We start from the raw sequence: 72,089 nt of genomic DNA on the forward strand, positions 1-72,089 counted from the left end.
TCCCAATAGGAAATACATTTAGGAACTAACATGAACATGAAGCCCATGTTGCCTGCTGTGCTGTGATGAAGTTCTTTGTCTCTGAGCCAGGAATCCCGTGTCTTTAGCCAGCATCCACAAAACCAGGCCAGCTAACTCAATAGCTTGCAAGAGGGATAAGATCTTAGACCCTTCACAGTTCTTGACATTCAGTTAATAAAAATGCTAATATGGTCATGGGCATTTTTCCAACTTCTAGTAATATTCTTCAGCCTTCTGATTAGTAAATCTACTTCAAAATAAGATACCACTTAAATAGCTTTGAAACTTAATAAGAAATAGCCCATAGTTTATATTTGGCTGTTTAAATTATGAATATTCATATTTGTAAAAGTTAATGAAATCAGCATTCTTTAATGATATCAAGTATTTATTTGTAAGAGTGTGTTAATTACAAGAAATACCCCATGCTTTGTTCCACTGTTCAGTGTTGGAGTCTTAATAATATTTTCCTCAAAAGATATTATGGGAAAGGGATTTCTTTGGACAGAATAACTCCTAAATGAAATCTGGTGCATAATTCAGAGCACTGGGCTCCTAGAGATAAAAATTAGGAAGCATTAGAAACATGGAATAATTTCTAAAGGAAATGAAAAATTTGGATGTGTGAAAACAAAGACCCAGAGAAAATTCCTGTGCAATCAAATGCATTTATTTTTTTGCTTAAGCAAGACAGATGGTGAACAAATTCATAATGAAAATGCCACCCAGAGATTAGCAGCTGGCTGCACATGCAACTGTGTATGCAAGACCAAGTTTTTCCCAATACCAGGACTAGATTCCTTCGTGAAATTAACTGTGTTGCACCAGGCCACCCTGCACATCTGTTGGTGGGGAATTTACAATCCATTCACCACCTCAGCTCAAAGCCCACACACGAGCCACTGACCATCACCTACACCAAGTAAAGAGCATGGCAAATAGTACTTTTCTTGTTCAGTAGCCAACCACACAGAAATGTGACCAGACACATGTACACCAACAAAGACACAAAAGGCACCTGTCATCACTCAGCTGACAACCTTCCCTACATTTTTGGGGATAGGAGTGCCATGCAATGTATCATGGATTGGTACTCATTCTAGAAGAGGAGGGGCATGGCTGTCCCTACATTTTACCATGGGTGGCTGGAGGTTCTCAGAAGGGCTATTTTCATACAACCAACAGAAATGTTGGCCACGGTGACTGTGAGATGAGTCGTCTGACATCCTCTAGATGCTTGGACCCCTGACAAAAGCTGGGCTCAGTTAAGGTTGAGTGGAGGGTACTGACATGGGGGATCCTACAAGAGATAGGAGGCAGTGCCATAGTTTATATTGATTTACGTACATCCCAGCCTCTTCTCGATGCAAAGTCACAAGTTCACAAAATATTAGAGCTAGGATGAGTAATCTACTCCAGACTCCTCACGTTACGGTTAACAATGTGGCAGCCCAGAGAGGTAAAGCAACTTGCTAAAGGTAGAGCATGGAATTGGCAGGGCCAGACTGGAACACAGTATGCTAACCCCCATTCAAGAACGGTGACACTGAGTATGCAGCCAAATTTTTCAACAACAAAGAGGATGAAACCATATAAGTACCTTATTCCCCCGAAAGCCTGAACTGTGTTTAAAGGCATAGAAACTCAGCTTATTCGGCTCATTTTTGAGGGGGCTCTCTTCTTTCTGTTTCTATCTCTCGTAACACCCCCACTTAGCTACCCCACACACACACATACACACAATCTTGGTGAATGGAGATTTCTTGCTTTACAAAGGCAGACCCAACATCTTCAAGAAGACACTTTACAGAGTAGTTTCTCAATCCAGGTCTTTGTGTGAGGTCTGGGAAACTGGCTTATTTTCTAGAACAATAGGTGGTTCCGAAATTAGAAGATCATCCTCCCCAAAGGAGGAGTTCTGGTCTGTATTCACAAAGTTAGGGATATCAAACTTCATAAGCCTATTCAGCTCCTCCTCTCGACGCCCATTGCTTCTAATAGCTTCCTGGAGTTGAACACTGCTGTCAAGGACGGTGGTCTGATGACAAACTTTAGCCCTATCCAAGTGTTCCACTTCATTGATGTAGCAATGAAAGAGAGACCGGGATTCATCATTGCCCTGTCGAGAAAACACCTTATCTGGCTCCAGTGGTCTTCCAAAGTCTGACACAAAGCTATTCATTCTAAATCTCTTCTCTGAAGATTCTGCATTGCTGTAAAGAGAAGGAAAAGAAAAGACTGCTTACACACCAGCTTGTTCACCTGCCGAAATCATGGTTTTTACAAACTGAAGATTTGTGGTAACCCTGCATCTGGCAAGTCTATTGGCACCATTTTTTCAACACCATTTGCTCACTTTGTGTTTCTGTGTCACATTTCAGTCATCCTCAAAGTGGTTCAAACATTTTAATTATTATTATATTTATTATGTGATCTGCGATCAGTGACCTTTAATGTTACCCTCCTAATTGTTTTGGGGGTACCATGAACTGTGCCCACACAGAATGAAAAACTCAAGTGATAAATCTTCTGACTGCTCCACTAACCAGCCTCCCCATCTCTCTCCCTCTACTTGGGCCTCCCTATTTCCCAAGACACAACAATGTTGAAATTATGCCAATTAATAACCCTACAATGGCCCTAAGTGTTTAAGTGAAAGAGTTACACATCTCTCACTTTTGCAAAAGCTAAAAATAATTATGCATACTGAGGAAGGTATCTCAAAAACCGAGATAGACCAAAAGCTACTCCTTTTGTGTCAAATAGTTAACCAAGTTGTGAATGCAAAGGAAAAGTTCTTGAAGGAAATTAGAAGTTCTTGTCAGTAAACTCACAAATGATAAGTTCTTGAAGGAAATTAGAAGTTCTTGTCAGTAAACTCACAAATGATAAGAAAGTGAAACAGCCTTATTGCGGATATGGAGAAAATTTTAGCGGCCTAGATAGAAGATCAAACCAGCCACAACGTGCCCTTCAACCAAAGCCCAATCCAGAGCAAGGCCCTAACTCTCATCAAATTTATGAAGGCTGAGAGAGGTGACAAAGCTGCAGAAAGTCTGAAGCTAGCAGAAGTTGCTTGGTTTATGATGCATAAGGAAAAGAAGCCATCTCTGTAACATCAAAGAGCAATGTGAAGCAGCAGGTGCTGATGGAGAAGCTACAGCAAGTTATCCCAAAGAGCTAGCTAAAATAATTAATGCAGGCAGGTACAATAAGCAAAAGATTTTTGGTGTAGACAAAACAGCCTTCTATTGGAAGAAGATGCCAACTAGGACTCTCATAGCTGGAGAAGAGAAACCAATGCCCGCCTTCAAAGCTTCAAAGAACAGGTTGATTCTCTTGTTAGGGGCTAATGCAGCTGGTGACTTTAAATTGAAGTCAGTGGTCATGCAGCATTCTAAAAACCCCACAGTGCTAAAGAATTATGCCAAATGTACCCTGCCTGTGCTCTCTAAACGGAACAGCAAAGCCTAGATGATAGCAGATCTGTTTACAACATGGCTTACTGAATATCTTAAGCTCACTGTTGAGATCTACTGCTCAAGATAAAGACTCCTTTCCAAACATAATGCTCATTGACAATGTACTTGGTCACTCAAGAGCTCTGATGGAGATGTACAAAAATAAGATTCATGTTGTCTTCATGCCCACTAACATGAAACCCATTCTGTGGTCCATGAATCAGGAGTAATTCTGACTTTCGAGTCTTACTATTTAAGAAATACATTTCTTAAAGCTGTTAGTGTGACAGACAGTGACTCCTCTGGTGGATCTAGGCAAAGACATGTAAAAACCTCCTGGAAAGGACTCACATTTTAAAAACCACTAACAGCATTCACTATTTATGAAAAGAGGTTAAAAAAAAAAAAAACATGAACAGGAGTTTGGAAGAAGTTGATTCCAATCCTCATGCATGACTTGGACTTGGAGGGGTTCAAGATTTCAGTGGAGGAAGTAAGTGCAGATGTGGTGCAAACAGCAAGAGGACCAGAATAGAAGTGGAGCCTAAAGATGAGACTGAATTACTTCAATCTCATGACTCAAACTTTTTTTTAAAGATTTTATATTTATTTATTAGAGAGAGAGAGAGAGGGGCGGGGGGGAAACAGGTTCCATGCAGGGAGCCTGATGTGGGACTTGATCCCAGGTCTCCAGGATCACACCCTGGGCAGAAGGCAGCGCTAAACCACTAAGCCACTGGGGCTGCCTGATCCAAACTTTTTTAAAAATTATTTTTTTTATTTATTTATTCATGAGAGACCCAGAGAGAGAGGCAGAGACATAGGCAGAGGGAGGAGCAGGCTCCCTGAGGGGACCCCGGGATCATGACCTGAGCTGAAGGCGGATGCTCAACAACTGAGGCACCCAGGCATCCCTCACGATCCAAACTTGAAAGGAGGAGGTGCTGCTTCTTATGGATGAGCGAAGAAAGTAGATTCTTGAGATGGTGTCTACTCCTGGTAAAGATGCTCTGAAGATTGTTGACATGACAGCAAATGATTTAGAATATTACATAAACTTAGCTGATAAATCAGCAGCAGGGTCAGAGAGGACTGACTCCAAGTCTGAGAGAAGTTCTACTGTGCATAAAATGCTATCAAACAGCATCAATGCTACAGATAAGTCATTTGTGAAAGAGTCAATCAATGCAGCAAACTTCATGTTTACTTTAAGAAATTGCCACAACCACCCCCACTTTCAGCAACCACCATTCTGATCAGTCAGCAGCCATCAACACTGAAGCAAGACCTTCTACCTGCAAAAGATTACTTGTTAAAAGCTCAGATGACAGTATTTTTTTTTGCAATAAAGTACTTTTAAAGTATGTACATTTAATTTTTGGACATAATGCTATTATGACTTAATATAGTATAATGTAAATATAATTTTTATATGCTCTGTGAAACCAAGAAACTCATCTGACTCACTTTATTACAGTATTTGCTTTATTGCGGTGGTCTAATACCTGTAACATCTACAAGGTATGACTGTACTTAGCAAAAAAATTAACAAAGGATGTACAAGACCTATACACTGAAAATTTTAAGACACTGCCAATGGTATTAAGGAAGACCTTAGTAATATGGAAAAATAAACCATGCTTGTAATTTTTTTTAAGATTTTATTTATTTATTCATGAGAGACCCAGAGAGAGGCAGAGACATACACAGAGGGAGAAGCAGGCTCCCCACAAGAAGCCTGATGTAGGACTTGATCCCAGGACCCCTGTTCATGCCCTGAGTCGAAGGCAGACACTCAACCGCTGAGCCACGCAAGCATCCCACCATGCTTGTAAATTGAAGATTTCAGGTGGAAATCCATAAAGCCATAGATATAAATTAATGAAGTTTTCTCCTTTCAAGGGCCAAAAGTCTTTCTGCTTTTGTCTGCCAATGTTTAGTCTCCAATGCCTTCCAATAGTCATTCTTTACATCTTGTCTAAATTTTATAATGGTTATCTGCAAGGTAATTTAAAGCAAGCTACTCTGCCATTACTGGAACTGGAATCCACCTACCTACCCAACACCTCTTGGTCCTTCATGAGTTATGTATGGTGTCACCTCCTGCTAGAAGTCTTCCCAGACTCCTCCAGTCTGAATTAGAATATTTCCCCTCAAGGACTGGGAGTTTCTCTCCATCTGTCTTCTCACTCTGTAGTATACTGATCTCTTGTCTGGCACCCTCATTAAGATTTTGATCTCTTGAGGGCAGGTATCGTGTGTTTCTTGCCTATGTTCCCAGTATTTAGCACAGTTCTAGGCATATTATAGCTGCTTAATAAATTGCTCTCAAATGAATGAATGATGAAGAGATCTTGGCCTTGGAAGGAGGCCTCTTCTATAATTCTTATAGGGCCAAAAATTAATTCAAGGGCAGTATACCCAGCTAAGTAAGAGCAGGTAAGCCTTAATAAGAGATGGCTTTTTAATAGATCCTGAGTGTGGACTCTAGACTGAGAGATGCAGGAGGTCCCACAAAGTAGTCACATCCATGTCTGCCCTTCGCCTACTTTTGCTGAAGGGAGATACCCTGTCTCTGCCCCTAACAGCACTCCCCACATCCTCAACTTCTGGTCCACAGTCTTCCATGGGGCCTTCCCACACAGGTCTTTGGAACTCATATACCATAGAGACACTAACAAGGGGCATCTTGCACTCACTACAGCTGGCTGGGCCTGGAGACTGCAGGGGCTCAAGTTCCATGGGGAAGGCTTCCTGCCACTTATTGGTAAGAACGGCTTCAAGGAAAGCCAGTGAAAATACTGCCCCTCAGTGGTTACCCATTTTTTTTAGAGCAGCCTAGCTCTCCTGAGTCACACCCAAAAATATTCTTATATATGTAATGCAGTGAATATTAGAGGATTCTCACTATTAGGCAGGGGGGGATTTGCAGCTGGATGTTGTCTCAATTCAGTTTTTAGGAAAGAAACATGTGCCATGCTATTAAGGATGTCTTTCCAGCCTGTAGTTGGTCTGGGGACTACTCTGTGGGTTGTTAGGCTCCTATGATAAAGAGAACAGAGCTAATTCCAACTTTCTCATCTCTCAAACTCAGCTGGCATAGTGAAAAACAATGCTCTATGGCACCTATTAGATCAGTTAAGAGTTGAAAGTCAACTTGTTCTCCTATGGCTTTGGTTATACCTGGGAAAATTAAAAACTGAGGTGTCAAACACCTTAAATTCCACCTTGATTAAAATTACGGTTAAAGCCAGAAGCCAGGGACGCCTGGGTGGCTCAGTGGTTAAGCGTCTGCTTTCGCCTTAGGGCATGATCCCGGGGTCGGGATCAAGTCCTTGCAGGGAGCCTGCTTTTCCCTCTGCCTATGTTTCTGCCTTTCTCTCTGTGTCTCTTATGAATAAATAAAACCTTAAAAAAAAAGCAAAAATCTTCAAAAACTGAAACACTGAAGGAATGAGAAACTTTAAGGTGCTTACTAGACTAGTAATCAATACCATGTGATAAGTTATCGCAAGGAAAAGAGAATACTGAAGAATATTTGTGCTATATGCTGAACATCTGTGTCCTTCCAAAATTAACATGTTCAAATCTACTTCCCTGTGTGATGGTATTAGGAGGTGAGACCTTTGGAAAAGGAGATTTAACCTTAGTGAACCGAATTAGTGCCCTTATAAAGAGGCCTCAGGAAGATCCCTTACTCCTTCCCCACTGTGAGGACACAGCCATCTATGAATCAAATACCAAACATGCCAGCACCTTGATCTTGATCTTCCCAGCCCCCCAATACTGTCAGAAATAGATTTGTTACTTATAAGCCTTCTAGTCCATGCTACTCTACTATAGCAGCCTGCACAAACTAAGGCAATTTGTCAGAAAATTTAAAATTGCTAATAATTTTAGCATTTTTAATTGTTTTTATTACATTCCTACCTATTCTAGATCTTGTCATCATGAAATTGATGATATAGCTAGTAGGTTCAAGAGAAGTTCTCCTGTTTCATCTGAACTTTTTAAAAATTACAATAGTTCATTTTCATAGGACACTGAACCTTGAAATCATGTTTTTTTAAAAAGATTTTATTTATTTATTCATGAAAGACAGAGAGGCAGAGACAAAGACAGAGGGAGAAGCAGGCTCTTCAGAGGGAGCCCGATGCGGGACTCAATCCTCAGACCAGGATCATGCTCTGAGCCGAAGGCAGATGCTCAACTGCTGAGCTGCCCAGGAATCCCTCGAAATCATGTCCTTTTATTTAAGATTTTGTTATTCCTAGGGCAGCCTGGGTGGCTCAGCGGTTTAGCACCACCTTCGGCCCAGGGCGTGGTCCTGGGGTCCTGGGATCGAGTCCCACGTCGGGCTCCCTGCATGGAGCCTGCTTCTCCCTCTGCCTGTGTCTCTGCCCCTCTCTCTCCTCTCTGTGTATTCTCATGAATAAATAAATAAAATATTTTTTAAAAAAGATTTTGTTATTCCTCATTTTCATCTTGTTCTAAGAAATGCAGCTGGGACTTAACCTATTTGTTGCAACATTGCTGAACTCCACCAGCCAGAATAAAAAGACTGTTTAGACTATTCTGATTCTTAGATTTTCCCCTCTTCTCCCCATGGGTTGTGTCATATATTCTGTGTCCCTGTGGAATTTTTTTGCATCTGAACAGAGAGCCTCTAACATCCAGTCCTCTGGCACCTCCACTGATTGGCATTACTCCTATGATATTCCCTGCTCACAATCTTTCCCTGACTCCCCCAAACTCTCTGCCTGATAGCTCAGGCTCTCCACCCTTGCATCACCTGATATGCTCTCCCACCAGCCCCCTTGCTAACTCTATGGTCCAGCCACATGGCACCTGACCATCCTCAGATGTACCCAGGATTGTCCCTCTCTGTGCTTTGCTTGTGCTGTTCCTCTTGCCTGATGGGCCCATCTACCCCTATCTGTCAAATATCTTCTTCACTGTCCAATGCAAATGTCACTGTCTCTAAGGAGACTCTCTGAACTCCCAGTGGGAAGGAATCTGTCCCTTCTCTGAGCTCCTGCTATACCTCACTGACCTTCTCTTACAAGACACATCTGTTCCTGCCTCATATCAGAGCTATTTTTGTACAGCCCTTTCCCCCCTCTACACTGCTGGGCTGTATTTGTTCATCTTTGCATCTCCCAAAGGGCCTTGCAGTAATTAGACCCTCAATGAGTATACTGCACAGCTGTATCTGCCCAGTGGTCCAAAGCCCTGATTCCCATGAAAGGCACAGCCACCCCCAGAGCTAAGCACAGTGCTCCTTCCTCTGCGATCTGAAAGTGAAATCAGGTCAAGAGGACAGACCTCTCTTACCTTCATCTGGAGAAGGAAAACACCTGCAATGCTCCAGGTTATTCCTCTAGGGATTTTTCAGATTACAATTTTTTACAAGTGAAGTGTCTGCTGCTGTGCTGAGTCTTGGTATACCCATGACTGCCTGTGGGTTTGCCTTGCTCATGAAGAGTGGTAGGCAGTTCAGCCTGTGGGCACCTGTACTTCCAGAAGTCATTTCCAGTGGGCTTTTAGGGATGTGTTAAGTTAAACAGAGATCTGCTAAGAGTGAAATCTTTGTGATTAACAACTAATGAGAAAGCAAGAGTAACCACTGATATTTATGGGGCTGTAGCCTGTGCTGAAAGCTTTATTTCATGTAACAAACCCTAGAAGTGCCGACCCAACCCTCTGCCTGGGTGTGGAAGTGCCATTTGGTAACTCTAGTTGCTAGTTCTCACTTACTAGGAAGAGGTCAGGCTCTCTGGAGCAAGAAAGCACTCACTACATTAGAACGACCCTCAGCACAGTCCTGGGCAAACCACAGCTGTGCACTCAGAAAACAACATTCAGTTGATGGGAAATTAAAAATAACTCTTGCAAAAGCATGTATAAATTGAATCTGATACATAAAATAGTCAGATTTTTGACCTGTTGATGGTGGGAGACCTCTCAAAATGTCAGGACTTCCTCAGGAACATGCACCATTGTCTGCACGCTGCCAGCTAGCTCCTGTGGCCTTGGTCATTATCAAAAACATCGAGCACTGACATTTTCTTGCTATTAGCTTTTAGGTGCACTGTACCCATTTTTTAGCAAGTGCCATATTTGGGTAAATTGCAATTCAAAGTAAAATGTAATTTCCATTTTTATAAGGTCACGAGCAATTCTGCACTTACTCCTAAATGAAGAACATCCCCACTTGGACAAGGCGCACTAAACAAAGGCTGTAAAAGGAGGGTATTTGAGGCATATGATATCTGGAGTTGGGTAGTTTTTTTAGAAATCCGAAGTATTCAACATAAAAATGTGATCCAAAGCTTTTCCGTTACTCTCTCCCTGGCAGATTTATGATAATGGTGCTATAATGCTTTAACAAGACAGCACAGAGTGAATGCCTCTTTCGCTGAGAAAGCAGGAGAAAATGGTTCTTTTATCTTCATTGTCCATAAAGGATTCAGGTAAGAGGGTTCCCCCCACCCCACCATCCCCTGCACACAACTGCAAATATTCCATAAGAGAAATAATCCCCATTAAAGCTGTTTCTTGGGCCTAAAAGCTTTTAAGAAAGGTGATGTCAGCTTTATAATAGTCTTTTTTCCTCTGCGGTATACTTCTCTAGTGCTCACCAGAACCTGGTTCTCTTCTTCTGGGCCTACTGATTACCCTTCTCAGCCTGGGCAGGCAGTGGGTGTGGCTAGTTCTGGCCAATGAACTGTGAGAGGAAGATGATTTGCACCACTTCCTGGCTGAAGAACAGAAGGGCAGGTGTGAGGTCTCCGCAGATGCCCTTCCCTATTAGTGTAACCCAGGAGGCTTAGTGTTGGAGACAGTGGAGAAGCTTCTGTCCACCTATTTGCTAACCAAACAGGTTAGCTTGAGTGAGAAATAAACCTGTTTGTGTCATACTGAGATTTGAGGAGTTTGTTACTGTCTCATAATCTAAACTGATTATTACACATTCTCTCTCTTCACAAAAGCCATTGAGAAGTCAGTGATTCCAGAATTGAAGTTTTTATGCTAATATGATCCAATTTGAAAACTCCAGAGAAAAAACTTGCCCATTATATTGTAATGTCATTGGCTCTGTGTAGCAAATGGATCTCAACTCCTACCAACCAACATTGTTAAATGAAGGTTCAGCCAGGGTTGGCAAATACATATTCTCTCTTGGGTGAAAACTGTGATTGATCCCTCAAAACTGCCCAAAGTGGTATTTTGGTTTGTTTTTTTTTTTTTAAGATTTATTTGCTTATTTTGATAGCAAGGGAGAGAAAGAATGCATGCATGAGTGCAGTTGGGGTGAGGCAGAGGGAGAGAAAGAATCTCTAGCAGATTCCCTGCTTAGCGCAAAGCTCCCCTCAGAGCTCCATCTCACAACCGTGAGACCTTGAGCTGAGCCAAAATTAAGAGTCAGACGCTTAACTGACTGAACCACCCAGGTGCCCCAAAGTGATGCTTTGAAAACAATTGTGAGGCCAAATCCCAGCAATGCAGGTAGATATCACAGTCGATTAGTGATGTCTGTTGTGGGCATGGGCACAAGGAGTAGAGTTGCGGGTTGTGGTATCTGCCATCCTTGTGTCCTACTGCTTTCAAAGAGATGCACGTCCTGCCTTGAAATACCTCCATGGAGAAAGAGATAGAATTAAGCAGTAGACTCAGCACTAGTTCATTCTGAACTTGAAGACTTGATCAGGTATCTTAACCGGAATGTCGGAGTCATATTCCAAACGGATGTTACCTGATATCCTACTTGAGGAAGTAACTGTTCTTTGGGACAAACCACCCAGGGAGCCAGACAGCTAAAGCAGTCAGAATTCAGACGTGTCAGTCCTTCTGATCTGACCCATCACTTAGCATCCTCTCTAAAGTCATCCCACCATTTGCCTGAACGACACACCCAGGGTGAGGATGGGGTAAAGCACTGGCGAGTGCAGATCAAATATGAATGCTTAGGGCCTGGTTGTCCCATGGGAGGATGGGTTTTTCTTCTCCTTCCTGCTTTCCTAGATCCCCAGCCTTCAGCAGGCCTTCCACCAGCAGCCCAGGGATGACCAACCTTCATTGAGGACCACTGTAAATACACCTTTGTCAGCAATTCCACAAGCATTGGCTCATTGAATCTTTACAATTATCCTAGGAGGCAGATACTATCTTATTTTTACAAATGAGGAAACTCAAGCAAAGAGAGGTTAAGAATCCAACCCAAAGTCTCAGGCAAGCGAATCTGGAAATTCTTGACTCCAGAGCCCATGCATGGTCCAGGATGTGATATAAGAAAATGAATCTGATTGATTGTTAGTGTCTTTAGTTCAGTAGAAGGAAGAGATTAAAAATTACCAATATGAGATCACTTCACGTAGTGGTTAATAACAGGGGCTTCAGAGTCAAAGAGGCTTTGGTTTGAGGCCTGGACCAATAGTTGTTTTTACCTGTGAACCCTCAGAAAAATGAATCCATTTTTTCTCATCTGTAAAGTTGGAACTCTTACAGGATTTACGTTGTCTTCCTGTGAAGGACTTAGTGAGATACATAGAAAGTGATTAGTAGACCCTAGCATATGGTAAACATTAAAAAAAAAAGCTCTTATTCTCAATGATTTATCATTCCTTCCTCCACGCCTAATTATCACACAAGGAAGCTTAAATTGGTTGTTTTATATTAAAGTTGACTGAGTGGAAAAAATAATGTCTCCTTTAGAGAAAATATCTGCCAAATAAATGTCAACTTTACTAAGATCTAAAAGCCTTTTTAACTGATCCACTTAGGGATTTTGCCTCATGTCTGTTTCTTTCAGTTTTCTATTATGATATAGTACAACCAAATGCCATATCTTATACTGCCTCAGACTCAAAGAAGCATTTAAAATGTGGCCCTGAGAGCTATCCATTATTTTATTAAAGGAAAAAAAAAAAGGTTACACTTTCTCCTTAACCTCATTAAAGCAGAGTTACAATAACCCGTGTTCCTTGAATAAGATTATTCAGAACCACTATCAAAAGAAAAACCATCTAACAGTAGGACTGAACTGCCAATTGAAAGATTAGAAATGCAACTCTCAGCTACCTAGGGTCACCATGACATATTAAGGAAATGTATCGGTCAAGGCTCCAGAGAAACAAAAACAGGAGTGTGAGTGAGTGTGTGTGTGTGTGTGTGTGTGTGTGTATGTGTGTGTGTGTGTGTTTGTGTCTAACTACTGAGAGGAAGGGAGAGATTTACTTTAAGCAATTGGTTCATGTGATTGTAGAGGCTAGCAAGTCCAAACCCCAGGGAAGAGTTGCAGTGTGAGACTGCAGGCAGCCTTCTATCAGAATTCCTTTTTGCTTGAGAGACATCATTCTCTTTCAAGGAAGGCCTTCCAGTGATTGGATGAAACCCACTCACGTTATGGAAGATAATCTGCTCTACTCAGAGTCTACTGATTTAACTCTTACCTCGTTAAAAAAAAAATAAACACAGAAACAGAGTAATAGTTGATCAAATATCTGGGTATCATGGCCTAGACTAGTTGATGCATAAAATTAATCATTACATGAAGTCATGTTTTATTTTGGGGTAGGGTGTTCTCAACCATAAAGATCACTTGCATCCTATAGCAAGCAAATATATCCCAACAGTCCTGCAAAAACCCATCTGACCCTTTGAAGAAAAGGAAGATAACAGAGTTGTTGTTCCCTGGCCACTCTATGAGATGTTCCCTAATCTGAGTTTGTCCTCAGCTCTTCTGACTACTGTTGCAACCCACACAATATCTTAGAATTCCCTGGACTAGTATAATAGAAGAGAGGCATGTACAGGTTTTTATGAGGACACAGAAGAAAAGAAAGGTCCCTGTCTCCTTAGTGGCTTTAGTGGCTGTAAAGAGATTCTCAACAAGATGTCTGCATATGCTTCAATAAAATGGTTATTTTCCTTTCATTTAAAATGTATTAACTTTTTTTTCTACACCTTAATGTCTGAAAATAGCTGAGTGAAGAGCAGAACTGCTCCCTCTATCCAGGCACTTGTTAGAGTGCAAGTACAGGCTGAAGATTGAACAGCAGATGCTGGAGTGTGTGTGATGAGATCCAACAACGAGAATCCTACTGCCAGGCTCTGAGGAGTAAGTGAGCTACCAGACATAAAGTGGTAGGATTTGTGCTAATTTTCTTCCATTTACTCTCCCGGGTGGCTCTCCATAATTCTGCATGCTGCTGTGTGCTCTGTGCCCTAGGAAACTGACCTCGGCTGGAGACTGGCTGCAGGCGGTGCCACTGTGGTCAGCCAATGGCAAGCAATTGAGAGATGGAAGGAGGGGAGGAAAAAAAGGTCTTGGTATTTATTTTGAGGTCCCTCCCTGAGAGGTTGCCTCTGACTAGCTGTGTCACTCAACCCAAAGTCACGGCTCCTTTCTGCCACACTTTCCACAGGATTCCTGGGTCCACTTCAGGTCTAGGGTGGTAACTGCCCCTCAGTGTTGCCAATCAGGGGTCCTGTGCTATTTCATGGGGTTATCCTGCCATCTGGCCACAACTTGTGGATAGTCCCTTCAACAAAAGCTCTTCTAATTAGCCTAATTTGAGTGCACTATCTCTGCTAGCTGGGACTGACTAAAAAGGTATTCAACATGTTATTTTTCTCTTTGTTTGAAGTGTTGGGATAATAAAACTCCTCTATAACATTTCTGAGTTTTTTGAGATCCATAACTGAACAGATAACCTTCTGATGTTATTCAATGTACGTCAAGCGCCCTGTAATAATTTCCTCCATAAATCCAAAGCCCAACACAAATGTCCTTTATCCTGCCACGAGAATTACATAATCCTTGGTGTTTCTTTTTTTATCCTAGTTTCAAGAAAGCTCAGTGTTGAACCCACTGTTTATTGTCAATAATTCAACTAAGTACCCAGTTATAACTACTTCTCTGTTCCTTGAAATGTTTCTTAAAACTGGTTTTCGTCCCATTTTGCTAGAGCCTCCCCCCTACACCTGCCACTGTTTTTGGTCTGGTGAGTCATCTAAATTCTTTTGGGAGTAAGGAGAAAATACATCCTAATTAATAAACATTTCAAAATAAAAATCAGGCCTAGATCAGAATTAAGACAATCATAAAGGACCATGAAACCTAGGTTCACAAGGGTCTACCTGAAAATAAGCCCAAAGGGCAAGAGGCAAAGTACCAGGAGGAAGGTGGATCCCACCCAAAGCAACTGGATCCAGGCAGTAAATCCATAACCACCCCCTTTTTTCCACCATTGAAAGCAACCCCAGACCTGGATAGTATGTCTGTTTACTTAGTTCCCCATGGGGCTGAATAGGTAATTTAGGAAAGACCCAAACTTACTCTTGGTGTGGAGCTCCCGTCTTGGTCAGCAAAGTCAGCACAAAAAACATGAAAATCACAAAGACAGCGAGACCAACCCAAAATCCAATCACAATGGAATCTGTAAACAGTTAATACTGGGATTAGTACTTCATGGCAGCTTAAAACTTCAACATCCAAGGAATCTGGGCTTTTTGTTACAAGAAGAGAAGAAAATCATCAATCTAACATTCTTGACCCCATAGTCAACAAGGGACAGAGAGGATGTAGGGAATGAGGGAGATGGAAGAGTCTGCATGCCTCTGGGTTTCTGTCTCAGATAACACTGAGCGACTTTAGCCTTATTGATTCTTGGTTTCCATATCTTGAAGGAATCCAGGACAGAAGCTAGACCATCAAGATCCTTAAGATTCCACTAAAGTATCCTGAGCTAGATAATACCCTTTTTTGCAGAGACTGCAATATAAAATTTAAAATAAATTCTGGGAGTCCCTAGCTGGCTTAGAGCATACGAACTTTGATGTCAAGGTCATAAGTTCAAGCCCCATATTGGGCATGGAGCCTGATTAATTAAAAAAAGTGAATTCTGATTCAAACCATCCCAATTTTGTATTTTCACTTATATTCATGCTGGAATAACTCAAGTCTCATTACTTCTTGAGAACATATGAATCACCTCCTGAGTACTCTCCCTGTCTTCTACGTTTCCCTATGCCTCTATGAACCTACTTTATGACAACTCTGTTAATATTGCTCCTTTATAAAAAAAAAAAATCTCTTCAGCAAAACAAAAACAAAACAAACAACTCTTCAGCAAAAACAGACTTGTCTTTCCCAAATTAAAAGAGATTCCTCATGTAAAGCACTTCCTATGGTGTCTGGCAACTGAGAAAATATTTGCCAGCTATTATGGTTAAAATTATCATCAATTTCTCCCAGTTTACCCATACTTTAAAACCCATGTTTCCAATTAGACAAAGGAACACTGTGTCCCCATATTTACCTTAACTCTTAGCCATAACTTCCTAAGATCAATACTTTTTCAGGGGCTTTTACTTTCACCTGGCTGGGACAACTTTCCCCAACACAGAGCTAATGAAAACCTATCCATCCTTCAAAACCCATTCCTTACACCATCTCCTTCACAAAGCCTGGACTAACTTCCCTAACTGATGTGTTTTCTCCCTCCTTTGAGCCCCATGACATGTTTATGCTTCTCTACTTCTCTACATGGGGCCTTCCTTGATCCCATCTTGGGTAATAGTCACCCCAAGATATCCCTTGGGACAGAGATGAGACGGACAGAGATGTGCCAGTCTACACAAACTGGCACATATATTATAGGGTCTCAAATCTGGGGGAAGCACCAAAGTTGAATTATTTTACATTTTCTTTTTTAAAGTCTTTTTAAAATTTAAATTCAGCTAATTAATGTATACGGTATTATTAGTTTCAGAGGTAGAGTTTAGTAATTTATCAGTTGCATATAACACCCAGTGCTCATTACCTCAAGTGCCCTCCTTAATGCCAGTTACCCCATTCACCCAGTTACCCCACTCTCCCACCCACCTCCCCCTCCGCAACCCCTTTTGCTTCCTATAGTTAAGAGTCTCTTATTCATTGTCTCCAACTCTGATTTCGTCTTACTTTATTTTTCCCTCCCTTCCCCTGTGATCCTCTATTATGTTTCTTAAATTCCACATATGAGTGAAATCATATGGTATTTTATCGTTCTCTGAATGAGTAATTTTGCTTAATATAATATCCTCTAGTTCCATCCAGGTCATTGCAAATGGTAAGATTTCTTTTTTTTGATGGGTGAGTAATATCCCATTATATATATTTATATTTATATTATGTATTTATTTCATATATATATATATATATATATATATATATATATCACATCTTCTTCATCCAGTGATCTGTCAATAGACATTTGGGTTCTTTCCATATTTTGGCTATTGTGGACATTGCTGCTATAAACACTGGGGTGCAAGTGCCCCTTTAGATCACTATATTTGTATCCTTTGGGTAGATAGCAAGTAGTGCAATTGCTGAGTTGTAGGGTAGGTCTATTTTTAACTTTTTGAGGAACCTCCACACTGTTTTTCTACAATGGCTGTACCAGCTTGCATTCTCATGAGCACTGTAAGAGGGTTCCCCTTTCTCCGCATCCTCACAAATGAGATGCCATCTTGTATTAGTCAGAATGGCTAAAAATATTTTACATTTTCTGATCTATTCAAAGAAAGGATGCTTAGAAATTTTTTTAAAAAAAGAATTGGTGCTTATACATTAAATGTGTTTAAATGCAAAGCATCATTCTAATTAAATTATGTATTGCCCTTTTACTAAAATGAAGAAATCAGATTAGCAATTTATTCTGAATAATTCGTATTTCATTCTACATACAGGATTGCCCAGAAACTTCTGGCATGTGTCATTTAACTATTATTCGACAAGGTTTATTCAGTGCTCTGCATATAAAACTAATATATAAAAAAAATAAAAAATAAAAAAAAATAAAACTAATATATCTTTCCTTGGATCAAGAGTGCCAAAGAAATAGAAATTACTGACTTTGCCTTATAATACAGTGGAAATGAAGCCTAAAAGGACAAATACCAAAAAATACATGTACACAAGTGCAACCAATATGCAACAATAACGTCTAATTGTGGGGGCAGAGCCTATGAAGCACCACTGTACAGACAATGACAGTTCAGCATCCTGCACTTTATCAACTGCCTGCATAACAAAAGCAAATTCTAAAAGTATAGGCAAGACTTATATTGAAGTTCTCAGTTGAGAATTTGGCCTAGTCATGTTGATTCATATTGGAAGATGTTTGCATTAGGCAACTTTCACACATTGTTTTCCAAACAATGGCTGGATCCCCATCAGTCCTTCACTTCTCTAGCTCAGGGTGGGATAATATGGAGGAGGGTTGCCTTTACCCAGCCTAGTTTCTTCTCTCTGCCTTCCTAGTGCCCCAGGGAGCTGATCAAAAAGCAGCAATAATATGGGGCATGAGAAGGTCATAGCCCTTCCTTGAAGTCACGGGGGAGCAGACTAGGAAGCAGGGCTGTGGTTAGGATTTGAAAATCCCCAGGGATCCAACAGCATTTATAAGCACTTTCTTGACAACATGGCATCTACATTTCCTATCACAATATGCATTAAGTGGCTCTGATTATTCATATTCCTCTTCAAACGGAATTTTGGTTCCTGTGACTATTTCCACTAATTTTCCTCTACCACATTGGCCTAACCCTAGAGTACTTTTTTACCCTGAGCCCCTTTCAGAGATTATCAGAGGTCTCCATCTCACTCCAAACATATCCAAACTCTCTTGCAGTTTTATTTATATACCAAGTTTCATGGACGTGGGTGTGGCAGTAAAACAGGGAAAGCAAAGCCCCTGGCCCTTTCCTGAGAAGGATTCAAAGGTTTACATAAACTGAAGCTCCAATGAGGCCAGCTGGTCACGAAGGCCAAGAGAAGCCTTCTAAAACTGTTTCTAACAGAGCCCAACAGCCGTTTCTGTCCTGCCTATGTAGGGATCATTACAGCACAGAGGTAGAGCAAATTGCCAAGGGGAATTCCAAATGGAATGTGTCATAATAAAATCACTTTCCCTCAACCTGACCATTAATGAATGGAATGAAACAGAGTCAAAAGCTGATGACAGCATGGCTTTCACTGGTGTGATCCTGTTTTTCTCCATGATTATCTTTTCCACTCTAGGGTAGCATTAGAGCAACTATCCCATCCCAGTCTCCTCCCTTACACCTCCTAAGAATAAATGATGACCTTTCCATCTTGTGGTTGTATGAAAAACAAATATTAATGCTTAACTGAAAGAGGGTTCAGGATATGAGAGCCAGAACTGTCCTCATACCACTTCTGGTTTCTAATGCATTAGGGACAATTTTGTGGTATGAATTCCTGGCAAGAAGCCAAAAAGGTTGTTCCAGAACTTGCTTTTACTATGCTTCCAATGATATATCTTACTCTAAGCCTTCGCCAGCTCTAGCTCTGCTTCTCATTTTGATGACCTGGCTTCTTGCTAACTCATCCATGTGTGTGGCTGGCATTTTCTGCAAGCTGGCATATGAAAAAAGGCATGAGATATGGCCTTCACTGGTGGCTCGGAATAAGAGAATGTTCCTTCAGTCTTTCCTCAAAACAACATCTCAAATGGCCCTGCTAAAATGTAGAAGTGGCCACACATTGACCCATGGGCTTTGCTTCTGCTTCTCTAAGAACATCTTGTCTCATGTAGCCAGGGTCTTAAATGTCCTATTTCTCTTTCCCTTTATAGCAAAATTCTTGAGAGATCTGTCTGGTTTCCAGTTCTTTTTTCTTGCACCAATTCCATCAGCCTTTTACTCCCACTCACTCCACAAAGACTATTTTCAAATCATTTCCAATAACTTCTACACTGTAAATCCAACCGTCAAGTCACAATCCTCAACTTACTTGACCTAATAGCAGCATTTGACACAGACCACTGTCTCATCCTTCAGGTTCTTTATTTGGCTTCCAGGAAACACAAGTGCCCTGTTTTATTCCTACCTTTCTGTACATTTCATTTAGGCTCCTTTGCTATTTTCCTCCCAACACCCTCAACTTCTAAATGCTAGCATGTGCCAGGGCTCAGTTTTTGTACCTCTTCAGTTTTCTATTCTCATTCATCCAGCCTCATAACATTGAATATTATTTATATGCTGTGATGCTTAAATTCACATGTTCACAGCATACCTCTCCTGCCATGTCCTATTGGATGTCTGACAGGTCTCGGTTTACAAGTCTAAAGCTGAGCTCCTGATATTCCTGCTTCTCCCATAGTCTTCTCAGTTCATGGCAATTCATCCTGTCAATTAGATCACAAACCTTCAAATCATGTTTGGCTCTTCACTTTCTATTATGCCCCATGACCAATCTACTGACAAATCCTATCAGATCTATTGTTAAGAAATATCCAGAATTTATGCACCATTCACCACTCCACTGTCCTCACCATGGCCAAGCCACCATCATCAGCTGCCTGAACTATTGCAATAGACCCCTAGACTGGCTTTCTGCTTCCAATCTCATCTCCTTCCTTCCCCCGACCCCCACCCCAGGAGGTCTTATTGAAATTTAAGCCAGATGCTATTCCTCTTCTCAAAATGACATCTCAGAGAAAAAGTCAAAGTCCTTAGCATGACCTCAAAGGCTTTAATACCTCTTTCCTCTTTTCTGTTCCCTGACTCCTTTTGCCACCCTGCTTCATCCATTCCTCTGGCATCATGCTGGTCTCCTTGTTTTTCCTTGCATGTTCCATTTCATTCTTGCCATGGAGCATTTTCTAAAACGCTCGTCCCCAGATATCTTACAATTCAATCTCTCACTTCCTTCTGGTCACTTCTCAAATTTCTCCTTCTCAGTATGGCCTTTCATGCTCACTCTGTATAATTTTACCTCCGAATTCCACATCCCCTTTCCCTAATTTATTCTTCTTTTTCTATCACCATAATGCATGGGTTTGTTTATTTAACTTAGTTATTGTTTATCTCTTCTACTAGAAGGCAAGATCTATAAGATGACATATTTTTGTCTTTTCTGTTCACTATTGTATCTCCAGTACCTAAAACAGTGCTTACATAACCTGTGGTCAGTAAATATATGCTGAAAAAAAGAGTGAATGAGTGTGTGTCCATTCTGCTGGCACCAAATATATATATTAGATATATGTCCAGCTCTGATATATTATAAGGTTTAATACCAGATGCAAAACTGAGACCAACAGGAAAATTCGCAATTACCATCAGAGATTGTTTCTCAGACGAAAAACCTTTTAAAGGTTAGGAGTCTTTATTTCAACAAGCAGAAGAATCTGATCTAACTGAAGATGGAGCAAGTATGATCTGTTATAGGTAAAGAAAATGGAGGTAACTGTTATCTTCAAGAAATGCTTTCCTTTGAGATGTCTTACTTCTATTTTTCTGAACCTGCACCTAACTGGCTTTGAATACTGCTATGCAATACAAGAAGACACACTTGAAGGTCAGAATCACAGCATTTTAAGATGGAAGAGACTAAACCAAAATACACTGTACAATAGTTGACTTAATCTTTTCTATTTTCCTGTATGTCTGTGTTTTACACTTAGTATTCTTTTCTATATGTCTATATATTGTCAGGTTCCTGAAACGAAGGACCTCTACTTTGATCAGATTTCTTAAATCAGAACAGTAAGGATTCACCTAGGCATTTTGTTTTTTTCTGATGTGAATGCTAAAGCTAACAAAGGCACTTATTAATAGTATAGTAGGTAAAGTTAGTATTCAATGTGTCACCCGTCTGCCTACATTTTGCAGGAATTCTTGCCAGCTATAATCATTTCTAGAATATAATATGCTAAAAAAGATTTTCAATTGTCTCTAGAAATGTACCAACCAAAATAATAGCAGCAGGCCTGTCTTCTTCGTCCCTTAAACTAAGGAAAAGTGATAAGAGCAAACTGACAGAAAAATAAAACTTGTGTACTATGCTGTTAAAGTGCATATTGTTGGGAAATATATGGCAATTTTCCCAGTCATTTTGCTTTCCACTAAAATTCTTTTAGATTTATTTATTTATTCATGAGAGACACACACAGAGAGACCGAGACACAGGCAGAGGGAGAAGCAGGCTCCTCACAGGGAGCCCCATGCAGGACTCAATCCTAGACCCCGGGATCATGCCCTGAGTAAAAGGCAGATGCTCAACCGCTGAGCCACCCAGGCGTCCCTCCACTAAAATTCTTAACAAGCAAGTGTTCTTACCTAAAGATTGCCCTCAGAAAAACAACAGGTTAAAGAATTAAAGTAAATGAAGGAGGATGATTTCACACCTTGACAGTAGCAGCCTTCCATTGGATAATCAATGACAGCATATCCTAATGAAATGCATGTGCTTTTTAAAATCCCCACAAAGAAATACTGAGAAAACATCAATAAAGGAAGGAGTGAAAGCATCTAACTATTACTATTCACTTCAGGGATAAAGGATATATGGTTTAATTAATGACTTCTTAAGGAAAAAATATAGTAAGTCCTTGATCCAATAAATGAGTAACTGAAGCCCTTTGCAGCCCCACTAGTGGATACCAGGATGTGGAACCAGCCAGAATATTGTTACAGGATTTTCTCTGCCTTTAGTGCCCACAGTTCTTGGTCACATCAATTCAAAGAATGAAGAGGTAGACCAGATGAAGAGTGGTGGCAGCAAAGCAATGTTTATTAAGCAATAATATAAAACTCTGAGAGAGGGAGGGGGTGTCCGAGGAAGTTTAGGGGTTTTATGAGCTCTTTGTGGAACTATCTTAAAACAATCAGAGTGTGCTGAGTCATGCTAATCAGGGCTTTGGTCACATACCTAGGTTAAAGTCTAGGTTAATGTCAATGTGCTGATGGTCTTTTTTTTTTTTTTTGGTTGACATCTAGGGCCTTAGGTCTTAATTGTCCCTTGTGTGTAATACTGACAAATGCTTGGTGGTTATTTGCCTTATTTTAGGATGTTTTGCAGAAGTCATTTCTGCAAAGGCTGCAAAGCAGAATGCTAATATAGTCCTCTCTAAGCTGCAAAACAGGATGTTAGGGTTTTGGTTTAGCTGTCCTGATTCCTTTCTTGTTGGGGATCCTGACCCTGACTACTTAACTGTCCAACTAACTTCTAACAGTATCGCTGCCCTCCAATTGCCCCACTAGAGGTTCTACCACTGCCACCAATCAACAGTGGCTTCCAGGTCTCAAAGACCCACAAATGAAGCCTGGGATCTTGCAGTCCTTTCTGCAACAGAGAAATGGGGACAAAGGCTAGATCACTTAATTAGCTTGAATGGGCAGTTGACCAGGATGGAGACTTAGGAGGCTCCTGAGCTCCCCTCTTTCCACAAACACACTGAATCCACAGCTATGTATGAAGGAATTTCCTCTGAAAGATATCCAGAAACTAGCTAAGTCACTCCTATACCTCTAGCAAATGAAGAAGAGCTGAGACACACTCTTGACAAACCCCCACCCCCAGCAGAGCAACATACGGTTGGATGGAAACCTCCAACTTCCAGCTTCTCTGTAAGAAGGGAAGGGTTTGGACAGCACATCTAGAGCTCCACTTTTAAGACTCCTGCACAGAGATGAACCCCTAAAATAGCTAGCTCTGAAAGCCACAAGCGCTGGGGCCATGAGAACCCAAAGACTATAGCAAACAAAAAAGTAGTAATTCAAGGGCATGCAAGGCTTCACCACAGCTATCCCACCAAGGCTCAATGCAGAGGAAGCAGGCCAAAACACTCATTTCCCATTCTTTGCCTGAAAGGGGTTTACCTGCATACTTTAAAGGATGCTGCCTTAAAGCCAGGCTTCTAATTTAGCACACATCTAGTGGCTGCCTGCAATCTTTCCCAGAGTGCGGAGAAGCTGGCAACCAACCCTGCCTTCTCCCTCCAGTCTGTTCCAATAAAAACTGGGAGACTTGGTTGAGTCACCAGTATTTCCCTGTAAAGAGCTTATATACAAGTCTGACACCCTAGTTCTTGTGGATACAACCCAAAGGATGGGCTCCCAGTCTGCTGGCTCTGTTACCAATAGTGCTTACATTTGAGAGTCCAATAGGACTATAGCAAACAAAGAAGCAGTTCTAAACAAGCATAGGAGCACTTTCACAGCTATCTACTTGACCTAGAAGAGAGGACTCAGGCAAAAATTGAAAGAACTCTACTACCTCCATTTAAACCTCAAACTTTCTAATTAAGTACTTCTTTCCAGCTTATCTATTAACTCAGGAAAAAGATTCCTGGGCAAAGCATCCCTTGATGGGAACCGAAACTACCCTAACCAGCAATAAAAGACTACCCTGAGCCAGCAAGACCCTGCCCATGACTGACTCTAAGACAATGATCAATCTGACTTTTACTGCCCACCTTTGTCTCAAATTTTCCTTAATAAACCTGGAAGTATCTGTATCACTTTGGAGACAGTCTGAGACACTAGTCTGCTGTCTTCTTGATGAAACAAATTCACTGAAACAAATTCCTTTCTTGTTCCACCAGCACTCATCTTTCTGCCTTTGGATTCTGTCAGCTGCAAGTGGCCAAACCTGATATGTTTAGGAACCCCAGAGCTGGGTGCTCTTGCACCCCTGCACCCCTGCACCCCTGCTACAAAACTTCCATCTCCTAGTTTCTCCCTGGGAGGGGTTTAATTGCATACTTTCCCAGCTACTGCCTAAGGATCTGGGTTCTAATCAGGCTGCATCTAGGAGCTCACCACAGTCTTCCCCTTGGGGACACAGACAAGTCTTGACATGCCTGAACTACTGAGAATCACAGAGAACAAAGAAGTTTGCTTTGACAATCATAAAAATTCAAGAGGCGACTAGGATGCCAGGCTAGGCTAAATGACAAGGCTGATCTCTTACACAAGACCACACAAAACTGGGAGAGGCAGCTGTTTTCTCTAATGCAAGGAAACTAGCACAGAGAGTCAAGGAAAATGTAGAAATAGAGGACTATGTTTCAAATTGAAAAACAAGATAAATCTCCAAAAACAGATCCTAATGAAATGGAAATAAGTGATTTGCCTGATAGAGAGTTCGAAATAATGGTCATAAACATAGCAAGCAAGCTCCTTGACATTGGTCTTAACAATGATTTTTTTGATTTGATACCAAAAGCAAAGGCAAATGCAACAAAATAAATAAGTGGGACTATATCAAACTCAAAAGCCTCTGCACAGCAAAAGAAAGCACCAACAAAAGGAAAAGGGAACCTCTGGAATGGGAGAAAATATTTGCAAACCACATATCTGATAAGGGGTTAATATCTAAATATAATAAGGAACTCATACAATTCAATATCTAAAAGCAATCCAATTAAAAAATGGGAGAAGGACCCAAATAGATATTTTCCAAAGACATCCAAATTGCCAACAGGTACATGAAAAGGTGCTCAACATCATTAATCATGAGGGAAATGCAAACCAAAACCTCAACGAGATACTACATCCCTATTTGGACATCTATTATCAAAAAAGACAGGAGATAAAAAGTGCTGGCGAGGATGTGAAGAAAAGAAAGAAACTATAAGTGCACTGCTGGTGGAAATGTAAGCTGGTACAGCCACTATAATAAATAGTCTGAAGGTTCCTCAAAAAAGTAAAAATAGAACTACCTACAATCCAGGATTCTCACTTCTAGCTAGATATCCAAAGGAAACAAAACCATTATCTTGAGGAGATATCTATACTCCCACGTTCACTGCAGTATTCACAATAACTAAGGCACGGAAGCACCACTTACATAGATGCGCACACACACAAATATTAGTCAGCTTTTAAAAAGAAGGAAGTCTCTTGTCATTTATGACAACATGGATTAACCCTGGAGGGCATTATGCTATGTGAAATAAGGCAAATAGAGCAGGCAAATACTGCATGGTAACACTTATATGTGGAACCAAAAAAAAAAAAAATACCCTCAAACTCATGGAAAGAGGTAGTACAAAAGTGGTTGCCAGGGGCTGGGGGAAACAGGGAGAAGTTGGTAAAAGGGTACAAACTTTCAGTTATAAGAGGAATATGGTCTGAGGATCTAACATAAAACATGGTTAGTATAGTTGACAATGTGCATTGTATAATTGAAATTTGCAAGACAGTAGAACTTAAATGTTCTCACCAGAAAATAAAGAAAGAAAAATATCTGAGGTGATGAGTGTGTCCATTAACTCCATGGAGGGAATCTTTTCACAAGGTATCCATATATTAAATCATCACTTTGTACCCTTTAAATGTATTACAATTTTGTCAATTATATCTCAAGAAAGCTGAAAAAAATTAGAAAGTCTTCCTTTCAAGGGAGCAGCAAGTGAATGTGAGGCATCATGAACACCAAGACAGGTCAGAGTGGCAGCATCCAGGAAATACTAAGAGTGCAAAAGCATTTCCTTTGCCATATTTGCATCTCCATTTCTAATCTTTCTTAGAGTTCGTAATGCGTCCTGTTAAGCTGAAGCTGTTAAGAGCCTAAAGTGTTTATGGTGCTATGGATATTCATTCTGAAACAACCAAACATTTCTGGAATATTTACGGGGTAACCACTCCCCACCTGGGAGTAGCTCCTGGAAAACAGATACTTTGAGTTGGCCAGTCAGCATGCAGTTATGACTGGAGTTGAACAATAACTTTGCACAGAACTGTATTTCCTCACTCTGTGCTAGATTATTAATCACTCCAATATCATGAAGCACAATTCATGCCTATCACACAGTTAGGAATGGTTGCAGAATGTTCCAGTCCATCATTGTGAACACACACAGATAGACTGCTTTCTACAGTCCCAGAAAACCAGGAGGGCTGAAAGGATGCCACTAACCATGTATTACAAAAAGAAAGTTCTTCAAATAATAGTTCCAGACTTTTCTTTTGTTCATATTCTTGGTCCAAATGTTGGACCAAATGTTCACACGGTTTGGGAGAGGTGGAATCATTAATACTTTAAAACAAATCTCAATTTGAGACCAAGTTCTCCCATTAAGGAAATCTTTCAAGTTCTTTATGACTCATGTAATACCATCCCTGAGCAATACGCCTATGTTTGGAAGGGGTGTTTTCTGTGACTTGGGGGATACAGAACAGAGTTGTATAAAAAGAATGTTCAGGAAAATTAATCACTGGAGATTTCACAGGTTAAGACAAATACATTATGTTTACAATGGGGAATTGTATAAGACTTACATTTATGAGCCTTCAGTCCTTCAAAGGACACTGGTCCAATTTCATAATATTCATATTCCCAGGTGTAATCAGAATTAGGTGCAGATGGCTGGGACGTTCTGTTAGAAATTAATCTTTGGGCAGACATCTCCACCCTGCACAAATGGAGAAAGGCAAATATAGAACCTGTTAATTCATCCTCAACTGCACAGATACTCTAACTGCTCTTGACCACATTTAGAAGTTCAGAAGGCAAAGTCATCAGAGAAGTCCCATCCACTAGGGCAGGGAGAGGTCTTCACTGGCTGCCTATTATTTCACACCAAATGGCCATAGTTTTTTTTTTTTTTTTTTTAACGTCTCCACTAGACTGGAATGTTTTTGAAATCAGACCCCATGTCTTTTGTTGCTGTCCCCCAGAACTTAACCCAGTGCCTGGCACATAACCAACTTTCAATAACTGATTTTTAAAAAAGGAAAGGAAGAAGGGAGAGAGTATATCAAAATCTCTGATCTTATAACTTCAGCCCCACCATGTACACCTGCATGAGTATGCAAAGAGTCTAAAGAAAATAAATAAAATCAATACCAGAAGTGAACTTCTGGTATATTGAGCACCTGCTATGCAAAAATAAAGACAAGTAATCAGGGCAGCCCTGGTGGCTCAGCAGTTTAGCATCGCCTTCAACCCAGGGCATGATCCTGGAGACCCGGGATCGAGTCCCATGTCAGGCTACCTGCATGGAGCCTGCTTCTCCCTCTGCCTTTCTTTCTCTCTGTCTCTCTCATGAATAAATAAATAAAATCTTAAAAAAAAAAAAGACAAGTAATCAAAGGCTAATTAAATGAAGTAGAAAAAAAAGAGACATGGTCAACAAAAGTCCCATAATAGGAGAAGATCCTCGGTGGAAGCCTGAATCTTGCCTACTGCTTATTCCCAAAATTTGTCCTACTTTCAGGATACGCTGAGTGTCTCCTTTGTGATGATTTTAGATTTAAAAACTCTGATGCCCTTGAGACAAGAGATTGCACTGTGCAGCATGAATGACAAAGGTGACAAATCAACAGAGCCAATGTTCAATATTGAGCATCCACTGTGTGTAAAACACTGTAGATTATGAAATGGGAGAAGATGCTTAAAATACAGACACGGACTCCACAGATCTTGCTTTATATTGGAGGAAAGAACACAAAGTAACAAATAGCAGTAATATAAGGGAAAATTTGAAATGAAAAATCAGCCCAAACCAACATTCACTGAGAAGTCATAACCACTGGTTCTCATCCCTAATAACTTTCTGAAGTTCCCTTTCTTCCACCTACCTTGGGTCAGTATCACCCACTACTACCTCTGGGTCACAACCTATAGAGAAGTTGAGGCAAAATCACTATCACTCCTCCGCCCAAAGGCCTGTGTCTCATCTTTCCTTTTTCCTTTCTTCCTTAATCCCCAGTCCTGGACTCCACAGAAACAAACTCCAACCCCTCAGCATCATATTGTTCAAAGGATAGTGTGCTCTGATCCAGAGATATATGCTAGTATCAAAACCGGAATGTCACTGTGAGTGCCCAACCAGACAAATAATTCCTGCAAAAGTAAAAGAGAATGTACCACTTCTATTTTGGAAAAGAAAGGTACACAAATTTTAAGAAAAGCTGACCTTCAACGAAGTATTCGGTAACCTTTCTAACATCAGCACAAAAATAACATAAAATCATTACCACAGTATTGTCTTTGGTCTTTTTATTATTTGAACAAGGGATTATTTCCCTTGATGAAATAAATTTCCTCAGGAAATGAAAATTAATAACTCAAACCCAAGAAACATTATCCTCATTTATGAGCACTTCCTCCAGAAGAGGAGAATTGTGCGTCAGGGAAGAGTAGCTCTTCAGTTTTAGGATTCAGAGATAAATGGTAGATTCAGATATACATAATGTCCATTTGAGACTGTTAAGAATTTCACGCCATGCAGGGAAGACATGAGATTTGAAGACAGAGGACCAGAGTTTTCATATGTGTTCTACCGCCATTTGATGTGTTGCTAGGAAATGGTTCTGGCTACCGTTACTAGTAGACACCATCATCATCCCCCTTCTCCAGCTGCCTAACTGGTTTTTCTGCTTCTGTTCTTACTGACCAATTGTGATCCACTCTTCACCTATCAGCCAGTTAGTTAGTCATTAGATTTTATTTATTTATTTATTTATTCATTCATTCATTCATGAGGGAGGGAGGGAGAGGGGGGAGAGTGGGAGAGGGAGGGAGGGAGGGAGGGAGAGAGAGAGAGAGAGAGAGAGAGATAGGGGGGGGGGGGGCACAGGGAGAAGCAGGCTCCATGCAGGGAGCCCGACGTGGGACTCGATCCTGGGTCTCCAGGATCATGCCCTGGGCTGAAGGTGGCACTAAACCCCTGAGCCACCCGGGCTGCCCCTCAGCCAGTAATTTAAAAAAGAAAAAAAAGGGATCCCTGGGTGGCGCAGTGGTTTGGCGCTTGCCTTTGGCCCAGGGCGCGATCCTGGAGACCCGGGATCGAATCCCACATCGGGCTCCCGGTGCATGGAGCCTGCTTCTCCCTCTGCCTGTGTCTCTGCCTCTCTCTCTCTCTCTCTGTGACTATCATAAATAAATAAAAATTAAAAAAAATAATAAAAATAAAAATAAAAAAATAAAAAAGAAAAAAAAATTGCCTTTGTCACTTCTTTGGTTAATATTTTTCAATGGCTTCCCATTGCTCTAAGGACAAAGTCCAAAATCTTTGAAAGGTCCTACCTGGTCATGACTTGGGTCTTGCTGTCTCCTCTTATCTTGCCTCATATGCTACCAAACTGTGCTCACATTCCCTGCAGTTCCTCAGAGACGTCATGCTCTGTGTTCCCTGCTCACATGCTCTTCCCTCTGGTAAGAGTGTGCCTTTACCAGCCCATCCTATCCCATTCCTCCTTGCCTGCTTATTCTTCTCTACAAATCTGGCCCACCACCTATTTTTGTACAACCTCCAAGTGAAGAATGTTTTTTTATAATTTTTCATGATTGGAAAATAACTTTTTTTAGAGAGCTCATATGTGAGCATGGGGGAAGGGGCAGAGGGAGAGAGAGAATCTTAAACAGGCTCCACGCTCAGTGCAGAGCCTAATGTTGGGCTCGATCTTACAACCCTGAGATCATGACCTGAGCTGAAATCAAGAGTTGGATGCTTAACTGACTGAGCTACCCAGGCACTCCTGGAAAACAATTTTTAAATAATATTTTGTGACATAAAAAATTTTTACGAAATTCAAATATTGGAGTCCATAAATAAAGTTTTATTGGAACACAGCTACCCTTGTTTTTGTAGTTTTTTATGGTTTCTCTAGTATTATAACAGCAGAGCTGTGTAGTGGCAACAGAGATAGTATGGTCCAAAAAGCTCAAAACATTTACTTTCTGTTATTTTATAGAAAAAGTTTGCCAGCCCTCCTCTAGAACAATGGGGGTAAAAAATCCAAGCTTCAATTTTCTCATCAGGAAAATGATGATGATAACTACCCATTTCATGGAGTTACTGTAAAGATTAAATGTGATATTACGTGAAGTATGGGTAGTCAGCACCCAGTTAAGGTCAACACATAGCAGCCAGCACTATTATTAAATGCTAGTCTGACACAGAAAAGCCTAGTCTTCTTCTTCAAGCATCACCAACTTCCCCGTCAGCCAATTCATATTAAATTCACCATGTGGTTCATTGAAAATGAATAAAATTATAATAAAAAATAACTCAAAAGGCATTCATTTAGATGCTTTAAAAGTTTTAATGAGAAATATGTCCATCATGGGATTCCTGCTGTTCCAACAAGTCAAAAATATGGTAATAATCTCTCCTAGTTTTTAAGGAAAGTAATATGAAGTCGGTTTGACCATCTCATTTTTATTGGAAGTCAGGTATTACAGGCAGTGTAATAAGCAGAGCAGAGGGAGGCGCTAGACTTCATCTAGTATTGAAATAGATAATGGAAAAATAGCAAAAAGTACATAAAACAATGAAGGAAATAAAGAGGGGAGGGTTTTACATTCTCTGTATAAGCTGTTCTCCACATCTGTACCTAGCAGTGACCCCTGTGCCTGCCCAGGCCGATGTGCCCAGCAGGCCTCCCTGCTACTCTCTCAAGTTAGAAAGAAGCATTCCAGCCACCCTCACAGGGCTGGCCAGGAACTAGCAAATAGACTATGTCTGTACAAAACATCAGATATCCAGAAATCTCAATGCTTCATTCACCACAGAGAAAGGATTTTGTCATTCCTTCTTTTACTCTCCCTTACACCATTCCTGTTGACCTAAATGAACTATTTAGGGATGGCTACAGATCAAAGGGTAATGAAAGGCACATGTGCAAAGATCCTGAAAGTGGAAAGTCCATCCTTTAAGAGAGAAGCAAAGTGCTGACAAATGCCTGGAGATGAGAGGAGTGAAGAGCAGAGCCAGTCTTATCACAGGTTCTCCAGGGAAGAAGAATGAAATGCTAGACAGCCTCTCCCAGAGTGGCCATCACTTTGGTAGCCTTTAGATAACAGGGGGTGGGGTCACCAGCTATTTCATCTAGGTTCTTGAATCCCAAAGTTGGGTTTGGAGGACAGCATCTCTGCCCCTACCCCCTCAAGCAGTCACCTAGCACCCTTGAGAAAGCCCATGGGACAACATTTTTCATCCAAGTCTCAAATTCATTGGCTTGGGCCATCAAACATACAAGGGCATGAAACAAACAGAAGACTGTAGTCTGGCAGGATTTTGTACACTGCCCATTTCTGAAGCTCAGAGTTGCCTGTTGGAGTTTTGCAGAAACAGAGGCTGGCACTGTCTCACCATCTGAAGTGCCAGCACCTCTGGACTGTGGCCCTCAGAGTCTGATATTTCCACTACAGTGAAAATATCTGGGCCACAACACCCAGTGTGGGAGAGGCAGCCTGGAGCCAAGGCTTGCTCACCGGGGTGCTGAAAGCAAACAGCTGCTCTCTCCAGAACACAGCAAACAGGATATGCAGGGCTCAGCGATGAGGCTGCCTTCTATGCCTCTGCTGCTCCTGAGCACACCCTCCCCAGATGTCCTTAATGTCAGATTTCTTCATAATATTAGCATCATGAAAAACAACTTCTTCCAGAGGAAATGCATCCTAAGCAAGCTTCCTAGAGCAGCCCAGCAGCCGAGAGACCAAGCAGCTGCAAACACTCCTGCCAACAACAATAGTGAAAAATTATAACTGAGCCTTTAAGCCACACCTGAGAAGGAAGCTTACTTATTCCAGGTGCACATGTGGTAGTTTAGGCCAATTTATATAGACCTGGAGGAGGGAGGAAGATCTCAAACCCAAACTGAGAAAGCATGGCTAGCAGCCCCCAGACAGCTCTCAAGGCCTTATAAGCATCACCCCTTCTCCCGTACACATTTCCAACACTCTCATTCCTCCCAGTTACCCCATCTTTCTTCCTCCAATCCAGCTTCCTACACCACTCCTGGGCACACTGTGTCCTTCTTAAAGACAGGTCAAGCAACTCTCTCCACCACCTTCAAACTGGGAAGATACCTGTGGAGAGAATAAAGGCTCTTCATCCATCTCCTTGGAGGGCCATGCTCGGTAGGCATGCCAACAGGGCTATTTTCTTGAAGTTGGACCTTGATTTCCATATTAAAGCGTAAACATCAGCAAAAGTGTTTTCCCAGTGGCTACCAATACAGTCACAGGACTAGAACATTAAGGAGATCCAAAAGATGCCTATAAACCCTACAAAATGAGCGCACACGTACACACACACGGCAGCCTAGCCAGAAAGGTACTCCAAAAAGCTTCTGACCAGTGCCACAGATGGGAAGCCCATAGTAACCAGCATGTCTGGAGGAAGACCGAATGACCCATTCAGATTTGAGGTCAAAATTCCCAATTGTGTACTATCTTCTTTTCTTTAATCTCCAAACTCCAGTAGTGGGCCTACCACCCAGGATGCAATCTCTGTTCTGTTCTATCCAGGTCTCATTGGTTATCTGTTCTCATCTCTTTCTCCCTTCTATTCCTAAGAACAAACTTCCCCAGCAAAACACAGAGAAGTCACTCTCTTAAGCCATCATCCTTGGTCTCTCCAAGCAAAGGCATTTCAGAAACCAAAAGTAAAGCCTGGTTAGGCTGCACTCTCGTGGCTAAGGAGCCCAAGGTCAGATCTTCTGAATGGTATCTTTAGAAGCTTAATTCTCTCATTGCACAGAGATGTGATGAGGCCCCAAGTGAAGACTATTGGTGCACTCAGTTGACCTGCATCTCAGTGAGTAGGACCACACAGAGATCAGATGAGAGTCTGCAAGCTTATGAGTCAGATTCATCAGAGCCCCTGAGTATTCCTAAAGCATTTCCATAAGGCAACACATCCCAGCAAGGAATTATGCTTTACCTTCTAAAATTGGAGCCTCTGTGGTCTCCTCCCAGGGCAGTGCTTAAAAAAACTGCAGACGTTTCCCCCCAGTTTACTTTTCCTTTTTATAGATTCTGTGTGAGCCACTACCTTCTGTTTGGACTCGTCACTTTAATTCTCAAGTTTGCAGATTCCTTTTCTGTGAACCCATTTTAAATCAGCAACTTCTTTCACGGAGTGTGGATTTTTGTTTCTTCCAGCTGAAGAGGTCTTGCTTCTGGGACTTTGTTTTTTTTTTTTTTGCTTCTGGGACTTTGAAGTCTTCTCCTCCTAACTACTGTCTTTTGACTTGAGCGTGCATCTTACTTTTGAATTCTGAATCTCTGGCCACTTAGGTCATCCTAGAGATATCACACACTCACACACAAATATACATACACATGCACCTGTTCCCTTCTCAAATGGACATATTCCCAAAGGTCTCTACACTACCAAGTTTTATGCTATTCCTCAGTATTTCCTAGAACATACTCAGTTACCCAGCAGACTTCAAAAATGTGATGACTGACATTTGGCAGAGAAATTCTGGATGCATCTTCTTCCTGTCTATCCTCACATCTCTGCCTCACAGTAGCAACTTGTTCCAGGAGCAAAGCATGGAATGGACAGTGTTCCCAGGCCTGGAGACTACCTCGGAATTAAAATCAGAATCAATGCTGATAGAAGAACGACTTCCAAAGCTAGACACAGGACTTTATATTTTGTGCAGATAAATATTCAGTCACCATCTGAAATGGAGAGATGCTTAAATAACAGGTGGGCTTCCTTCTTCCATCAGTGGGTGCCTCCAAGAGGACAGTGGTTTAGACTCTTAAATCTACCTCCTCCACTTATGCCCTGGGCAGCCACATAGTAGTTGGTAGACTAGAAAGTAATTTTTTTTAGAGTTATCATTTCCTGACTCTGTCAGACTCCCTAGTTCAGTCCAGCAAATGGTTACTGCATGAACTACCAGGTGCTGGGATACAAAGACTATCCTTGAGCTCTTTGGGGATGGTAAGAGATCTTTGCATTACACCATAGAACAGCCTGTGCTGGGACTGTGCGGACCAGTTCACAGTGCCCTTCTCTTCACGCTGGTCTCTTTTCCGTAAGCACCAACAGGGCAGAGCCTCTTCTGCTTTGCTCCCCTGTATTTCCAGCAACCCACACAAGGCCTGGTTCATAGAGGAAATGCAATAAATACTTGTTGAACTCATTTCTCATTCTGTGGAGAAGCCACAGAATTATCTTCTTTCATTCTCTTACTCGACCCTTAACCTGAGAACAGAATTCTCCCATTCAAACAGAAACTTCAGCTGGACAGTGAGAAGAACATCATACTCACACAGGGGGAGAAAAACACCCCATAAGGAAGCCAAGATGCCTCCATCTGGAACGAATTTCCCAAAAAGAGACGAGGCATGGCTCAGAGATAGACGTGGGGGTGGCAGGCACACAGCTCCTAGCAACCACACCTCAGCCCCAGCTCTTAAGATTAAGGAAGCTGCGTTTTCCCAGTCCTCCAGGGATGAGAAAGATAATGAACTGAGTCACACTGACCAAGCATAGGAGAATGATTTATAACCACAGCATCAATTTGGTGAACTACAATGAGGAATAAAATGGCCAAGCAGACCAGAGCAAGTGCTTCACATGATCTCCAAAACAAACTCTAAAGATCCAAAGATTAAGGATGACTGTGGAATTAGGGCAAAAGAGTCACATAATAAAACAGGGCTCTGCTCCTTTACTCCACTACACGAGTGTCAAGATGCCATGCTGTATGTCCTATATCCCAACATGTTTGTCCTGCTGTAGGCCGTACCTATGATGGGTTGGGATCTTTGCCCCAGAAATGCCAGAAGTTTAACTCCTACCTCTTTCTACACACCTTGCTTTCCTTGGTGTGGACTTCGAGAAATTCTAGGAATTTTGAGCATATCGGTGGAATCCCAAGCTTGGCCACTCTATTACAGCAGGTTTTCTCAAGTCCTCAATATTGTCTATTTATTTTTGGTCTATTCCTGAGCCTTCAGAAAAAATAGGTGCTTTTACTAAGGTTGGGTACCTGGGTGGCTAAGTCAGATAAGCATCTGCCTTTGGCTCAGGTCCTGATCCGAGGATCCTGGGATCAAGTCTCATGTTGGGCTCCCTGCTCAGCAGGGAGTCTGCTTCTCCTGCCCCTCCTCCCCACTCATGCTAAGTAAAATCTTTTTAAAAAGTTAAAAATCACTAAAAAAAAAAAAAAAAAAAAAAAAAAAACTATCAAAAAGCAGGGCTTCACAATGAGATATCCCTTCACACTCATAGGATATCTGTTCTACAGAAAAAAACAAAAAACAAAATATAAGTGTTAGCAAGGATGTAGAGAAATTGGGACCCTTGTGTGTTGTTGGTGGGAATGCAAAGTGTTGCGGCTGCTATCAAAGGCAGTAATGCGGCTCCTCAAAAATTTAGACATGAATACTTTATAATCTGGCAATTTTGCCTCTGGGAATATTCCCCAAAGAATTGAAAGCAGAGACTCCAACAGATATTTGTACACTGAGGTCCACAGCAGCATTACTCACAATAGCCACAAGCTGGAAGCAATCCAAATGTAGATTGGCAGATGAATGGATAATCAAAATGTAGTACATACACGCAGTGGGATATTATCCAGCCTTAAAAAGAAATTATGACACATGCTACAATGTGGATGAATCCTCAAAACATTATGCTAAGTGAAATAAGCTGGGCATACGAGGACAAATATTGCATAATTGCCCTTATATGAGGTACCCAGAGTACTCCTATTTGGAGAGACAGAAAGTTGAAGGGTGGATGCTGAGGGCTGGGAGAAACAGGGGATGGAAGTTACTGTTGAGTGGATTCAGAGTTTCAGTTTGAGATGATGAAAAGGTTCTGGAGACAGTAGCGATGGTTGCACAACAATGTGAATTTTATATTATATACATTTTACCAACATTTTTTAAAGTTCTAAAAATTTTTCTCATAAGAAAATAATAAAAATCAGCACTTTCCACCCAGTGTACCTGAGGGAAATGTAATTGAGAGCTCTCCAAAGCAAAATATCCCACCTGGGGACTTCCAGGCACCCCTCCCCCATGTGGGTCCTTCTTCTATGGCCAACCTTCAAGTTGTATTTGGCTTTGCTCTTTTCAAGAGACCCTGTGGTGATTCCTTTCCAGGTAAAAGGAATATTCTGTCTCGGTTGGGAGGAATCCTCCTTCTCCGTGTCGGAGAGAGCCCTGGGCAGCTGTGAGAATACTGGTGCTGCCCTAGCTGCGGTCCCCTTACCTCCGCCAGGCCTGGAAATCCACTGACTGCTTCCCAAGCTCTCCTTTTTTTTTTTTTTTAAAAATTAATTTTTATTGGTGTTCAATTTACCAACATACAGAAAAACACCCAGTGCTCATCCCGTCAAGTGTCCACCTCAGTGCCCGTCACCCATTCACCCCCACCCCCGCCCTCCTCCCCTTCCACCACCCCTAGTTCGTTTCCCCGAGTTAGGAGTCTTTATGTTCTGTCTCCCTTCCTGATATTTCCCAACATTTCTTTTCCCTTCCTTTATATTCCCTTTCACTATTATTTATATTCCCCAAATGAATGAGAACATACACTGTTTGTCCTTCTCCGACTGACTTACTTCACTCAGCATAATACCCTCCAGTTCCATCCACGTGGAAGCAAATGGTGGGTATTTGTCGTTTCTAATGGCTGAGTAATATTCCATTGTATACATAGACCACAGCTTCTTTATCCAAGCTCTCCTTCTGACCAGCTTCACCTTCTGCTGTCCCTGTGATTAGCCAACCTCATTTCAGCAGAAGTCCCTTACATATTATCATTCCAAAGCTTCCAGAGCATTCTTGTGGATTACCTTTAAAGTCGCAGAGAGGACAAGACACCCAGGTGGCTCAGTAGGTTAAACATCTGGCTTTTGATTTTGTTTTTTGTTTTTTTTTTAAAGATTTTATTTACGTATTCATGAGAGACACACACAGAGAGAGAGGCAGAGACAGGCAGAGGGAGAAGCAGGCTCCATGCAGGGAGCCCAATGTGGGACTTGATCCTAGGTCTCCAGGATCACGCCCTGGGCTGAAGGCGGCGCTAAACCGCTGAGCCACCCGGGCTGCCCTGGCTCTTGATTTTTGGCTCAGGTCCTAACCTCAGGATCCTGAGATCAAGCCCGGTGTCTGACACTGTCTGCTTGAGGATTCTCTCCCTCAGCCTCTGTCTTTGCCCATAGCTTGCACACACGCGCTCTCTCCCTTTCTCATATAGGTAAGTCTTAAAAAAATAAAGTCACAATGAGGAGGCACATAATCTCCTAAAACTAGCTCAAGGCCCTGGGGGAATGTTTTTTGGAGACCAGCTAGAATTCCTGGCCTTGGAAAACAGAACTGCCCAACATTTTTTTTTTTTTTTTTTTTTTTTTTTGCCAAATAAGGAAAATTTTTTGAGACAATTAGCATCCCATAAACAAAAAGTCATTTTAAGCACCTTCTAAGTGAGGAAGAGATAACCTCGCAGTAACAGTGGTCCTCTGCAAGAAAGGAAAGTTAGCAGTCTGACATCCACATCTTCATAGCAAGCAGATACTCTTACGTGGGTGTGCATTACATCGCCTCTGTCCCCTGCATTCACGTGATAGCTGACTAAAATGGCTTACATGTTCATTCTCTCTGAAACCAAAGGAAAGGACTGAAAGGGACAATGTAAGATTGCTTTTCTACAGAATCAATGATTCTGTAACTTAATACCCAGTTGCTTCCCATTTGTGGCACAAAGTCAACGATGTGTGTCTATTTGTAAAAACTGTGTATGCGTGCCTGTGTGTGTATATACAGAGTGCAGTATGGATATGGTGCTGTCACAGGCTGAGCTGTGTCCCTCTAAAATTGAAATGCTGTAGCCCTAAAACCTCCCATACCTCAGAATGTGGCTATATTTTAAGACAGGGTCTTTACAAAAGTAAGTTAAAATGAAGGCATCAGGCTAGGCCCTAATTCAATCTGACTGGTGTTCTTACAGGAAGTGATAAGGACACACAGAGACACCAAGGCCACTTGTGCACAAAGGGAAAACCACGAGAAGGACCAATGGATGGCCACTTACAAAGCAAGGAAAACGGCCCAGAACAGATCTTTCCCTTAGTTCACAGGGGAAACCAGCCTTGACACCTTGATCTTGGACTTCTAATCTCCAGAACCGTATGAAAATAAATTTCTGATGTGTAAGCAACTCAGTCTTTGGTATTTTGTTATGACAGCCATAGTGAACTAATACAGCTTTGATTAATTAGATAAAAACTGTCCTAGAAAGCCCATTAAAAATGACTTGCTTTATACCAACCACTTTTACTGTACCTAAAAAACAAATATATTTCTGGAAAGAAAACCATTTTCAAAATGTCATTAATCTGCCCCACTATATGCCATCTTCAACAAATACATTTCTGACGTTCCTTCAGGAAGAAAGAGCACTCACTAGTTTTGCACATGCTAAAACTAGTTTGGGTCAATTCAGCCCACTGAGGATATTTTAAACACTATGAGCTCAACCATGAAAGATTTAGTGGACGTTGAAAAGCCAAGGCCTGTGCCCTCAAAGAATTTGGGCTTGTATTTGAAACCGAACTCTCCTGTTAAATGTCAGCCCTTCAAATATGCACATGGGGAGATTAAGGTGTGACACAAAAATCCGATGACACAAGTAGGCAACAGGTGAACAGGTTCATCACAAAAGGGAGACTCACTATAGCACAGGAGCCAGGTGGGAGAGAGCTCAAAGACAGTCCCTCTGAGACCTTGCCTACTCTATTCCACTTGCCAGCGTGGACTGTCATCTACCCCCACTTGGGACTCCTGCCATCCTTTGAGAGTAGTGCTCAGTCACCATTTCACCCACAGAGTCCTGCCCAAGCCCAAGAGGACTGTCTCCCTTCCTTCAAATCCCATCCCATGGATTACCAGAATCTCTCAGATAATGAGATTATAAATCAGACTCCCTCAGGATCAGACTTTGCCTGTCGCTGAATTCTCTTGCCAATTTATAGAGCTGCTATTATAAAACATCACAGCCAGGTGAATTACCATTTTAACAGTACTAGGGAAACAACCATCCTTTCCATTTTAATTACTGGAGTTGTTGAAACACTTGGCATAATAGGGCTAAGGAGAATGAGACTGACCATATCTTAAATCACTTTGAGGATGATCTAGCAAACAAGCCTGTGTTGTATTTATTGCTCATGCTATCTGCCTCCAAACAGCACTCACTGTTCCTTACAGCCCTGAGCTGAATCATTCTTTTGACAAAACAAGCCAAAAGAAGGACCAGGTGTTTCAATCCCCATTCCACAGAAACAGAAATGTAAACTAAAGCAGAGCTCCAGACAGAGCCACAGGAAGGCTACATTTTCTAATGATCATCTTATCCTCCTCGATCTTGGATTCTTAAACTAGGATATGGGTCTCTTCAGTTTCTCCAGCTACCACACCCACTGCCAACCTAGTACAATCCCAAATTGAATGCCAACCGTAGTCTGGGAGAGCAAGGCCAGGCAGGCTCCAGGCTCCTCATCTGCAGGGAGGGGCTGGTCAGAAGAGAGCCGGACCAAGCCAGCACAGCAAGGGTCAGAAAGTCAGTTCCCTGCTCTGCCTTCCTAGGTACTGGGGATGTCAGCCCCCCCATCTTAGAACATACCTGGATCATCACTTTTAAGAGAAGCCTTGAAAGAGGATTTTTTATATTAAATATGTACAGATATGTTATAGAGTAAACTGCAAATATCAAATGAAGGAATGTTCAAGATGAACACATACTTGGTTCTGGTTGCCCTGGCCTCTGCTTCAGCATCCCAGAAATGTGGGTTAATCATCCTCTCCTGTTGAAGTAACTTAATGGAGATCTTAGTGGAGCCCTGGTAGGAATATATGGCAGTTTACAGGATACAGTTTCCAGATCTTAGGTCTTCATCTGTTTCTTTCCCCCTTTTTTTTTTCTTCACAAGAGAATGATATTTTGGGGGAAAATCTGCACAAAGGTTTATAGAAAGACAGGTGCTGTATACACCCACATATCCTCACTTATCTTGAAGAAAGAAGTCTTTCTTGATCAACTAGGCAACTGTAGAGCTGACCTGTAGGAAGCAGCTCCCTCAGGCTGCCCCACCTTTGCCTTTAATTGTTGTTTTTGCTATTCTCAAGGACATGAGGAAAACGAAGGCACCTTTGGGGAGGATAACTATTTGAAGCTTATAAATTATTTGCACTTGAAGGGTTATACAATTTATTAATGTTCTCTAGTCAAGTGAAAATCCCATAGATCTTGGTAACAGAGACACAAACAACAATTCTACCCAGACTTTAATAGCCATAATTTTAGCATCCCATAAAAAGATGCTCAACTTCTGCTTTTTTACTTCACATCTCAGCAACACCATAATGGATAAAAGAATCATGTTTGCAAGGAAGGAGAAGTAAAAAATGTAGACTTTCTCTTCTTTCTAATAGGACTAAGCATTTCTTTTTTTAAAATAAATTTATTTTTTATTGGTGTTCAATTTGTCAGCATACAGAATAACACCCAGTGCTCATCCCGTCAAGTGCCCCCCTCAGTGCCTGCCACCCAGCCAACCCCCACCCCCAGCCCACCTCCCCTTCCACCACCCCTAGTTCGTTTCCCAGAGTTAGGAGTCTTTCATGTTCTCTCTCCCTTTCTGATATTTCCCACTTATTTTTTCTCCTTTCCCCTTTATTCCCTTTCACTATTTTTTATATTCCCCAAATGAATGAGACCATATAATGTTTGTCCTTCTCTGATTGACTTATTTCACTCAGCATAATACCCTCCAGTTCCATCCACATCGAAGCAAATGGTGGGTATTTGTCGTTTCTAATGGCTGAGTAATATTCCATTGTATACATAAACCACATCTCGGACTAAGCATTTCTTATTCTCCAGTCAGAAAGAAAAATCACTTTGCACCCTGAGATAAGCCAAAAATATCATGATCATCCTGCCTGAAAGTTGGTCTCCAAAATAAAACCCAGAACATGTCCCATAAACCTAGACTCCCTACAGAAAAACAATTTTCTTCCTTTTTATTTGCTACAGAATATCTAAAGATAAGTCATGACTTTGGGGAATATGGTAATCATGCGCAAAAGTTGCTTTCAACCATGAACAATAGACTAATTAATGTACACTTGAGAACTCTGATAATCTCATGGAGTATTTTCTCTTAAGTATTTATTGTGTTTTTATTTGATGAGCCAGTCTTCTGAGCCTGACTCCCTTGAGCTGTAGGCAAGTAAATATTTCCTTTTCTAAGTGTTTCTACCTCCACGTCTAAAATACATGTAACATCAAGCAAACAGATTATTACTCTTCACTAGTTCAAACCAAGCATATATAATCCATCTTCTGAGCTGGCACAACTATGGGACCTGATCAAATGTCAAATTTATTATTCTCTTCCATTGCCCTTTTAATATGGATTCAATGGATTTACCCTCCCTGTTCTCAGATGAACACTTGAGTAGATCTTATGACTTTTCTGCTCAAGCAACCACTTACAACTCCCAAAAGAATTCAAATGTGCAGTCTGGAAACAAAATGTCCTGCCCTATGCCAGCTAGGTCCTGCTGCATGTTGGTCTCCTGCAGGGATTGAGGGAAAGTTGACCTCTTTTCTTTTTTTCTACCTAATGTCCAACTGCCAGCCAGTTTCTCACCCCACCAAGATCAAAGTAGTACAGGATTGTATTAACTGTCTTTGCACATACTGTGTATGCGTGCTTTAGTGATATTCATTTTCCTTCAGCTGACTGACTGCTCACTCTTACCTTAGCCTCTGAATTTCTGGAAAATCTAGCTGCTAGGGTGTCCCACTCTTGCGCTGAATTTACAGTGGCCCCAGGCCAGTCCTCTCCCACATGGTCCCACCTGGAAATCCTCTGGCATCTCTTGCCCTAACAAAAAGTTCTCAAATATCTACATTAAAGTTTCTACTTGGGGGGGGGGGGGGGGGGTCTAGCACTTTCCTTTTGATTTTCACATAATCTGAATGTGTGGCTCAGTCAAAACTTGAATTCAGTACTTTATATATACACACACGTAAATGTTTAGGATAGATTATTAATTCCCAATTATTTTTAAAGTGTATTTTACTCTTACATATCTAGTTAAGTTGAGGAATTCAACCATTGAAAGGGGCATTCAGAGATATAAAAGTCAATACTACCTCACTGGTGAAGAATCCTCCCCCACTCCTGACACAAGATCACCCAGCATTGGCTTGATCGGACACTGGGAACAAACCCATTTCCTCTTCTTCAGATATCTGAGGAGTGGCCTTATAACTGGCCAGAGCTCCTCTCCGGCAGGTTAAACACTCACTGTTCCTCATATGGCCTAGTCTTCAGACCCTCATCATCTAGGTTACCTTCCTCTGATGCTGCAAAGTTAATTTCTGTCCTCTACTAAGGGGCCACCAGAAGGCGATGCTATGGTGGAAGGACCCTGGGCTCCCTTGATTCAGTCAGGTAGATCATAGTGATTATGGGCTCAGGTTCTAATCCTGCTCTACTACTTATTGGCTATGTAATCTTAGGCAAATTACTTAATCCTTCTGTGCTTCAACTTCTTTATCTGTTAAATGAGAATGGTGATTATATTCCCTACTTCATGGGCTTGTTACAGGGATTGAGATAAAGCTGCAAAACACTCATAAATATGCTTGGCACGTAATAAGCTTCACACAAATGTCTACAAGTAAAGGTCTGTCCTTGTCAGTGCAACCTAAGTTTGCTATTGAGCAGCTACTTCACATGATGGTCCATTCAGAGCTGGGGGGGAGGGGGGGCATTGAAATCCCTGGAATTTTTTTTTTCACATGAATTGCTACTCAGGAGGCCAATCCATCTTTTACTTTTTAAATTGACTATGAACCTAAATACAGGACTATAACTTCAACCTTCTGTGAGCTCAACCTTCTGTACTATTATCTCTTGTCCAGATATAAAATGTGCCTCGTAGAGTACCCTCCCAGATTTAGAGTTGCCACATCTCGGATGTATGTCCCCTCTATGTCTTTCTCCCAGTGAATAATATCAAAGAGGTGCAGGGACAGGGACAGAGCCTTGTTGTACATCCTCTCTTCCCCGACTTTATCCTCAGGGATAGTATGAGACTTTGTAAAATGCTTCTGCAAAGGCAGGACACACTTTGGATGATCCATAATGGGGGGCAGGGACCAGTGATGAATTATTTGTATGCCCCTAGTTTGGGGAACCCCTCTTTGCAAAATGTAAATAGCCACAGCCACCTAGCTGTGAATAGTAAAGGAGACTGTGCATTAGGAAGCATTGAGCCAAGTCATTGTCACACTAAAAACATTATTAGGTCAAAAATAAACATTCTCTGGAAGGGATCACATATTAGGCTATAAACCCAGTCTCAACAAATACAAGAAGATCAAAGTCATACCATGCCCCTTTTCTGACCACAACACTATGAAACTAAAAGTCAACCACAAGGAAAAAAAATCTGGAAAGACCACAAATACATGGAGGTTAAATTATATGCTACTAAATAATGAATGGGTCAACCAGGAAATTAAAAAGAGAAATTTAAAAAATACATGGAAACAAATGAAAATAAGAACACAATGGTCCAAAACCTTTGGGATGCAGAAAAAGTAGTCCTAGGAGGAAAGTACACAATACAGGGCTATCTGAAGAAGAAAAGTCTCAAATAAAAACCTCTTCTTACACCTACAGGAGCTAGAAAAAGAAAAAAAGGAAGCCTAAAACCAACAAAAGGAAGAAAACAATAAAGATTAGAGCAGAAATAAATGATATAGAAACTGAAAACAAAATAGAATAAATCAATGAAACCAGGAGCTAGTTCTTTGAAAAAAAAAAAAAATCAAGAAAATTGATAAACCCCTAGCGAGACTTACCAAGAAAAAAAGACTCAAATAAATAAAATTACAAATGAGAGGAGAAATCACAATCAATGCCACAGAAATACAATTATAAAAGAATTATGAAAAACTATATGCCAACAAATTAGACAACCTAGAAGAAATGGACAAGTTTGTAGAAATATACAAACTACAAAACTGAAACAGGAAGAAATAGAAATTTGAAGAGACTGATAATCAGCAAAGAAATTGAATTAGTCAAAAAAACCCCAACAAAAGTCTTGGGCCAGACGGCTTCACAGGCGAACTTTATCAAACATTTGAGGAAGAGCTAATACTTATTATTCTCAAACTATTCCAAAAAATAGAAATGGAAGGAAAATTTGCAAATTTATTCTATGAAGCCAGCATTACCTTGATATCAAAACCAGATAAAGATACCACACACAAAAAAGAGAACTATAGGCCAATACCTCTGGTGAACAGACACAAAAATCCTCAATAAAATACTTTTAGCAGATCAAATCCAACAATACATTAAAAAAAAAAAAAAATCAGGAATCCCTGGGTGGTGCAGCGGTTTAGTGCCTGCCTTTGGCCCAGGGCGCGATCCTGGAGACCCGGGATCGAATCCCACGTCGGGCTCCCGATGCATGGAGCCTGCTTCTCCCTCTGCCTGTGTCTCTGCCTCTCTCTCTCTCTCTCTCTCTCTGTGACTATCATAAATAAATAAAAATTTAAAAAAATAAAATATTTTTTAAAAAATAAAAATTAAAAAAAAAATCATGGGGGACGCCTGGGTGACTCAGCGGTTGGGCATCTGCCTTCAGCTCAGGGCTTAATCCTGGGGTCTCAGGATTGAGTCCCACGTCAGGCTCTCTGCATGGACCCTGCTTCTCCCTCTGCCTGTGTCTCTGCCTCTATGTGTCTCTCATGAATAAATTATTTTTAAAACATTTTAAAAAATAAATCATGGGATTTTTTTTCCTGGGTTGCAAGCATGGTTCAATATTTGCAAGTCAACAGGATATATCACATTAATAAAAGACAAGAACCACATAATCATTTGAATCGATGCAGATAAAGCATTTGACAAGTACAACATCTACTCATGATAAAAACTCAACAAAGTAGGTTTAGAGGGAACATACCTCAACATAATAAAGGCCATATATGAAAACTCCACAGTTAATATGATCCTAAATAGGGAAAAAGTGAGAGCTTTTCCCCTAAGGTCAGGAACAAGACAAAGAGGTCCACTCTTACCATTTTTATTCAATACAGTACTTGAAATCTCAGCCTCAGCAGTCAGACAACTAAAAGAAATAAAGAGGCATCCTAATTGACTAGAAGTAAAATTTTCACTATTCATGGATGACATGATACTCTATATAGAAAACCTGAAAGACTCCACCAAAAAACTACTAGAATTCATAAATGAATTCAGTAAAGTTACAGGATACAAAATTAATATACAGAAATCTGTTACATTTCTATACACTAAGAATGAAGCAGCAGAAAGAGAAATTAAGAAAACAGTCGTATTTACAATTGCACCAAAAATAGATAGCCAGGAATGGTCTGGTTTATGAATAAACCTAACCAAAGAGCTATACTCTGAAAACTACAAAACACTGATGAAAGAGACTGAAGATGATTCAAAGAAATGGAAAGACTGTCCATAGTCATTGATTGGAAGAACAAATGTTAAACTATTAACTAAAGACCCAGAATGTCAATTCAATATTGAAAAGAAATGCAAAGCTGGAGGCATCACAATTCTGGACTTCAAGTTATATTACTAAGCTGTAGTAATCAAAACAGTATGGTACTGGCACAAAAACAGATACATACATCAATAGAGCAGAATAGAAAACACAGAAATGAACCCACAATTATATGGTCAATCTCCAACAAAGCAGGCAAGAATATGCAATGGGGGAAAAAAACAGTCTCTTCAATAACTGGTGCTGGGAAAACTGGACAGCAACATGCAAAAGAATGAAACTGGACCATTCTTTTACACCATACACAAAGATAAACTCAAAATGGATTACAGACCTAAATGAGAGACCTGAAACCATAAAAATCCTTGAAGAGATCATAGGCAATAATTTCTCTGACACTGGCTGTAGCAACCTTTTCTAGATAGGTCCCTTGAAGCAAAGCAAACAAAATATACAATTGGGATTACATCAAAATAAAAAGCTTCTGCACAGCAAAGGAAACCATCAACAAAACTAAAAGGAAACCTGTGGAATGGGAGAAGATATTTGCAAATGACATATCAGATAAAAGGCTAGTCAACAAAATACATGAAGAACTTATAAACCTCAATATTCAAAAAACAAATAATACACTTAATGGGCAGAAGACATGAATAGACATTCTTCCAAAGAAGACATCCAGATGGTCAACAGACGCATGAATAGATGCTTAACATCACTTATCAACTGCAAGTCAATACAATGAAATATCTCACACCTGTGAGGTGTGACTAAAATCAACAACACATGAAACAAAACAGGTGTTGGTGAGGATGTGGAGAAAGGGGAACCTGCTCACCCTGTTGGTGGGAATGCAAACTGGTGCAGCCACTGTGGCAAACAGTATGGAGCTTCCCAAGAAAGCTAAAATTTAGCTTTAAAATTTACTACAATTTAGTCATTACGTTATTTGGTATTTACCCAAAGAACACAAAAACAATAATTCAGAGGGATACATGCACCCCAATGTTTATAGCGGCATTATCAACAATAGCCAAATTATGGAAAGAGCACAAATGTCCATCGACTGATGAATGGATAAAGCAGCAGCAGTGTTTATAAACAATGGAATATTAGCGTAAGAAAAATGAAATCTTGCCATTTGCGACTATATGGATGAACTAGAGAGTATTTAAAGCGTTTTTTTTTTTTTTTTTTTTTTTTATGATAGTCACAGAGAGAGAGAGAGAGGCAGAGACACAGGCAGAGGGAGAAGCAGGCTCCATGCACCGGGAGCCTGATGTGGGATTCGATCCCAGGTCTCCAGGATCGCGCCCTGAGCCAAAGGCAGGCGCCAAGCCGCTGCGCCACCCAGGGATCCCTGAACTAGAGAGTATTATGCCAAGCCAAGTAAGTCTGTCAGAGAAAGACAAATACCATATGATTTTACTTATATGTGGAATTTAAGAAACAAAACAAATGAGCAAAGGGATAAAGAGAGGCAAACCAAGAAACAGACTGTTAACTATTAACTATAGAGAACAAATTGCGGGTTACCAGAGGGGATGGGTGGGGGATTGGTGAAACAGGTGATAGGGATTAAGGAGTGCACCTGTTGTGATGAGCACTGGGTGACGTATGGAATTGTGGAATCACTACATTGTACTCCTAAAACTGAGATAACCCTGTATGCTAACTGGAATTAAACGCTTCAAAAAAATAAATAAGAGGCCAAAAATAAAGGATTCAGAGGAATTCTGATTGGCAAATTATCAGGCCTAGAGAACGGAAGAGGAGGAAGGCTACATTTTCTAGAATGCATAGATGGTATAATTTGCACAGTAAAAGGTGACTCCCACCAGAGTGGCGTTAGCCAGAAGGATCAGTGGGGGCAGCCAGAGGTAAGTATGCACACCTCTGCAGAGGGAGCAGGATAAACAACACAGAATACGCTGACTCCTATTTCACAAAACAATATTCTCCCTTGCATATATAACGCACTCTGGCGTGTTCTCCTCCCTTCTATTTAATGTCATGTTTTCAAAAAAAAAAAAAAAAAAGGCTGGTGCAACTCACTACATTCATAACCCACATTTGAAAAACGATGGATATGGCGTGTCCCAACCGGCAACCGGGTAAATTGCTAGAAAAGGGAAAGAAGTTAGTTTGGCATAAATGGTCTTTGCAAATCCTTTCCTAGGAGGTCTTGAGCTTTCTCCTTTACAAAGCTGTTCTGGAACGTTGCCAGGATCCAACGTTTGTCTGTTTTGAAAAGTCTGGCTCGGTGCTCCTCTACCAAGCCAGCTCAAAGGTGGCTGTGACCACTCCCACTGCTTTCGGATGCCTGTTATTTGGACGTTGAGCAAGCCAGCCCAGTCGGGTTTCAAGACCTCTTAAAGGGGTCTTATTTCTTTGCTCCCAGCGAGAAATAAACCGGGGGCAACCCTGCCTTCTCCTGTACCTGTTGATATCGTCTCATCTTCCGCAAACACGGGATGATCTTCCTGACCAGAGCCTAATTCCTTGACGTGGGCACCCCAGCTCGTGGAAGCCTCTCCCATTCGGGACCCTACCCTTGGCAGGTCCAGACCACTTTCCTGCCTGCATTCTCGGTAATGCACCCCACCTGATGTAGCTGAGGGCCACTGGCCTCACAGTCCTAGTTCTCAGGCCCCCGCACCCCACTATTGACTGGGGGATTGGGTTGGGTAACTTCTCTTATACCTCAACCTAAGTTGCTTTTTTTTTTTTTTTTTCCATGTGCAAACTGGAAACACTACCACTTACCTTTGGGGCTTTCATGAGGATTCATCTATATGGAAGTGTGCTGCTTTTCCCTGGAGTAGCATGGACAGTCCCCCACCCCCACCCCACCCCACCCCACCCCGCGCGTCCCCTTTGCTTTCCGGACACCACTAAATGTTTCCTTTTGTCATGATTTTAAATCCTGAGTAATAGCTGGGATTCCTCAGTCCTCTACACCGCTGCGGAAACCACAAAGCCTCAGAACAAGTTTCCAAGGAGGCCACCTTTTGTCTTCCTCAATTAATTACGCGGAAAGCATGGAACAGGAAGAAAACCGAAACCGCTGTCTCCCTCCAATCCGCAAGACGACCCGCAGGCAGGCTCCCTAGTGCAAACGAAAGGAACGAACCGACAGGCCCGCACGGATCCTGGGAACCCTGCGCCCCGCGGGGGGCGCGCACCCCGGGCCCGGGCGGCCGCGCGTTCGCCCTTGGATGCGCAGGGCGCCCGCGCCCAGAGGGGCTCCGTCGGAGGGCGCAGCCGTGGCAGGCGGGCCAGGGCGCGGGAAGTTTTCTCACCGGGGGGAGAAGGTGTCCCCGGGCCCTCCAGCAGCCCAGGGCAGGGAACCCGCCCGAGCGCCCCGCTCCGCCCCCGCTGCAGCGCGCCCTGCCCCTCCGGACGCCGCGGGCGGGACGCCGGCGTCCGCGGGCTGCCGGGGAGCTCTCGAACTTGGATGCTCTGCACGGGGTCTCACCCCTGCGCCCGGGCACCCTCAAAACCCGGCTGCCCCCTTGCCGATGCCGTCCTCCCAAACACCCCCCCCGACTAAAAACCCCCGCCAAACCCGCTGGAGCCCGACTGCCTTCCCCCGAGCCCCCCGAGCCCCCCAGACCCCCGCGCCTCGGCTTGCGTGGCCCTGGGCGCCCCGTCCCGCCCGCGGTTACCTGGCTCCTCCGAGGGGCCTGAGCGCCGCCCCCGCCCCACCTCCACCTCCACCTCCACCTCCTCCGGCCGCCCGGGCCTCGGCGAGCTGCTCCAGGCGCCGCGATGCGGCGGGGACGCGCGCTCCCGGCCCGCAGCCCGGGCGGCGAGGGGCGCGGGGGCCGCCTGCGGAGCCCCGGGCTTGCCGTGCAGCGCCGCGCCCTGCTCGGCGGCCCCTCGCCGTCTGGAGGGAAGAGGAACCCGCGGTTCTTTACCCGCCCCAGCTCCGCGGCGGGTCCCTCGGGCCAATTTTGACTAATGAGCTGAGCCAGGAGGAGCGGGGCGGCACGCAGGGGAGAGGTCTATGCGAGAGCCTCCGCGTCGGGTGCAAGTTCACTAAGGCCAAGGGGTCCTCCCTCGCGAGCTGCTAAAATTACCTCAATTCACTTCTTCCCTCTGCTTCTGGGCGCTGGAGGAAACGGACCGTGGAAATGTCCCCCCAACAGGGCCTCGAAAGGATAGGACTGGACCAAGAGTAGTTTCGAGTTAGCAGACGTAGCTCACTCCTCCCTCCCAGGAAACATTTGCTGAGTCCGCGCTCCACGCCCGACCTTGCACTGGGCGCTGGGGGTACCACCTCCTGCAGCTTACATTCCCGTTAGGAGGCACCCAGGACACGGAAATACGGGAGATGCGCAGGGTCTGCAGTCGCAGTAAGAGCTACAGAGGAAAAATAACTCAGGAAGGGCTTAAAGGATGTTGATGGGGAGGGGTCTTAATTCGGTGATGGGAGGTGGCCCCAAAGGGAAGGTGGCTTTGAGTAGAGAACTGGAGATGAGGGGGATCCCTGGGTCGCTCAGCGGTTTAGCGCCGCCTTCGGCCCAGGGCGTGATCCTGGAGACCTGGGATCGAGTCCCACATCGGGCTCCCTGCATGGAGCCTGCTTCTCCCTCTGCCTCTCTCTCTCTCTCTGTGTCTCTCACGAATGAATAAATAAAGTCTTTAAAATATATATGTAAGTTTTTCATCCTCAACATTTTAAGTTGTGTTTGTAAACTCCTGTCCTCCTTTGCTCCCAAGCATTCAAAACTGGTTTTAATCTTTTTGCATGTGTTTTAGCTTCATTCTTTTAGCTATCTCTCCTGAAATCTGTAGCAATACAATAGTGCCACAGATCAGCTGCCTGTGTCTCTGCTTCTCTGTGTCTCTCAGTGGTAGATAAATAAAATCTTAAAAAAAAAAAAAAAAACAACTGAAGATGGGAAAGCAAGTTCTGCTGGCATCTGGGGAGAAAGCCCTTGCTATGCTCCACGGACTGAGATGTTCTTAATTGTGGGAGGCATTTCCTTTACTACTCATGCATACCTTTTCAGACAGTATTATTGCCAGTTTACAGATGAGGAAACTGGAGCTTAGAGAGGTTAAACGAATTGCCTGAGGCCACAGATTTGTAAATGGAGGAGCTCAGGAAGCCTGGTGCCCCCACAAGGGTGGTTTAACCAGGACTACACATGAAAGACTCCTAACTCTGGGAAACGAACTAGGGGTGGTAGAAGGGGAGGTGGGGAGGGGGTGGGGGTGACTGGGTGGCGGGCACTGAGGTGGGCACTTGATGGGATGAGCACTGGGTGTTATTCTGTATGTTGACAAATTGAACACCAATAACAAATAAATTTATTTAAAAAAAACAGGACTACAGTGCAGTGGGGGAAACGCAACTCTAGCAGCACACAGGCAGGCTGGTGGCTGTGTGATTAACTCCATCTCACAGCGTCAGAAAAATATTTCCTGATTTCATTGATTTTTTTTTCAGCTGCTAGTTTCATTATTACTCATAATATGAACTATTTTGCAAACCGTCTTTACTGCTGTGTGTACAATCCTCATCCTCAGGCAGTTCAGTTCTCAATGACATAATCTGACCATCTGTGATGAGATTCATTAGTCGTCCCCTAACTCTGTGCATTGCTTTCAGCGGCACACGCTCGTTTATGTGGACACCATCCATCACCCCAGCCTTGGAGCCTGCACGCATGTCAGCAGGGAGCAGTGAAGCCATCAGAGAGCAGGGTAGCAGAACCACCCGCACTGAGGCAACAGCAAACCAACCAGTCTCTGCCTTAGCCGTCAGAATCTGATGGCTTCTTTGGGGCAGAGTCCCAAAGGCTCATGAGGCAGAAAACTAGGGCACATTGTCCTATGTGGCAGAGATCAAGAACCATCAGTTTGAGGTGCTGGGACTGCAGCCTCCTGTGCAAGTGACACCATCAATAGGATAGTGGGGCTCCCGTTTCTCTCCTAGGCCTCCCTGCCTTCTCCTGGCTGCATCCATTCCATTCCCTTCTTCCCTGCCCCAGTGCCAGCAGTATTTTCCCACCTGTCCTCCAAGGTCTGCCCCAAATGCCACTGGTTTCAGGAAGCCTTCCTCATTGCTCCAGCTACAAATGAACTCTTCTTCTAAACTGTGATCCTTCTCTTACAGCATCTGTTATTTGAAGTTTAGCTCTAAAACAGCCTCCTCCTATCCCTCCATAGGCCTGCTTTCTGTTTAATTTATCCACAAGTCTTAGCATACTGCCTTGCACCCAGCGGACCTTTAATGAGTATTTTGTTGTTAATAAATTAATTTATGAAAATGCCATTTCATTGTCTCTTAATTTTGTCTTTTTTTTTTTTAAGATTTTATTTATTCATGAGAGACACAGAGAAAGAGAAAGGCAGAGACACAGGCTGAGGGAGAAGGAGGCTCCATGCAGGAAGCCCAATGTAGGACTCGATCCCAGGACTCTGGGATCACACCCTGAGCCTAAGGCAGGCACTTAACCACTGAGCTACCCAGGTGTTCCTTAATTTTGTTTTTTCATTCCAAAATAGTTTTTAAGCCCCCAGTAATTTAGTGCAAGACTGAGTTATATGTACCTATAGCTTTGATTGTCAATATACATTGACAACAGTTTTACTTTGAGCTACATTCTATTTACCCCATTCTGACGTTTAAAAACTGAGGTTTGGGGATCCCTGGGTGGCTCAGCGGTTTAGCGCCTGCCTTCCACCCAGGGTGTGATCCTGGAGTCCTGGGATCGAGTCCCATATCAGGCTCCCTGCATGGAGCCTGCTTCTCCCTCTGACTGTGTCTCTGCCTCTCTCTCTTTCTCTCTCTCTCTCTCTCATAAATAAAATCTTTAAAAAGAAAGAAAGATAGACAGAAAGAAAAAAGAAAGAAAGAAAGAAAGAAAGAAAGAAAGAAAGAAAGAAAGAAAGAAAGAAAGAAAGAAAACTGAGGTTTAAGGGTAATTTCTCCAAGGTCACAATACTAATCATTGCTTGAGGCAAGACTCCAAGGTGCATGCTCTTCACTACAAGCTCATGCTGCTCCTTATTCCATCATCCATTGATGCATACATTCGTTGGGCTTTCAATCAATATTTAGATTTACTGTCTCTACTCTGCAGCAGGCATTGACAAAATAGCAATGATTCAAACACAGTCCTTGGGGAACTGAAGGGAGGTGATCCAAAGGAACAAACTTCCAGTTATAAGATAAGTAGGCAGGCATGAGGAGATAATGTAGGACCCAATGACTTGCTGTAGGATATGTGTGAAAGTTGCTAAGAGATAGGTGCTAAGATTTCTCATCATGAGGAAACTTTTGTCCTGTTTTTGTCTTTTCTTTTTACTGTATCTGTATGAGATAATGGATGCTAACTAAATGTGTGGCAGCAATCACTTCACAATATACGTAAGTCCAACCATCATGGTACACACCTTTAACCTATACAGTGATGTCTTTCATTTACATCTCCATAAAACTGGACGGAAAAACAGAGTTGTCGCCCTCAAAACTGCTTGCGATCTGGTAGAAGGGACAGACAAGCTAGAAATGCTCAGACTTCAGCATTATAAATCTTATCAAAGGGATGAGGAGAGGCCCTAAAGGGGCCCTTTGTTTTAGATTAGATAATGACAATGAGGATTCACTGAGAAGATAGAATATAATTTTAATTTTGAAGGATATATAATACTGTGTTACAATGATAATGGAGAAAAGCATACAGTAGGCAAAGACAAGAGCATATGCAAAAATATGGAAGCAAGGAGGAATAAGGCACATCTGGGGAATGACTGCAGTGATACAGGGGGGCTGCAGCATGGTAAGAGCAGTACTGAGATGAAGCTGGAAAGGTAGGCACAGTCAAAACACAAGGGGTCCGTGGATTGGCTGCATGGAGCCCATTACCTTCTGAAAATGTACAAATTTCTGGATGTCTGTATGTGTGCTTTCCAGGGAAGAGGTCTGAGAGCTCTAGTGAAATTCTCCAAGGGGTTGACTGCCCCAGGGCCAGGAGGTGGGGCAGTCAGTTTCCCTTGCCACGATCTGCTGCCCAATCCACAGAACACAGGCAAACCCACAAGGGATGGCAACAGCAGGAATGGGGGGAGGCACAAGGCTCACTCCTGCCAAATCATCTCCAAATATGCAGTGCATTGCCAGCCCTGGGTAAGGATAGCTGACCCCTGACCCTCCCAGCACCTACACCCAGATCCCCTCCCAGGACAGAAAGAGGGAATAGTTGGGCAGTCAACATACCAGAAGGTAGGGAGCTGACAGCTGAGAACGTTTACCAGGGAGGCAGTGGAAAGCAGGACGACAGTGAACCAAGATTCTAAACCCTCAGTGCCTGCTCCATTGCCCTACCAGACTTATGACCCCATCCCAACTTCTTTTTTTTTTTAATTTTTATTTATTTATTTATTAATGATAGTCACAGAAAGAGAGAGAGAGAGAGGCAGAGACACAGGCAGAGGGAGAAGCAGGCTCCATGCACCGGGAGCCCGACGTGGGATTCGATCCTGGGTCTCCAGGATCGCGCCCTGGGCCAAAGGCAGGCGCCAAACCGCTGCACCACCCAGGGATCCCCCCCACCCCAACTTCTTATGCTGAAGTCTTAACCCCCAATACCTCACAATATGATAGTATTTGGAGACAGGGCCTTTGAAGAAGTGATTAAGTTTAAATGAGGCCATATGAACGGGCCCTAATCCTATCTGATTTATGTCTTTATAAGAAGAGTAAAGGCATACAGAGACTTGGGTACACAGAGGGATGACCATGGGGAGAGGCACCAAGGAAGGCCATGTGCCAGCCAAGAAGAGAGTCCTTAGAGGAAATTAATCTTGTAGGTACCTTGATCTTGGACTTCCCGTCTCTAAAACAATGAAACAATACATTTCTGTTGTTTAAGCCATTTAGCCTGTGATATTTTATTGTGATAGCCCTAGAAAACTAATAGATTTACAAAACATAAATTCAAATTCAAAGATGAAAGTTTTAAGAAATTTAATATGGTGGCCACAAAACATTAAATCTCAAATGAGGTCCTTCCTAAGCATGGAATCTAGTGCCACTCTACTGGTCACAGGCAGGTCTTGGGAACAGGGGAGTGACAATCTTCAGACAACTTGGGATCTGGGAGCGAAGAGGCATGACTAAAGCTTTGGGAATGGAAGCAATTGCTCCCCAGGAACACACAGTGAAAAGACAAGAGAGGAGAAAGGGTAGGTATCAGAAGCTTGGAATACAAACCTGGAAGGAAGACAGAGAGAGAGAAACTAGAGAAATAGGAGATGAATGAGAGAAGGTGGAACCTGATGGAGAAATGGGCAATAGTGTCAAAGGCCCAAGGTTATGCGATTAAGAACTAGAGCCCATTTGTCTTTGCCTAGAGGTCATGTGCTGGAAACTGAGGTCAGATTTCTGTTGGTTAGGGAGTCAGGACGGCAGTAAGGGGCTACTCCCTTAAGGAGGCTGAGGAGCAGCTGGAGGTGAGTCTGTTGAGGACCTCTGTGCAGGCGTAGGAAGGTCCAGGGATCCAGGACTAAACCCCAGCCCCATATTCTGTCCCCTGCCTCAGCCTGCAGGTCGATGGAAGGTCTTCTGGCAGAGGCACCAAATTGCCTAGCCTTGAATAACAAAGGGGTAACTGGAGCTTTTCCTATTTGTCTATTTATTATTGGGGTCTCCCCTCCTGCTCCATGAGAGCAGCAAATGTTTTGTCTCTGTCAGGCACTCACTATGGCTCCTGGCACACAGTAGGTATAGTAACATATGCTGAATAAATGAATGGGATGCAGAGTCAACTGGCAGGTTGTATTTGTTTTGTTTTACCATCATTTATTAATTTGTTTCAGATGAAAAAGTCTTAAACATATTTATAGATTAAGAGGAAGGACCCAGAAGGAGGAGAGAAGCTGAAGATTTGAGAGAGGAAAGAATTGATGAAATAAGATACTGGGGAACGGAGTAAGAAAATAAATCAACATAAATACTAGAGACAAAGAAAAATTTTATCTGAATCATCCTTTGGGAAATTCCTTTATTCATTCAGCGGTAACTACCTTGCCTTATCTTGGATCCTACAGGGCATGGGGAACTTCTAGGAAGGGGAAGGTAGATACAAAAAACAAACAAAAGAGCTACTCCCTTCCAGCTATTCGGGATGGCACTATCTAGTTAAGAAATTTCTCATGGAAAAAGATAAACAATGATGAAACACAGCAAGGATGATCCCAAGTGTCTGAGTAATAAAGACTTGGAAGCAGAATGAACAGATAGAAAACCTGGAGGCATTAGGGAAATCCACTGCAGAAAAGGAGAGGAAATAGGGAAAATGAAACAGAGAAGAACGAGAGGAAGGTGGCTTCTGGTCTGGCCTGCTGGCAATGGGCTGGCCGGCAATTTTCAGCATCTGGAAGGCAGGGCCTCAGTGTCGCCCCAGGACCTGAGACAGCTCCACTTATTTTCAGTTAACTAGACCCAGGCCAATCCGCCCAGCAGGAAGCAGTAAAAATCCAGACCTGTCTCAGAGAAGGACACATCCCTAATGGCTAATCTGTCTGGGTGAGGAAAATTTGGCAGTGTTTCAGAGAGTCCAATAATAAATATGGCCAGAACCAAATGAAGAAAATGAGAAAGAATAATACAATTGTTTTCAGATGTTAAAATATATAACACAGTTACCTAACTTGATTGTTTTCTTCAAAGAACAGGATAATCCATCATCAACTCACATGAAAAGTGAAATCACACACATACACATACACACACACGGACACAGGCACTCCACCATGCAGTTATCCAAGGGGCAGGAAGCACAACTCACTTCAGTGATATAGTTGCTCAATTAAGTTTCAGAAAATAAATAGAATGGTGTTTAGAATGCTGAGACTTGGGGATCCCTGGGTGGCTCAGCGGTTGAGCGCCTGTCTTTAGCCCAGGGCATGATCCTGGAGTCTCAGGATGGAGTCCCACGTCGGGCTCCCTGCATGGAGGCTGCTTCTCCCTCTGCCTGTGTCTCTGCCTCTCTCTCTCTCTCTCTCCATGTCTCTCATGAATAAATAAATAAAATCTTTAAAAAAATAAAAAAAGAAATGCTGATACTTCTAAGATGTGAGGTATGCGGGCTGCAGTTGGTAACGTTTTTAATCATGAATCTCTTCCAAGTCATTAATAGTGGTAGCTCTCCACCTAATATCCTAGATGATTTGAGAATTGTCACCTTTTCCGTACTGTGCATATATTGTATGTTAGTGCCTTATCTTGGCTTTATACTATTGTTCTTTTTAAATTAGTGCAATTATTCCTGAGTGCTATGTAAACTGCTCTCCCTTGCCAACTGCTTCCTTTTACTCTATGGAGCAAACACATACCAGTGAATGTCATACACATGCATGTGCACAGACAGGACCCCTCCTCATGGTATCTATCCCATTCCTTCCCTTCCAGGGCTCACACATTTGTTTGGAGCTTCCCTCTGGCAGCTAATCCTATTGTTCCTCTGGCAGAGCAGCACAGACTTCCACCCACAGAGCGTGGGACCAAGCAGACAAAACATCTAATGTATTTCAGTTCATGTTTGACATTCAATCAGGAAGACGGAGCTTTGAGCCACTCTGAAATGTCAACCTGAATGCATTTTACACCACCAGAGAAAGAGAGACAGAGTGCACCAGGGAGACACTACAGTCTCTCAGTGGTAACTCGTAGCCCTAGGCTCTAACACTCATATTTGTTTTTCTCAAAATCAAATTGTGCATTTAGAGTGAATTTCTGCTGTCTTCTTATTTGTTTACTATCACACAATAATGACAAAGCTGCAGTTTATTGGCTCTGGGCTCATTGACTCACCGAAAGCAAATGGAAAGAAGAGATGGTTTGTTTTGGCTCCTTGCTTCCTATCATTCCTTAAAGTATATCCCAGCCAGTATAAGGCATGCAAGAATGATTCCAAAATGGAAAAACATGTTGACTCCAGCTCTGATATTGGAGATTATGCCCACGTGTGTGTCCCAAGTATTCATACATCTCTGGGTCTGCATGCCTACCTACACACAGGTAGGTAGATGAGGACAAGATGAGATCTTGCAACTCTGCACGGCTTCACCCTCCCACAGAGTCTACTTTTCTCCCCATTTTTCTCTTCCTGATCCCTTTGCCTCGGGGGTCTACTGCACTCATCATCTTTACATGAAAGATTTCATTTTCTGGTTTTTAGTCTATGACCAAGCCAGTATACCCTGCCCTCACAGAACACAAATTGACCCAGATGCAAACCCTAAAGTGCCACCTGCTTCAATGGCAGCCCACCGTCACCTGCATTTGCTGAATTTCCGCAGGCTCTTTAGCACTGCTGGCCCAGAACCTAGGCATACCCTCCTTGCTTCTCCCTCATCTCCCAGGAGCATCAAGAAGTCAGGCCTCTGGGGGACTAGCCCCAGGGGAGACTGTCTCTACCTCTCAGCCACAGTCTCATCACCCTGGCCACCTTCCCCTCAGGCCTTGCTTGACAGCTCACACATTACATAAACACACACACACACAACTTCCATCCATTGCAATTTTACAGTTATCTTAGAGGAGAAGCCAATAACACTCAGCACTGTGCCTTTCCAAGCACTTTGCAAACATCATATTCAAGCCTCACAACAACCCTATGAAATAGCTACTGCTATTATCACAATCCCCATTTTACAGTGGAGGAAACTACGGCTTAACAAAGATAGAAATATGCCCCATGTGCTGAAATCATTCAGTGTACTTCTACCTCTCCTCAAATCATCACTAATACCCATTCTTAATGTTTCTGATTCCCCCAAAGGGCATGTCTCTATTTGTAGAAACTGACTCAATGATGAATAACAGAAGATGAATAATAATGAGGAGGAACAGAAGGAAGGGAAGATGTATGTGTGCGCACATGCTTGCACACGTGTACATGCATGTATCTAAGTATGTGTACTTGTGTATAAAATATCAAAGAAATGTTAAATGCAAAAACGTTTAAATTATTATTTTTAAAGTAGCACTTTATGGAAAGCCAAAAAGAAGAAAAAAAAATCTGTAACTTCACTACCATAACGCTAACAATTACAGCATTTTTGCATTTCCTTTTAGACTGCTGTAAAACATGGTTGTTTACATTATAATCATATAGTACCTGTAAATGTATGTGAATATATATGTGTATTATCATATACATATATGATATGTATATATATGATATATATGTATATGATAATACATATCAATTTCACTTAATCCTGTTATATTGTAAGCATTGTCTATTTTATTGTATAATTTTTGTAAGCATCAACCTTAATGGCTGTAATAGTTCATTAAGTAGGTGCCATAATTACTCCAACTGTCTCATTATTGATAGACATTTAGATTCCAGGTTTTTTCTACTATAAGTTGTGCTACAATATTTGTATTTATCTTATATAATGGCAGATATAACAAAAGACACAGCAGTTATGTTATCTGTACCTTACTATTCATTTTACATTTCCAAACATTTTTCAGATGCATGCCCACAAGTGGAGTTAACAACAACCACCTTTGCAAGAGCCCACTATAAATAATAGCAGATGTATACTAGTAAAAGTTTTTGTTTTGTTTTTATTTACAAACTGTAAATCTCTAATTATCCTATTAACAAGAAATCTAGTTATGAAGCATATAAGTTCATAAATGAGAAACCACTCAATTTAACCTGGATGTGAGAAATCTGAGGGCAGGGAGAGATGACAACCAAATATTTGAAGGTGAAGGAATTGGGGGAGAATTGGTTTGTGGCCTTAGGGGGAGGCAGGCTTCAGCTGAGTGATGGGAACTTCTGCCAAATGGCCCCGAGACAGCTCCCTCAGTGGCTGTGATCTGCAGCAGGCTGGATAAGCCCCTGGCAAGGGCTGAGTCAGGGAACTCAAGTGACCCTGCAAAGCTGGACTGGATGCTCTGTGAGATCCTTTCCAGCTCTGAGGGGTGGTAACTGTTAGAAGTTATACAAAATGAAGATAGATAGATGATAGATAGATAGATAGATAGATAGATAGATAGATAGATGATAGATAGATGATAGATAGATATAGATAGATAGATATCATGCAAAATGAGTTCTTTCCTTTTGTGAAATAGAAAGAGAATCCAAATACCATAATTTCAAATTGTTTAAAGTGAAAATGAAAGTGCTTTTTATAATGGCTTGCATTTATTCCATAAGTATGTATTGTGCACATATTATGATTCAGGCATTGGTTTAAATGCTGGAGTTATAAAGGTGAGCAAAACAGACAAAAATTCATGCATTAAAATACTTTCAAAATGTTTCTGTATGTAGGGGCACCCCAGTGGTTCAGATGGTTAAGGATCTGCCTTTGGCTCAGGCCATGATTCCAGGGTCCTTGTAGGGCTTCCTTCTCAGTGGGGAGCCTGCTTCTCCTGCCTCTCTCCCTTGCTTGTGCTCTCTCTCCAATAAAGAAACAAAATCTTTAAAGAGAAGTTTCTGCAGTTTTTTTCTTATTTCACTTCATGATGATTGGGTGAAGTGAGCAGAGCAAGGATTCTCCCCACTATGCACAAGGAAGCTAAGGCTTAGAAAGGACCAGTGACTTGGCTAGGAGCCCACACAGAGATATGGAAGAAAAATGGAAACCAGTCCTATGAGCTCCTGCCCCAGTGCTCCCAGCGCTACTGTCACTGCATGCAGAGAGGAGCTCGTGTTCCTGTATTCCCACCTCAGACTTCGAGACTGGCCAACACACCCTCAATTCCCTAAAAATTACTGCATTTTTAATGTAGCAAAGAGATTAAACATCAGAGGCAGTGCTCATTACAAGCCTAGTATACTTTCTAAGCTGTGAGGTTCTCAAAGACTAACATTATATTTTGTTCATCTTTTAAAACTCCACGCCTGACACACAGCATGGGCTCTATCAGTGTTTGTTAATGGATACCCACAACTCATAAGTATTGAAGGCTATTCTTTTTTTTAAAAGTTTATTTCAGTAATCTCTACACCCAACATGGGGCTTGAACTCACAACCCCGAGATCAAGAGTCATGTGCTCCTCCCACTGAGCCAGCCAGGCACCCCTCAAATGCTATTCTTATGTCATGTTTTTAAAGTATGCCCTTCTTGTGAAATTATACTACCTCAGAAATGGAAAGTTATGGCATTTCACATGACTTCCAAGAAAACAAAGGGGTAAGATAAGGACCTGTGTATGGATTATAGAAATGCTTGATAAGACATGTGTAGGACTGATGCCTTAGAGAAACAAGAGTCTGACTTAATCTTTATTTTAAAGCATTGATTATTTTGAGAGACGCATGATTTTTAGTGCATTCCAGTATATGTTCAGTTTAATTACATTCTAGCCTTTAGTTTTCTAGTATTTTAGCTAAATTTTTCATTATACTCGCCGGATTGTGTTTACCCAGAATTGGGGTCATCTTTTGCCATCACAGGCATTCTCTGCCCATGGAAGTTAAGAAAAATAAACACATCTTTCTATGGCAGGTTTCTGGAAGGCCTCTGTTTAGAGGAACAAGTTAATGAAAAGATAGCACCATGCTTCCTTTTCAAGTTCTCATTAATTGAGGACAAAGCCATATTAAACCTAAAGTAGAAAAGTATGCACATAAATAAAAAATATAACATATAGATTTGTAAATAAACATACATGCAGGCACACCTCAGAAATATGGCGGGTGCAGTTCCCTACCACTGCAATAAAGCAAATATTGCAATAAAGTGAGTGAAATGAATTTTTTTGGTTTCCCAAAGCACATAAAAATTATGTTTACACCATATTATAGTCTATTAAGTGTGCTGTAGCATTATGTCTAAATAATAATATTCATACATTAATTACAAATTGCCTTATTCCTGAAAATGGCTAGCCATCATCTGAGCTTTCAGCAAATTGTAACTTTTTGCCTCAATCGTGATGGATGCTGACTGATCAGGGAGGTCATTGCTGAAGGTAGGGATTGCTGTGGCAACTTAAAATAAGACAGCATGATGTTTGGTGTATTGAGTGACTTCCTTTTATGAATGAATTCTCTGCAGCATGCAATGTGGTTGGATAGCATTTTTCCCACAGTAGAACTTCTTTCAAAATTGGAGTTGATCCTCTCAAACCCTGCCGCTGCTTTATCAGATAAGTTTATATAATATTCTAGATCCTTTGGGGATCCCTGGGTGGCATAGCAGTTTAGCACCTGGCTTCGGCCCAGGGCGTGATCCTGGAGTCCCAGGATCGAGTCTCACATCAGGCTCCCTGCATGGAGCCTGCTTCTCCCTCTGCCTCTGTCTCTGCCTTTCTCTCTGTGTCATGAATAAATAAATAAAATCTTTAAAAAAATCTAGATCCTTTGTTGTCATCTCAACAGTCTTCACAATATCTTCACTAGGACATTCCATCTCAAGAAACCACTCTCTGCTCAGCCATAAGAAATAAAACATACAGAAATACAAAAGAAATAAGAAATAGCTGCTAATCTTCTCAAGTTTGATCATGAGATGGCAGCAATTCACTCACATCTTCAGACTCCACTTCTGATTCTAGTTGTCTTGCTGTTTCCACCACATCTGAGTTACTTCCTCCTCTGAAGTCTTGAACCCCTCCAAGTCACCTCTGAGAGCTGAAATCAATTTTTTCCAAATTCCTGTTAATCCTGATAATTTGACCCCTTCTAATGAATTGTGAGTGTTCTCAATGGCATCTAGAATGGTGAATCCTTTCCAGGTTTTTACTTATCTTTGCTTAGATCCACCAGAGGAATCACTATCTATGATAGCTATAGCCTCATGAAATGTATTTCTTAAATAAGAGACTTGAAAGTGAAAATTACTCTTGATTCATGGGCCACAGAATGGATTTCATATTATTAGGCATGAAAACAACATGAATCTTACTTTTGTACATCACCATCAGAGTTCTTAGATGACCAGGTTGTTGATGAGCAGTAATATTTGGAAAGGAATCTTTACTTTGAGCAGTAAGTCTCAACAGTGAACTTAAAGTATTCTATAAACCATGTCATAGAGATGTGCTGTCATCTAGGCTTTGTTGTTCCATTTATACAGCACAGGCAGGGTAGATTTAGGGTAATTCTTAAGAGCCCTAGAATTTTCAGAGTGCTATATGAGCATTGGCTTCAACTTAAAGTCACCAGCTACATTGGCCCCTAACAAGAGAATAAGACCGTCCTTTGTGGCATTGAAGGCAGGCATTGTCTTCTCCTCTCTAGCTATTAAAGTCCTAGGTGGCATCTTCTTCCAACAGAAGACTGTTCGGTCTACACTGAAAATCTGTTGTTTAGTGTAACCACCTGGATTATGTTAGCTGGATCTTTGGGATAACTTGCTGTAGCTTCTACATCAGCACCTGCTGTTTCCCCTTGCACTTTGATGTTATGGAGACAGCTTTTTTCCTTAAACCTCATGAGCTAACCTCTGCTAACTGCAGACTTTCCTTCTGCAGTTTCATCACTTATCTCAGCCTTCTGCTCTGGATTAGGCTTTGCCTGAAGGGAATGTGGCTGGTTTGATCATCTATCCAGATCATTCAAACTTTCTCCATATCAGCAATATGGCTGTTCCACTTACCATTGGTGTGTTCACTGAAGTAGCACTTAGAACAAGAATGTTCAGTGCTTCAAGAATATTTCCCTTGGCCTTCAAAACTTGGCTAACTATACAAGAGGCCTAGCTTCTGGTCTAATTTGACTTCCAACATACCTTCCCCCACTAAGCTTAATTACTTCTAGCTTTTGGTTAAAAGTGAAAGATGTGCAACTCTTCTTTTATTTGAACACTTAGAATTGGCCTAATTTCAATATTGTTGTGTTTCCAGAAATAGGGAGGCCCAAGGAGAGGGAGAGAAGTGGTTGTTGGAGCAGTCAGAACTCATACAACAGTTACTAGTTATGCTTACTGTCTTACATGGGTGTGGTTGGTGGTTTCCCAAAGCAATTACAAGAGCGGCATCAAAATTACTGGTCACAGATCACCATAACAAATATAATAATAATGATGAAAAAATCTGAAATATCGTAAGAACTTTTTAAATGTGGTACAGTGCAATAAAGCCAAGCATAATAAAATGAATATGAGAGAGAGGGAATGTTCAGTGGAAGAGAAAGGGCACCAGGTGAAAATAATTTAAAATTCACACCTATCTAGATAGATGGGAAAACCCATAGAAGCTCAATCCTGAAGACCGTTCTAAACTCATGGATATCTGTGCTCTGGCAAAATCAAGAAAAAATTCACTCTTGTTCATTTGTGAAAAAAAAATTTTTTAATCAGTTATTGAAATGAGGTCGTTTGGTGGGATCCAAGCTATCAAGGAGAGTTAGTGTAACAGGCCATGAGAATACGGTTCTGAGTTAGAAACCTAGGTTCAAATATCTGATCTGCCACCAACTTGTTTGTGTCTCAGTTTTCTCATTTGCAAAGTAGAGATAAATACTGTCTCCAGGATTGCTGCAACTAGGATGAGATATCTTATGTGAAGAGCTTACAAGGGGGTCTGTTCAGAGTAAATGCTCATCAGAGGGCAGTAGCCACTGTTCTTGGTTACCCATGATACAGCAGTCACTTGGCCATAGTCTCTACCTTGTTGAGAAAAGATGAGATTTTGAGTCTGGATATTTGACTTTCAGTTTGAGTCCAAAAGTAAAGTTTGTACTTTGAGCAAGTTGATGAATCTATTTATTTCCTTTTTATGACAAAGCATCACTCATCTAAACCTCGCAAGTAGCAACTAATTCTGCTTCAATTCCAGAGCCACATAAAAAGTGGAATCAAGGAGAGCCTACTTCTAACCAGTGTCACCATAAGACCTGAAGGCCTTTTGCCTCAAATAGGCTTTCCATGAAACTAGAACATCTCCCAGGGAAACAATGCAGCTACTCCTACTGTGCTTTTTCTCTGTGCCTGTTTTTTAGAGCTGGGTTGCTTCCTTCTCATAAATGATGTAGGCTTGGGGAACTCGAACTCTGGAAAATAATAAAATAATGAGGGAAAAGAAATCACTAGGCAGTAATATCCCCAGTTCAAGCAGAAAAGAAGTTTTTCCGGTTTGGAGTTTCCTCAAAAAATTAAAACTAGAACTACCCGACAATCCAGCAATTGTACCAACTCAGTATTTACCCAAAGAATAGAAACATATTGATTTGAAAGGATACATGTTTGTAAAAGATTATCAACAATAGCCAAACTATGGAAAGAACCCAAATGTCCATCAATTAATGAAAAGAAGTCATATATATATATATATATATATTCCATACATATATATGGAATGGAATGTTACTCAGCCATAAAAAAAAAAAAAGAATGAAATCTTGCCATTTGCAAGGACATGGATGGAGCTAAGGAGTATTATGTTAAGTGAAATCAGTCAGAGAAAGACAAATATATGTTTAGCTCATATGCAGAATTTAAGAAACAAAAATGAACATAACATGGGCAGGAGAAGAGAGGCAAACCAAGAATAAGATTCTTATTTTTAAGATTTAATTTATTTCTTAGAGAACAAGCAGAGGGGGTGGCAGGTAGAGGGAGAAGTAGGCTCCCCACTAAGCAAGGAGCTTGATACAGGACTTGATCCCAGGACCCTGGGATCATGACCTGAGCTGAAGGCAGATGCTTAACCGACTGAGCCAAAGACACAGAATCTTAACTACAGAGAACAAACTGAGGGTTACTGGAGGGGAGGTGGGTGGGATAATGGATTAAACAGGTGATGGGTATTAAAGAAAGCACTTGTGATGAGCACCAGGTGTTGTATTTAAGTGATGAATCATTAAATTCTACATCTGAAACTAATATTGCACTGTATGTTAACTAGCTGGAATTTAAATAAAAATTTGGGAAAAAAATGAAAAGGAGTTTTTCACCACCTGCTGTCTTGGTAGGTCTAATAACATGGCTCTTTCCTTTGATAAGAAGAATGAACTCTATGATGTTTGCTTTCAACCTGGATTCCCCAAAGCAGTGCTCCCCAGGCTTTCCAAGTGACCAGCCACTTTTCTGTCTGGGATAAGATTAGCAGGAGGTCTGTAATCTATTCTCCACAGGGTTGTCCCCAGGAAATAAAGGAGGTAAAGAAGGTAACATTGTCTAATCTTACAAAGATGCTAATGACAGGTCTCCTGCCAGGCAAAATAATTGAATCGCTAGCGGGAGAGTCCTTCTCTAAAAACAGTTTTAGTATAGGTATCAGGTTGCCTAAAATTGCTTCTGGTAAACAAACTTGACATCTGTGAGTTTCTGGGGCAGGTCTCCCTGAAAACTCATGTAAGATATGTAACCAGCTGAGTATAAAATGGAGAGTTTTCAAGGCTCAAATGACCCACTTCTGTGCAAATGATTTGACCCTCACGTATCCCTTAGAGCCCTCATATATTCACCCGGGCCAGAATCAATCCAGTACTTTGAGAAAGGGCCTGGGAGCCAGTCCTGGACTGGCTCAGGCTTACCCTATGCCTCTTGATTACTTGTCTCCTTGAAATTATTAGTAAAGCGCCCTTAGGTAAGAACTCTGATTCATGTGAGTCTGATGTCACAGTCCCATTTTTTGGGATCATCCAGGAGTTTAGTAAAGGAAGAGGGAGGAGTGCACTCAAATTTAAAGTAGCAGGCATCAGTCTGTGGGGTGAACTTCATACCTTCTTGGGAGGTTCCATAAACTGAACACAAGTGTCCATTTTGTTTTTGTTTTCTTTATTTGGAATATTTTATTTTATTTTATTTTTAATAAATTTATTTTTTATTGCTGTTCAATTTACCAACATACAGAAAAACACCCAGTGCTCATCCCGTCAAGTGCCCCCCTCAGTGCCCGTCACCCATTCCCCTCCACCCCCCGCCCTCCTCCCCTTCCACCACCCCTAGTTCGTTTCCCCGAGTTAGGAGTCTTTATGTTCTGTCTCCCTTCCTGATATTTCCCAACATTTCTTCTCCCTTCCCTTATATTCCCTTTCACTATTATTTATATTCCCCAAATGAATGAGAACATACACTGTCCTTCTCCGATTGACTTATTTCACTCAGCATAATACCCTCCAGTTCCATCCACGTCGAAGCAAATGGTGGGTATTTGTCGTTTCTAATTGCTGAGTAATATTCCATTGTATACATAAACCACATCTTCTTTATCCATTCATCTGTCGATGGACACCGAGGCTCCTTCCACAGTTTGGCTATTGTGGCCATTGCTGCTAGAAACATCGGGGTGCAGGTGTCCCCGCGTTTAATTACATCTGCATCTTTGGGGTAAATCCCCAGCAGTGCAATTGCTGGGTCGTAGGGCAGATCTATTTTTAACTCTTTGAGGAACCTCCACACAGTTTTCCAGAGTGGCTGCACCAGTTCACATTCCCACCAACAGTGTAAGAGGGTTCCCTTTTCTCCGCATCCTCTCCAACATTTGTGGTTTCCTGCCTTGTTAATTTTGTCCATTTTGAATCACCTTTGAGATCAGCCGTATGTAAGGACCTGGGACTTGGTCCTCGAAGAGACAGTTTAGATGAGTATTAAAAGGATAAAGGGATGCAATTCAGAAACCCAAGTAGAGATATCATTCCCATCCAGCAGATTTCTCTCAAATTCAAAATAAAGGGCTTTTATTATAAACTATTCTTTGACTCTGAATGTAGCTAAGCTCATAATATCAGAGAAGGGATGGTGATACCAAACATTGTCAAATCTTTCCAAGTGGATTGAATTTTTTATTCAAGATATTCAATCAAGCCAAAAAGTAACACCAATATTTTCCAGGGAAGATGTGGATGAGTGAGTTCCTGGACACATCCCTCCATCCTGCCCCCAGCTCTGCCTCTCAGTAACCCCATCACATAAATCCATATCATCCACCTTTGTCCCTGGACTTCCCAATCATTTCAATTTTCTACCCACATCCTTTTCATTTTCATCTTTCTGGGCTCAGCCTTGGTAAGATACTTGCCTTATTAAACAACAAGAACAATAAAGTTCACATGCACTTCTCCCTCATGATGGAGAGAGAATTACTTTCCTTTAGTCCTTCTGAAAGCATTCTGTGATACAACTCAAATGAATCATTAAGCAACATGTCTCCTGATTAAATTTAGAATATGAATGTGCATGTGGTTGCTTTAGTCACCAGAAACAGTTGCCTCTGGAGTGCAGATGAGAACTTGAGCTGTCAGTTTCCTGCCAGGACCAGGTGAAATCATTTAACTCAAGACAAACTAAGCAAGGTATGTCTTTAGAAAGCAAGTGCTTGGGGATCCCTGGGTGTCGCAGCGGTTTGGCGCCTGCCTTTGGCCCAGGGTGCGATCCTGGAGACCTGGGATCGAATCCCACGTCGGGCTCCCGGTGCATGGAGCCTGCTTCTCCCTCTGCCTATGTCTCTGCCTCTCTCTCTCTCTCTCTGTATGACTATCAAAAATAAATAATTAAAAAAAAAAAAAAGCAAGTGCTTGAAAACCAGCGCTTTCCTCCAGCTTCAGAGGAAAACTGAGGGCTTACAGTGTTGATTAGAGAACAGAGTTTCTGCTGAACTCTAATGGATGTTTCCCAAGATTGTGGAAGCAGAATGAAAACTGAGTAATCAAAGAGTAATCAACTGTGAGATCCATTTCAGACGTCTCACTGGGCAAGCACTGTTTAACTCCACATCAGATACAGGGTGTCAATCAATAACTCAAATAGGTATCCCAGGTAGATATCGTGGATTTTTGCATACTCTAAAAAAGACATGAAATATAGACTATTTGTAACATAAGAGACTTCAGAAATTAATATACAAGGCAACATCCTTACCTTCCTTCCTCCAAAGACAAGTGTTTGTTTATATTTAACATTTATATATCATTTATGAGTACTTTATAAAATTCATTACATAATTCAAAGATTAATTCATTTTATCCCTGTGGCAACCATATGAAGTTGGGTAGGTATTATTGTTATAACTTCATTCCAAATGAGAAAACCGAGGAAGAGAGGGATCAAATAACTTGTCCAAGGTCACACAGCTTGCTTAATTCCAATCTAGAGTCTGCTCTAGAATCTATGCTCTTATCCACTCAGCTATCCTGCCTTTGACTATTTTAAACACAAAATTTAAAAGCATTTAATTATTCTCTACCTTAAAATATTCCATCTTTATCTAAGAAGTTACATGCATGGAAACCTTGGCATGTGGGCCGGGAGCCTCAATCGGGAAGTGGGCAGATATCACTTACAAGGTACTGGACAGAGTGAGCAACTGCTGTTTTGATTCAATCATTTTGCCAAAGCCTAGAAAGTTCCCTCTTGTTCCAGTTCTGCCTTCATCAGTTGGGTCTGAATAGAAGGTCTTTTTTTTTTTTTTTTTTTTTTATTTATGATAGTCACAGAGAGAGAGAGAGAGAGAGAGGCAGAGATACAGGCTGAGGAAAAAGCAGGCTCCATGCACCGGGAGCCTGATGTGGGATTCGATTCCGGGTCTCCAGGATCGCGCCCTGGGCCAAAGGCAGGCGCCAAACCGTTGCGCCACCCAGGGATCCCTGAATAGAAGGTCTTATCTGTTTTCCCTGTTCTATGTCCAGGCTCCCAAATTATTATTTCCCATTAGATGCCAGATAACCCTTCCAAGATCATTTATTCATTCATCCCATGTATTTTTTGCCATCTTCCTAGCCTGTCTTGGCATAAAAGTAATTGAGAGCATTTTCTAGGTGAGTGGAAATACAAAATGTGACTGGAAATAGAGTTAAAAATGGGATAGGAAAACTCAGAAGTTAATGCAAGTTAATCCAGCATAAATCAGACAGACCAAAGATCAGTGATTTTCCAACTTTAACTGAGCACTAGGGCTACACACTATGATATATAAAGTGAAACTAACACTATTAACTGCCTTTATGTTCTTGGCCCTGTACTAGGTTTTAAGGACATATTAGTGGGCCATAGAAGCTCAGTCCCTGCTTCACAAAACATACAGTCTTTGGAAAAGGCTGACAATAATAAGTAATTATTATTGTACATAATTAGGTAATTATTAGTGTAAATTGTTAAAAAAAATTCTAAGTTTATGTTTCTAGGATTGACTTTGTTTGATGCTGAGATGCCCTGATCTGGCAGTTACATTTTCAGGAGCTCCTTATCTAGACTGACATTCCTCATGTTAGAGCTTTTGGAAAATATATGATATTGAGCACTAAGTAATTAAATTTTTATTTCCAGAGTGATATTGCTGGGTAGAGGGAGAGACTAAATAGTTACACAGGCAGTGTTATGGTGGGGTGCACGAGGGTTCTCAATGGGAAGGGAGTCTTTCTGCCAAAGATTTCAAGAAATGAAAAGTCAGCAAGAGCCAGAGCATACTGAATGGGAGCAAACACTCCCTTAGAAGTAAACTGACAAAGATTCAGTACATAAACTGTAATTGGAGCAGATTTTAAATCATAAATAAAAAGACAATGACTTAAATTTACACCTAAAGGAACTAGTAAAAGGACAATAAAAAAGTTCAAGGTTTGTAGAAGGAAGGAAATAATAAATATCAGAGCATAAGTAAATAAAATAGAGACTTAACAAGCAAAAGAAAAGATCAATGAAACCAAGAGCTGGTTCTTTGAAAAGATAAATGAAACTGATGAAACTTTACCTAGACTCATCAAGAAAAAGAGAGAGGATACAAGTAAATGAAAAACCACAATGAGATCCCACCTCACACCAGTGAGAAGGGTGAAAATTAACAAGACAGGAAACCACAACTATTGGAGAGGATGTGGAGGAAGGGGAACCCTCTTGCACTGTTGGTGGGAATGTGGACTGGTGCAACCACTCTGGAAAACTGCGTGGAGGTTCCTCAAAGAATTAGAAATATACCTGCCCTATGACCCAGCAATTGCACTGCTGGGGATTTACCCCAAAGATACAGATGCAGTGAAATGCCGGGACATCTGCACCCCAATGTTTATAGCAGCAATGGCCACAATAGCCAAACTGTGGAAGGAGCCTCGGTGTCCATCGACAGATGAATGGATAAAGAAGATGTGGTCTATGTATACAATGGATTATTCCTCAACCATCAGAAAGAACGAACACCCACCATTTGCTTTGACGTGGATGGAACTGGAGAGTATTATGCTGAGTGAAGTAAGCAATTGGAGGACAATCATTATATGGTTTCACCCATACGGGGAATATAAGAAATAGTGAAAGGGATTATAGGGGAAAGGAGGGAAAGTGAGTGGGAAATATCAGGGAGGGAGACAAACCATGTCCCAAACTCCTAACTCTGGGAAACAAATAAGGGGTAGTGGAAGGGGAGGTGGGCGGGAGGATGGGGTGACTGGGTGATGGGCACTGAGGGGGGCACTTGACAGGATGAACACTGGGTGTTATACTATATGTTGACAAATTGAACTCTAATAAAAAATACAAAAAAAAAAAAGAAATTAAAGAGGAGAAGTAATAACTGACATCACAAAAATGCAAAGGAGGGACGCCTGGGTGGCTCAGCGGTGGGACACCTGGGTGGCTCAGAGGTTGAGTGTCTGCCTTTGGCTCAGGGTGTGATCCCATGGTCCCAGGATCGAGCCCCACATCGGACTCCCTGCATGGAGCCTGCTTCTCTTACTGCCTATTTCTCTGCCTGCCTCTCTCTCTGTGTCTCTCATGAATAAATAAATAAAATCTTTTTTTAAAAAAATGCAAAGGATTATAATGGAATTCTGTGAAAAGTTATATGCCAACAAATTGGACAACCTAGAAGGAATGGATAAATTCCTAGAAATATACAATGTTCCAAAGCTGAATCAGGAAGAAATAAAAAATCTAAACAGACCAATTAATTACTAGAAACAAATTGAATCTGTAAATAAAAGAAACTTGCAACAAACAAAACTTCAGGACCAGATGACATCACAGGTAAATTCTATCAAACAATTAAAGAAGAATTAATACCTAATTCTTCAAACTATTCCCCACCAAAAAAGAAGAAAAAGAAGAGGAGGGAAAGCTTCCAAATACATTCTGTGAGGCCAGCATTACCCTGATATCAAAACCAGACAGACACTACAAAAAAAACAAAAAAACAACAAAAAAGAAAACTACAGGCCAATATCACTGATGAACATGGATGCAAAGATACTCAACAAAATATTCGCAAACCACATTCAACAATACATTAAAAGGATCATTCACCACAATCAAAGGGGATTTATTCTGGGAATTCAAAGATGGTTTAATATTCACAAATTGATCAGTGTGATACATTACATCAACAAAAAAAAGATAACAATCATATGATCATTTCAATAAATACAGAAAAAGTATTTGATAAAGTACAATATCCATTCATGATAAAAATTCTCAATAAAGTGTCGTTAGAGGGAACATGCTTCAACATATGTTAACTCACAGTTAACATCATACTCAATGGTGAAAAACTGAGAGCTTTTCCTCTAAGATCGAAGAACAAAAGGTTGCCCACTCTCAC

The 72,089-nt window shown here is 41.7% G+C and overlaps 1 protein-coding gene across 2 annotated transcripts; it reads right to left on the minus strand.

Annotated features, from left to right (window-relative positions):
• Positions 1 to 675: 675 nt before the first annotated feature.
• On the minus strand, positions 676 to 49,827 carry MRAP2 (melanocortin 2 receptor accessory protein 2). Of its 2 annotated transcripts, none has more exons than XM_041765108.1 (4): positions 49,707 to 49,827; positions 26,565 to 26,698; positions 14,824 to 14,923; positions 676 to 2,234 (listed from the first exon to the last, which is right to left on the minus strand). In XM_041765108.1, the coding sequence occupies exons 2-4, from the start codon at positions 26,689 to 26,691 to the stop codon at positions 1,841 to 1,843; spliced, it is 621 nt and encodes a 206-aa protein (XP_041621042.1). In that variant the 5' UTR covers positions 26,692 to 26,698; positions 49,707 to 49,827; the 3' UTR covers positions 676 to 1,840. The 2 variants fall into 2 exon arrangements, with proteins under 2 accessions (XP_041621042.1, XP_041621052.1); XM_041765118.1 differs by lacking the exon at positions 49,707 to 49,827 and adding an exon at positions 49,293 to 49,319.
• Positions 49,828 to 72,089: the final 22,262 nt, after the last annotated feature.

Source organism: Vulpes lagopus, chromosome 1 (assembly GCF_018345385.1).
Source record: "Vulpes lagopus strain Blue_001 chromosome 1, ASM1834538v1, whole genome shotgun sequence".
Lineage (NCBI taxonomy): Eukaryota > Metazoa > Chordata > Mammalia > Carnivora > Canidae > Vulpes > Vulpes lagopus.

Coding starts and splice junctions, on each gene's coding strand:
- MRAP2 (XM_041765108.1), bottom strand. CDS start 26,691: ATGTCTGCCCAAAGATTAATTTCTAACAGAACGTCCCAGCCATCTGCA. Junction 14,924..26,564: donor AGGACTGAAGGCTCATAAAT/GTAAGTCTTATA, acceptor AACTGTTTACAG/ATTCCATTGTGATTGGATTT. Junction 2,235..14,823: donor ACGGGAGCTCCACACCAAGA/GTAAGTTTGGGT, acceptor TTCTCTTTACAG/CAATGCAGAATCTTCAGAGA.